Here is a 71,122-nt window from a genome sequence, read left to right on the forward strand (position 1 = left end):
TCCCTTAATTGTCAAAACAGCAGGAACCACCATCAGTCCCATTGCTCAGATGTACTAACAGAGGCTCTGGGGTAGGAGCAGCCAGCCTTGCAGGGAGACCGAGGCCAGCAGGAATTCCTTCTCAAGGTTGGAAAATCGCAACCTTGAATGCTTAAGGATATAATGAAACCAGGAGACTGGGTGGGTATTTTGGCGGGGGGAAAGGGGAGGAAGATAAATATTGGGGTTTGGGGGATCCTAGCAGGTGGCCCCCTTCCCAGTTTCAGAAGTGGAACCCCGTATCTGGAAAGTAAGCAGGTGTTTGCCTCACCCTCCTCCTCTTCCAAAGAAAGGGTGTTGCAATCAAAGCAGACAGAAGCCAGGTTTGTTCTATTGCTCCACGCCTCCCCCTGCTTGGGGCATGGGGGCATGACCAGGAAAATAGCATGGTTTACAGGAAATCAGAGTGAGGTCCCTGTTAACCCCTTCAAGGAAGCTTTGGAAAACAGCCCTCCAGGGGTCTGGATCCCCCATCAACACACCATCCCCCTCCTACACCTGGCTTCACATCCCCCCTTCCGCCAGATGCTCAACTTCAAATCAAATTAAAATGACACTGAGGCAAAAATACAAAGTTTTGCTAATATGCCCTCAAGGGGAGGCCGTGAGGAAATTGGCGATTTTGTGCAGGGCCGGCAAGTATGCAAATCAATATAATTATGGAGGGGAATTTAGCGATATCTAGCAAGATTACTGTTGCACGCAGGCTTTGATCCAGTACGATCTCTTCTCATTGCGGTAAGAACGCTTTGAAGTTGCTGCTGTTATAACCCTACTTTACAGGAGGAAACCGAGGCTCAGGTGGTTATCAGTAAGTTGCCCAAAGTTTACCACTTAATAATCGTGAGAGCTGGGAAATAATGCAAGCTCAAGATTACTCCCTGGAGGGAGCATGGTTTTGTAACAATGGGAAGTCTGTCTGTCCATCAGTCTGGTTACTTCCACACAATGTAATACTAGGCAGTTGCCTGTAAGAACAAGGAAGCTCTCTGAGCACTGATATTAAACAATCTCTAAGGTATATTGTTTATGAAAAAGCAAGGTGTAACCCAGGGAGACCAGCGGGAAAGAGTGTGTAGAGCTTGCTGATATTTGTTTTTAAAACGTGTGAACATTTGTAAACACATAAGATACCTCTGGAAAGAAACACAAGATTTGGTTACATGGTCATGTCTGAGACCCTGACGGCTAGCAATAGGAGCAGGAGGAAGGTTATTTTTAGATGCTGAACCATATGAGTATGCAAAAAGTTAAATACATTTTTTAATAATAATAATAATATCCTAAGAGGTTGCTGATGTAACACAAAAGCTAGCCATGGGACTTTCCTCAATTATGACTTTTATAAACCATCATAGCCACTCAGGCCTCTTTTTTTTCTTTTTTGGCCACACCTTGAGGCATGGGGGAATCTCAGTTCGCCGACCAGGGCTTGAACCCGTGACCCCTGCAGTGGAAGTTCAGGGTCTTATCCACTGGACCGCCAGAGAAGTCCCACTACTCAGGCTTCTTGATGAGAGGAGGTGAAGGGAGCTCCAGGCTCTCCTTGCCCTAGAAAACATTCTCACCTGGATGGTGAACTCCTACACATACTTCAAAGCCCAGCTGAAATGTCCCCTCCTCCAAGAAGCCTTCCCTGACCCCCCAAGAAGCTGAGTTCTTCTCTACTGGGGAAGGCACTCCATGGGGCTAGGAGCTTTGGTGCTGGACTCTGTCCCCCACCCCAGCATGGAAGATTCTAGAAGTGGGACTCCAGCTGCCAGCATAGAGATGGACTCACAGGGAGGGTTTGGTGAATAAATGCACAGCCAAAAGTGGACTGAGGATCAGGCCCACATATCTGGGGTGGGGGTGCCCCTCTGTCCTCAATTTTCCTCTACTACCAAGTGGGTGTGACAGGGAAAGATCCCTGTTCACCAGCTGGCCTTGACCCTGAGGGGCCCCAGGGCAGGAGGCTGTTGTGTTCCTGTTGCAGGAGGACATGCCCTCGGGTTACTTACCCCAAGCTCATGCCGCCCCACAGACTGAAAAACTTAGGAAACAGTATTGAGAAATCTGGGGCAGTACCAGGGAGGGGGGAGCCCATGGGGAGTGGAGGGCTGGGCTGAGGAGGGAGAAAGGCGGGAGCTAGATAAAAGGCAGCCTCCAGCAAGCTCTGCTCACTCCTCCCCCCCCTCTCCCTCCGTCTCTCTGTCCCTCCATCCCTTCACTGTCCTGGCACCATGCATTCCACCTCGGGTCCCAGTCTGCTGCTGCTGCTGGCCAGTCTCCCCCTGGCCCTGGGGGACCCCATGTGAGTAGTCACAGCCCGACACCGAACAAGGCTGCTTCTGAGATGGGAGTGGGCATTTGTGGGTACAGGTCCCTGCAGGTTTAGGGCGCATGCGCGGTGTTGGGTGTTTCTGTGGACGGGAAGTTTGGACTTCATAGGATCTGGGAGTTTGTAGTTTCAGGATTTAAGGGTTTAGAGATTTCTTATGGGTGTATGTGAATGAGGAGGTGGAGTTGGTTGTATTTATAGGTCTGGGGTGCTAGAGGTTTAGGGAGAAGTTTAGGGTGTTCCAGGGTTGAGTGTTTAGAGACTTGGGGTGTTTAAAGATTTAGGGGTTAGGGCTCCCAGAGTTGGTGGTTTGGATTTGGAGGTTCAGGAGTTGATGGGATTTGAAGCCCCTGAGCTGTCTGCCGGTCACCAGATTCCCTGTGGGACCAGGGGCTGGGGCAGAGCGCTGACCCGGATAGGGCTGGCATCTCGGGCTCCAGGCATGACAGCTCCATGGCCTGTGCTCCCCTCCGGCAGGTATTCCATGATCACCCCCAACATCCTGCGTCTGGAGAGCGAGGAGATGGTGGTGCTGGAGGCCCACGAAGGGCAAGGGAATATACCAGTCGCCGTCACCGTTCACGACTTCCCGGCCAAGAGACAAGTGCTGTCCAGCGAAAACACCGAGCTGAACAGTGCCAATGGCTACCTGGGCACCGTCACCATAAAGGTGGGCACGCACGGGAGCCCAGCCCCGCTGACACCCCACCCCCTCTTTGAGTGCTCCCCCTGCTGAGCCCCTCCTCCCTCTCTGAGCCCCACCCACTCTGAGCCCGGCCCCTTCTCTCTGAGTCTCCTCCCCATTCTGAACCCCTCCCCTCTCTGAATCTCCGCCCCTTTTGAGTCCCTCCCTTTGCTGAGCCCCTCCCGCTGCTTCTTCCATTGCTTTCTCTGAAGTGCCTCCACTTTTTTTTTTAACTTTTTGTTTTATATTGGAATATAGTTGATTAACAATGTTGTGATAATTTCAGGTGTACAGCAAAGTGATTCAGTGATACATATACATGTATATATTCTTTTTCAAATTCTTTTCCCATTTAGGTTGTTATATAATATTGATCAGGGTTCCCCGTGCTATACATAGCCCCCTTATCTCTCTCAACTCCACCCCCTTCCAAGCCGGACCATCTCTGAGCCCCTCCCCATTTCTGAGCCCATCCCCTCCAAGCCCCTCCCCCTCTAAGCCCTCTCTCCTTCAGAGCCCCTCCCCTCTCTGAGTCTCCTCCTCTTTCGGAGTCCCCTTCCCGTTCTGAGCTCTCCCTCCTCTGAGCCCCCTGTCTGATTCCCACTGCCCATCCTTCCCTCTGACTCCCACCCCCTCTCTTGCCCTTGCCTTCTCTCCAAGTACCGTTTTTTTCCCCAAACCTGGGCAAACAAGGGAGACCAGAAGTGATGGGCAGGCTCTGTTGTGAAGAGGGGTAGGTGTGGATCCAGCCAAAGGCAAGGGGCCCTAGAGCACACGCCTAATAATCCCCTGGTTCATGCCCAGATCCCGGCCAGCAAGGAGTTAAAATCAGACACGGGGCACAAATTCGTGACTGTCCAGGCGGAATTCGGGAACGTCCTGGTGGAGAAGGTGGTGCTGATCAGCCTTCAGAGCGGGTACCTCTTCATCCAGACGGACAAGACCATCTACACCCCAGGCTCCAAGGGTAAGGGTCTGGGGGTGGCTGGAGAGGGCCGGGGGCAGGGCTGGGGGGAGGGGCAGGGCCTCACCCAGCTCTCCCTTTCTCTCCCGCCTCGTCTCAGTCCTCTATCGGATCTTCACCGTTGACCACAAGCTGCTGCCCGTGGGCCAGACAGTTATCGTCAGCATTGAGGTACCAGCCAACCGGGGCCCCAGACCTACCCGGGGCAGAGACTCGGGGAGAGACAAAGAGATAGAGACAGAGAAAGAAGACACCGGCAAAGGCCCAGCAGCAGAGACCTAAAGGCAAAGAAATATGTAGAGGCACACAGATGGGGAGACGGGGCGGAGACCCAGGGAGACTACGTGGAGAGATGCTTGCGCCCGTGGATTCTGGGTCCCGATAAACCCCTGGTCACTGTTTGACTCTGGGCAGGTCACTTCACCTTTCCAAGTCTCCGTTTCCTCATCTGAAGATTGGGATAATGACCTGACAGACGCTAATTCTATGTAGTCTGTTCCGGCTAGTGCAGCCAGAGGACGCTTGTGAGCACCCCTCCCCTGCCCGCAGCGCTCCAGGGCTTCCACCTCCCTCAGGGTAAAAGCCCAAGTCCTCCCCGCTGCCCACTAGGCCCGGCCCTACCTACCCCGTCCCCTCCCTGCCCTCACCTCCTCCCTGTCTCCCCGTCTCTCACTCTGCTCCAGCCACACGGGCCTCCTCACTGTTCCTCCAACAACCCAGGCACAGTCTGCCCCAGGACCTTTGCACAGGCTATTCCCCCTATCCAAAAAACCCTCTTCCTCCAAATTTCCACACAGCTTGCTCCATCACCTCCTTCAAGTCTTTGCTCAAATATCACCAGTGTCCCAGTTCTACAGTGAGACCTCTCTGAGCGCCCCATAAAATTGCAACACCCCCTCTCTCCCCCGCCCCTCAACCCCCCCCCCCCCCACACACACACATGCACACACACACACTCCACTCTCATTTTCCCTTCCTCCACTCTTATTTTCCCTTCCGGGCCATCTCCCTTTAGCATCTTCTAAATTGGATTTATTCATTTGTTAATTGCACCTTCCCCCAACATCCATTGAACCTAAATTCCAAACGGAAAGGGATTATCTGTTGACACCACGCTTGGCAGGTAGCAGGGTAAATAAAAACTTACTGGAAGAAGGGAGAGAGGGAAGGAGAGGGCAGAAAGAAGCAGGGAGCGATGGGCAGGGAAAAACAAGTGTAGGAGGAAGGGAGAGAGAAGGAAGGGAAGGAGTGGAGCATGTGCCCTCACGGGATCTTGGTGAGTATGTACTGAGATCACACAAACCTAACAGGGACCAGGTTCTGAAGGCTGTGAGCTGGCTTTAGGGACTGTGGGATCTGCGGGGAGCAGAGAACACAGCACACACCTCCTCTCTGAAGGCACAGAGCTGCCCGGCTCCCATGAAATGTCACCTTGTGCCAACAGGAGCACGTTATCCACAATTACCACAATTTCCAAGAGAGGCCAGAACACCAGATTTCTATGTGATGTCTCCTGTTGTTGGCAACGAATAAAATCATATGTGTATTAGGTCAAGCCACGCGACATTGCTATGCTTTAGGTCAAAAAAGGAGAATGTGGGCAATTGTGTGTGATTTATACAAATCAAATGCTCAGTGCAGGGTCCTGCACCTACTAAAAGTAGGTGATAAATGCTAGTTTTTATTAGTCTTCAGAGAGACACTGATCACCACGAGCTCTTTCCTATATTAACATGTCCCAAACCAGTGACATAGGAGCTATAATTATCTCCATTTTCTAGATGTGCACACTGAGCGCAGAGAGGTTAGGTAACTTGCCCACGTCACACAGCTTGTAGGTGGCACAGTGGGGATTTGAACCCAGGCTGACTGGCTCAGATGCATGTTCTTAACCATTGCCCTTGTAGACATGACACAGAGTGTCCAGACACAGAGAGGGAGGGGAGAGCCAAAGGGCTAAGCCTGGTCTCTGAAGAGCCATTTCTCTCCCTGTCTCCCCACAGACCCCCGATGGCATTCCCATCAAGCGGGACTCCCTGTCTTCTCACAACCAGTTTGGCATCTTGGCCTTGTCTTGGAACATCCCAGAGCTGGTCAAGTATGTCAGGCCCTCCAGGAGGGGGTTCAGGGCTCCCCTACCCCAGGAGAGGGAGTGGGGGGCTGCTAGGTCTGGTCAGATCACTAGCCTGCTTTCGCCACAGCATGGGGCAGTGGAAGATCAAAGCCCACTACGAAGATTCTCCGCAGCAGGTCTTCTCTGCTGAGTTTGAGGTGAAGGAGTACGGTAAGAGGAGCAGGGAGCCCGGGAGCCGTGGGTGGGGCGTGGGGAAGGAGCGGGGAGCGCATAATTCTGGGCCCAATGCTCGCTCACTCCCCACCACGATCTGTTCCCCCAGTGCTGCCCAGTTTTGAGGTCCAAGTGGAGCCTGAAGAGAAATTCTACTACATCGATGACCCAGATGGCCTGAAGGTCAACATCATTGCCAGGTGAGGGACAGGGGAGGTGGCCAGGGGAGGGACCAGCTAGGGGGAGGGGTTCAGCCACAGCCAACCGAAGTTTGGAGGAAGACTCATCTTTTTAAGGAGGGGAGAATCTGAGACTCTCCCCGCCTCACAGGTTCTTGTATGGGGAGAATGTGGACGGGACAGCTTTCGTCATCTTTGGAGTCCAGGATGGTGACCGGAGGATTTCATTGGCCCACTCCCTCACCCGTGTTCCGGTACCTAACAGAAGCCCCCTCGAAGTCTCCTCCACTCTGAACACATCTCTCCTGTCCCCATCAACGCCCCTCCCTCACCCAAGCCCCCCTCCCCATCCCACCCCCGCCTCCGCTGAGCCTTCACCGTCTCCCCCAGATCACTGACGGTAACGGGGAGGCCAAACTGCAACGACGGGTCTTGCTGAACGGGGTACAGCCCTCCCAAGCCAATGCCCTAGTGGGCAAGTCCTTATATGTGTCCGTCACCGTCATCCTGCACTCAGGTGAGGCCAGGCTGAGGGCAGAGGCCCAGCACCACCGTACGGTCCAGCCTGAGACGGGAGGCCCAGAAGGAAGGCAGGGTCCAGTCTGACAGGGATGGCCCAGTCTGCAGCACAAGACCCAGTCTGAGAGGGGAGGCTCGGTCTGAGGGTGGATGTTCAGAATGAAGGTGGGATCCAGTTTATGGGGGAGATGCAGTCCGAGGAAAGAGGCCCAGTATGAAGGCAGAGTCCAATCTGAGGGGGGGGAGGCCTGGTCCTGAGGGGTGGCCCAGGAGCCCAGCCTCACGATTGGCCCCCCTCAGGCAGCGACATGGTGGAGGCAGAGCGTACCGGGATCCCCATCGTGACCTCCCCCTACCAGATCCACTTCACCAAGACCCCCAAGTTCTTCAAACCCGCCATGCCCTTCGACCTCATGGTGAGACCCAGGGCGGGGCTGCAAACCCCCTCCACTGCTCCTGAGCACGGCCATGCCTCTGGGTCTGCCTGAACCCCCTCCACCTGGCCTGCACCCACAGGTGTTCGTGACGAACCCCGACGGCTCCCCTGCCCGCCACATCCCCGTAGTGACCCAGGGCAGCAACGTGCAGTCCCTGACCCAGGAGGACGGTGTGGCCAAGCTAAGCATCAACACACTCAACAACCGGCAGCCCATGACCATCACCGTGAGTCCAGGCCAGCCTCGCGACCCCGCACCCGGAGACAGGGGGCTTGATTTTGTAGAGCAGGGTCCTGACATTTGCACAAAGGGATCCTGTCCTGGGCATACAGGGGAGGTCCTTTCATTTGCATAAAGGGATGTACCATCCACAGAGAGATGTTTTCATTTACATAGAAGAGCTCTTGTTTTTACTTTATTTTATTGAAGTATAGTTGATTTACAACGTTGTGTTAATTTCTGCTGTACAGCAAAGTGATTCCGTTATATATATATATATGACTGAATATATATATATGTATATACCTTCTTTTTTTCATATTCTTTCCCATTATGGTTTATCACAGGATATTGTATATAGTTCCCTGTGCTATACAGGACGACCTTGGTGTTTATCCATCCTATATATATATAGTAGTTTGCATGCATAGAAGGGTTCTCATCTGCACAGCAGGGTCCTACCTTCTGCCTAGACGTCTTATAAGGACCCTTGCAATGGCATTGGGCTCACCTGGATGATCCCATCTCCTCCCCATTTCCTCAAGATCCTTAACCTAATCTCATCTGCAAAATCTCTCTTGCCACCTAAAATACCATATTCCCTGGTCCCAGGGATATGGGTGTGGACACCTCTGGGGGGGCCAGCATGCATCCGTCTTTCCTTACCCAGGTACGCACACAGAAGGAGAATATCCCAGCGGCGCGACAGGCGAGCAGGACCATGCAGGCCCTACCCTACAACACCCAGGGCAACTCCAACAACTACCTACACCTCTCTGTGCCCCGAGTGGAGCTTAAGCCTGGGGAGACTCTCAATGTCAACTTCCACCTGCGCACGGACCCCAGCCACCAAGCCAAGATCCGCTACTACACTTACTTGGTCTGTGGCTTCCTAGAACCCCCAGCACCCCCGGGAGCCCTCCTCCGCCATCCCGGCTCCCCCCCCCACCCCCACCCCGCATCCTCCCTCTTACCTTTCCGATACTTATACCGACCTGTTCTCCCCAGGTCATGAACAAGGGGAAGCTGTTGAAGGTGGGGCGGCAGGTACGAGAGCCCGGCCAGGACCTGGTGGTGTTGCCCATGACCATCACAACGGACTTCATCCCTTCCTTCCGCCTGGTAGCCTATTACACGCTGATCAACAGCAACGGCCAGAGGGAGGTGGTGGCCGACTCCGTATGGGTGGATGTCAGGGACTCATGTGTGGGCACGGTAAGCTGTGTGGCATCTCTCTGTGCCCATCTGGGGACTCTCCACCTGGCTGTCACTTTCCCCATCTTGGGCCCTCTGGCTCTGTCTCTCTCCAACTCTTTTTTTAAATTTTTAAATTTATTTTATCTTATTATTTATTTATTTATTCTGGCCGCATTGGGGCTTCGTTGCTGCGCTCGGGCTTTTCTCTAGTTGTGGTGAGCGGGGGCTACTCTTCGTTGCGGTGTGCGGGCTTCTCATTGCTGTGACTTCTCTTGTTGCGGAGCACGGGCTCTAGGCGCGTGGGCTTCAGTAGTTGCGGCACATGGGCTCAGTAGTTGTGGCACACGGGCTTAGTTGCTCCGCGGCATGTGGGATCTTCCCGGACCAGGGCTCGAACCTGTGTCCCCTGCATTGGCAGGTGGATTCTTAACCACTGCGCCACCAGGGAAACCCTCTCTCCAACCTTCTGAATCTGTTCCTCTCCCCCATTTGCAGGGTTCCTGCCTCTCTCTTCTTCTTTTCTTCCCTTTCTGTTTCAGTCTCAGTATCTTTTTTTCTTCCAGTTTTATTGAGATGTCATTGACATACAGCACTAAGTTTAAGGTGTAGAACATAATGATTTGACTTACGTACATCATGAAATGATCACCACAATAAGTTGAGTGATCGTCCATCATCTCATAGAGGTACAGAATTAAAGAAATAGAAAAAATAATCTTTTCCCTCGTGGTGAAAACTCAGGGTTTCCTCTAATGACTTTCATATATAACGTACAGCAGCGTTAATTATATATATTTGCATCTTGTACATTACACCCCTGGTACTTATTCATCTTACAACTGGAAGTTTGTACCTTTTAACCACCTTCATTCAATTCCCCCTCCCCTTACCTCTGGTAACCACAAATCTGATCTCTTCTTCTGAGTCTGTTTGTTTGTCGTGAAGTATAATTGACCTACATCGCTATGTTAGTTCCTGGTATACAACATAGTGATTCGATATTTCTCTACGTTTCAAAGTGTTCACCACGATGAGTCTAGTGAGTGACCGTGTGTCACCATACAGAGATACTACGTGGTTATCGACTATATTCCCCACACTGTACATTTCATCCCCAAGACTCATTTATTTTGTAACTGGAAGCTTGTACTCAATATCTCTCTTGCTCCTGGTTCTCTCTCTTTTCTTGACTTTCTGCCTGATGCCGGTTCTGCCTGCCTCCCTTCCTCTCTCTCTCCTTTCAGTCCAGCCCAGGACCTCCTTTGTCTTTGGCTTCCAGAGACCAGGGCCTTGCAGGGCTGACTTCTCCCTCCCTCCCCTCCAAACCTCCCCCTACCCCACCCCGCCCCTGACCATAGCTGGTGGTGAAAAATGGCGGGAAGGAAGAGAGGCACCATCGGCCTGGGCAACAGATAACCCTGAAGATCGAGGCTGACCAGGGGTCCCGAGTGGGGCTGGTGGCCGTGGACAAGGGTGTGTTTGTGCTGAATAAGAAGAACAAATTGACCCAGAGTAAGGTATGCCCCCGCGTCACAGAGGTTGGTTTGGAGATGGCGTTGGGTTAAGGTGGGAATGGCGCTGGGGGGAACAAATGGGTTTGAGTGTGGGTTGAGTGTAGAGGTCTGAATGGACGCAGATACGGGGATGGGTTGAAGTCAAGTTGACGATGAGAATGTGGATGGACAAGGGTCCAAGCTGGGGATGGTCCCGGGGATGGACACAGCTCCAGGTCTAACTCCAGATGGTCCACCATGGCCGGCCAGCCTGGGGACCAGGATGAGGATGGATGAGGTAGGGTTGGATGGACGTGTTGGCCGGTCGGTGGAGGCACGGCTGACCCGATCTCGCCACACTCTCGGCCTCCACTCCCCCCTGCAGATCTGGGACATAGTGGAGAAGGCAGACATTGGCTGCACCCCAGGCAGTGGAAGTGACTATGCCGGCGTCTTCACGGATGCAGGGCTGGCCCTCAAGACCAGCAAAGGCCTACAGACCGCCCAGAGGGCAGGTGAGGATGCAGCCAGCAGCAGGGCTAGGGAGGGACAGGGCCTCCACCTCCCAGATACTGAGAACAGGTTAAGGGCAGCGCTCTGGGATGGGGGTGGGGGTATTGAAGTCCCGCCTCCACCACCATCTAGCAAATTACTTCTTTCGGAGCCTCAGTTTCTGCATCTGTCAAATGGGAGCAATAACACCCCGACCTCACGGGGGACTACTGTGGGGAGGAAACCAAGGACACACAGTAGGTGCCTAACCCATCTGATTCCTGGTCCACCCGCCTTTAGATCCTCAGTGCCCGAAACCAGCCGCCCGCCGACGCCGCTCGGTGCAGCTCATGGAAAAGAGGATGGATAAAGGTGGGAGCCCTCCTTCGGCGCTCGCCCACCGCTTCCCACCCGAGATCCAGCCCCTACGGGATCCCAGATGGAGAGGGAGGGGGAGGACCTGGCCGTGGGGAAGTTCTCCCTGGGGTCTGTCCTGAGGGCCTCCTGCTTCGAGGCCCGGGCTGAGGGCGCGCGGGGCGGGGGATCTGTGCTCCCACAGCGGGTCAGTACAACAAGGAGCTGCGCAAGTGCTGTGAGGACGGTATGCGGGACAACCTCATGAAGTTCCCGTGCCAGCGCCGGGCCCAGTTCATCCTGCAAGGCGACGCATGCGTGAAGGCCTTCCTGGACTGCTGCGAATACATCGCCCAGCTGCGGCTGCAGCACAGCCGCGACGGGACCCTGGAGCTGGCCAGGAGTGAGTCCGGCAGCAGGGAGGAGGCCCCTGTCCAAGGGAGGAGGAGGTGCCTGTCCAAGGGGGGAGGAGGTGCCTGTCCAAGGGAGGAGGTGCCTGTCCAAGGGGGGAGGAGGTGCCTGTCCAAGGGAGAAGGAGGTGCCTGTCCAAGGGGGGAGGAGGTGCCTGTCCAAGGGGGGAGGAGGTGCCTGTCCAAGGGGGGAGGAGGTGCCTGTCCAAGGGGGGAGGAGGTGCCTGTCCAAGGGGAGAGGAGGTGCCTGTCCAAGGGGGAAGGAGGTGCCTGTCCAAGGGGGAAGAGGTGCCTGTCCAAGGGGGGAGGAGGTGCCTGTCCAAGGGGGGAGGAGGTGCCTATCCAAGGGAGGAGGTGCCTGTCCAAGGGGGGAGGAGGTGCCTGTCCAAGGGGGAAGGAGGTGCCTGTCCAAGGGGGGAGGAGGTGCCTGTCCAAGGGGGGAGGAGGTGTCTGTCCAAGGGGGGAGGTGCCTTCCAAGGGGGGGAGGTGCCTATCCAAGGGAGGAGGTGCCTGTCCAAGGGGGGAGGTGCCTGTCCAAGGGAGGAGGAGGTGCCTGTCCAAGGGGGAAGGAGGTGCCTGTCCAAGGGGGGAGGAGGTGCCTGTCCAAGGGGGGAGGAGGTGCCTGTCCAAGGGGGAAGGAGGTGCCTGTCCAAGGGGGGAGGAGGTGCCTGTCCAAGGGGGGAGGAGGTGCCTGTCCAAGGGGGGAGGAGGTGCCTGTCCAAGGGGGGAAGAGGTGCCTGTCCAAGGGGGGAGGTGCTTGTCCGAGGAGAGAGGAGGCGCCTGTCTGAGGAGGAAAGAAGCCTTCAGATGAGGAGCTAGGTGATTCCGGTCTGAGGAAAGAAGGACCCAGTCCAGTGGGGGACTAGGTCCTTCTTCCCTTGCCTGGGAGGCTCATCCTGGCCCTGGCCCTGTCACTCTGAAGTTTGACCTTAGCAGTGCCCAGGACATCCATGGTCTGAGGGAACGTTCTAGATGATAGGGCTGGTCACACTAGTTGCCAATGGGAAGACTAAGATGGGTTCTAGCCTTGCCTTTACCAAAGAAAACTAATTAATGTTGCCTTCCAAAGAGAGGTGCCTAATTTATGCCTAATCAATGTTTATTCATTCATTCATTCAGTTCTGGATGTGCACACTTGAAACTTTATATCTCCGGCCACGTCAGTCTTAAGCAAAGCCAAGAGAAAATTCTCTTAGAAGCCCATTTCAAGCAAAACCAGAATGGTCTCCACCACAAAGTGGCATTTACAGAATTAACAAGAGTCCCCACTGCCATCGGCTGAGAGGCAGAGGACCCCGGTGTGAACTGATCCCTCCTTTTTTTAAACATCTTTTAGTATGTCTTAATTAAGAGAAGGACTTTTCTGCCAGGATGGGCTTTGTCAAAACTGAATGTTTGCAGGCACCTCTCAAAGGCAGCCATTGCCAAAGTGGTCAAATAGGTCTAAATTCCTTTATCTGGAAAACTAGCAACTCCTCCAACCCTCCCCCCCTCCAAAGACACAAAGATTCCCAACACACATGAACAAAGACTTCTACCTTCAGTCTCTTTGCAAATTGCAATAACTAGACATGGTGCTCTCTGCTCCAGTGACCCAAGACTTTTCTTTCGCAAAGAGGAAATTTGGACAAAACTTCTGATTTACTGGGGTGTAATTTACACATATGGGTGGTTTTTTTTTTTTTTTTTTTAATTTTATTTATTTATTTATTTATTTATTCGTTTATGGCTGTGTTGGGTCTTCGTTTCTGTGCGAGGGCTTTCTCTAGCTGTGGCAAGTGGGGGTCACTCTTCATCGCGGTGCGCGGGCCTCTCACCATTGCAGGCCCTCCTGTTGCTGAGCACAGGCTCCAGATGCGCAGGCTCAGTAGTTGTGGCTTATGGGCCCAGCCGCTCCGCGGCATGTGGGATCTTCCCAGACCAGGGCTCGAACCCGTGTCCCCTGCATTGGCAGGCAGACTCTCAACCACTGCGCCACCAGGGAAGCCCCATGGGTGGTTTTTTGTTTGTTTTTTCCCAGCATTGTGTCATTTCTTTAGCCAATTGGGATGAGACAGAGGGTTGGTTAAAAGTTAGTACCCCAAGGGCACTTCGATGGATTATTCCAGAGTATGGGTGGATTGGGGCATCTATGGAATTCCACGTACTTTGTCGTTAGGCAGACCCAGAGCCAAATTAAAATCTGTTCATCATTTTTTGAGGAAAGCCCAGCCAGGGTTGAACTCTATTCATTCCAGCCCAGCTTCGTGCTGACGGGGTCAAGCTGGCTTTTAAAGGCCACCATCTCTTCAGCAATCTCCATCAAGTCTGGGGAACCTCTCAACTCACCCTGTTGCTTTCAGGATGGACTTAACCATCAGACACAGCAGGCATGGTGCTTGAGGGCCATTGATGCTTTTAGAGGCTCATTCATGCAAATGTTTTCGTTCCCTTGAAAATCAAAGATGGGAAAAAAAAATCCATCCAGTTCAGTCTGGCTTATTTTCACCTTTCTACCAACAGAATTGTAAAATATGATATTTAATTTTTTTTATGGAGAAAGGAGCCCCCAGAGGCAAATGTGCCTAGGGTCCCCGGAAGTGATCACGTGACCCTGGGTGTGTCGCTGCTAGGAATCCCTCCAGGGTATTATAGAGATAAATATCTAAAAGGGGAAGGTGGGGAAAGTGGGTCTGTTTTAACTCCCACCACCACCCCCCCCCACCCCCGCAGGTGACCTGGATGATGAAATAATCCCGGAGGAGGACATCATTTCCCGAAGCCAGTTCCCAGAGAGCTGGCTGTGGACCATTGTTGAGGACCTTAAAGTCGCAGACAAAAATGGGTAAGGCTGGGATGTTCCCACTTCAGCCCACCCCCAGGCCAGCCCCGATCATCACCCCAGACTGGACATTGAGTTTGCATGCACCTCAATGCCCCCTCTTTTCTGGAATCATTGTGGAATCACACAACCTAGCCTAGAAGAGTTGGGGCTACCTACACGTGCCCACCCGCCAGCCCCCCTTCCAACCCTGTCCCTTGGGGCCCCTCCCTACCAGCTCTCCCCCTCCACCCTGCTAGGCATCTTCTAATGCCTCCCCTCCCCAATCCAGAATCTCCACGAAGCTCATGAACGTGTTTTTGAAAGACTCCATCACCACTTGGGAGATTCTGGCTGTGAGCTTGTCAGACAAGAAAGGTGAGAGAGGATGGTGGCCTGGTCCTCAGGAGGCCAGGACCCCAGAACCACCCGGGCATTTTCTCATTCAATCCTGACAGATCCTTTGTTTCCTGGTGGCTGGCACTTTCCCCTGGTTCCTGGAGAGGCATTAAGAGTGTAGAAAGTGAGTGACATTGTGCTTTTTGTAAATAGATTTTAGTTTTAGTGCAGTTTTAGTTCAGAGCAAAATTGAGAGGACGGTGCAGAGATTTCCCATATACCCCTTTCCCCACCACAGACACAGTCTCCCTCACCATCAACATCCCCCACCAGCATGGTGCATTTGTAACAATCGAAGGATGCATGGATACATCATGATCACTGCAAGTTCTTAGCTGAGGTCAGGGTTCACTCTTGGTGCTGTACGTTCTATGGGTTTGGACAAATGTATAATGACATGTATCCACCATCATAGTATCATACAGAATGATTTACAGCAACAAAAACTTTGCAGGGGTGATGTTGCCATGATATTGGGTAAAGCAATTAAGAAAAAATAAAAGAGGAAGCGGGATGAAATGAGTGATTGAAACATTGGTGGTTAGATTGTGAAACACGACAAAAGAAGGTGTATGTGTACCCCCCCGCCCTCCCTCCCCACCGCCACCAAGGGCTGGGTGTGAGACCCTGACACACCCTAGCCAAATATGGATGACGTATAGCAGGTCTGCGAATGGGGCAAGGAGAGTGAGGCACTGACTTTGAATGCAAAATTAAGTTGGTGCCAAAAATCTCAGTCATCAAGATAAATCATATTTTCATGCAATAGTGTTTTTGGGAAAAAATCAAAATGAATGCAAAAAAAACCATGTTGTACAAAATATCCAAATTTTAAATATAAACCAGCACCGTGCCGAGCCATAATGGAGTTTGAGGCAAAAGGAAAGATGTGCCCCATATGCATGTTTTATGTATATTTTAAAGGTTAATTTTTTTCCAGAGCATTAAAGTAGTTGAGAAACTATTGAAAACACTAAAACATTTGAAAAATAGGTGTATTAAAACTCACAACATCAAGTGTATTTTATTTATACCGAACTCAGAATTTAATATACTCTAGTATAAGTGTGTTTAGTTGTAATTTATCATAAATTATACTTTATTATCATTTTACTTTCCTGGCTTCAAGATTTTCAAAATCTGCTTCTTTGCCTATCTTGCTTCTAATGGAAGGAATTGCAATTTTCTGCTAACTTCTCTTGAACAAGTGATGATGGCAGATGAAACCATATACACAGAGCACATAGTTTTCCTTCTGCCTGAGACTCCAAACCCACTCAGCACAGTTCTAGTTTGGGGCCCCCATCCCTGTTTCAAATCAGAGCATCTTCGTATTCGCCTGTTGTACATTTCCATATATCGAGATTCTGTGTGAGGTTTCCTTTACCTAAAAAAAAAAGTTCCTGCAGCTTGAAAAAAAAAAAAAAGTTGAAAACCACGGTTAGATCCTTGCCCCTCAAAGCCTATTCCCTGGACCAGCTGCAAACTGGTAAAGTAGCTTTACCCAGGGAGTTTGTTAGACATTCAGAAGCTTAGTCACTCCTGACAGGCTCAGCCAGAATGTGCAGGGAGATTTGTATGGACATGAATGTTGGAAGAGTTCTTCCCTGCACCAGCATTTCTCAGTCTCATCCCTGATGTCATTTTGGGCTGGGTCATTCTTTGTGGCAGGGGACTGTCCTGTGCAATATAGGATGTTGGGTATCTTCATGGCTTCTACCTGCTAGATTCCAGTAGCAACCCATCTCCCTAGTTGTGACATCCAAAATGTCCCCAGATATTACCAAATGTCCCCGGGGGTGGGGTGGGGCAGAATCCCTGTGGTCTTTAGATCTTGCCTGTGATATCTTTTCAACATTATTAACTCTCTACATATTATCTCATTTAATGCTCACAACTACCCTATAAGGTTGGTACTATGATTCTCCTACAAATGAGGACACTGAAGCCAGGGAAAGCAGGTGACTTGCCCAGGATCACAAGTGAATGAAACTTTCAGGAATCCAAACTTCAGCATAAAGACTGTAGCATCATAACCAATAGAACTTGAAATTTTTAGACTTGTGAGCTATTAGGAATTAAAGAGTCAGTAAGGTTAAAAGCAGGGAGCTTCCCAAGCCCAAGTGCCTGTGTCCAAATCCCAGGTCCTCCTCTGGGCAGCTGTGTGGCCTTAGTCAAGTTACCCAGCCTCTCTGTGCTCATCCATAAAATGGGCACAATAGAAATAGTACCTACTCAAAGTGTTGGGATTTTATAATAGTGATAATAGTACCTGGCATATTGTAAATGTTCAATGAGTGTGAGCTATTATTTTTATTATTGGAGTCGAACATACTTTAGGGATCAAAGGGTAAATGCCTTTCGGAGATGCATAGACGCTTCCTTAAATGACACAAAGCAGGCATCAGAAGTCATTTCTTTCTTTCTTTTTCTTTTTAATTGAAGTATAGTTGATTTACAGTGTTGTGTTAGTTTCTGGCGTAGTCATTTCTTTTTTAAAATATTTATTTATTTATTTACTTTTTGGCTGTGTGGGGTCTTAGTTGCAGCGCGGGCTCTTCGTTGTGGCGTGAGGGCTTCTTTCTAGTTGTGGCGTACTGGCTCCAGAGCGCATGGGCTCTCCAGTTGTGGCTTGCATGCTCAGTAGTTGCGGCTCACGGGCTTAGTTGCCCCGTGGCACGTGGGATCTTAGTTCCCAGACCAGGGATTGAACTCACATCCCTTGCATTGGAAGGCGGATTCTTAACCACTGGCCCACCAGCGAAGTCCCTCATTTCTTTCTTTTTTTTTTTTTTTTTTTTAATTTTTATTTATTTATTATTTTTGGCTGTGTTGGGTCCCCGTTTCGTGCGAGGGCTCTCTCTAGTTGCGGCAAGCGGGGGCCACTCCTCATCGCGGCGCGGGGGCCGCTCTTCATCGAGGTGCGCGGGCCTTTCACCATCGCGACTCCCCCCCCCCCGCGTTGCGGGGCACAGGCTCCAGACGCGCAGGCTCAGCAGCCGTGGCTCACGGGCCCAGCCGCTCCGCGGCATGTGGGATCCTCCCAGACCAGGGCTCGAACCCGTGTCCCCTGCATTAGCAGGCAGACTCCCAACCACTGCGCCACCAGGGAAGCCCCCCCCCTCATTTCTTTTTAACTAAGAGATTTTTTTTAAATGTATTAGGTTTTCAGAAACAATTGAGCAAAAAGTATAGAGAGGTGCCATGTACCCCTCTCTCCCCCAGATTCCCCTATTGTTAACATCCTGCATTAGTGTGGTACGTTTGTTATAATGGATGGGCCAATACTGATACATTATTATGAACTGAAGTCCATAGTTGGCATTAGGATTCACTCTTGGTGTTGTACATTCTATGGGTTTGGATAAATACATCATGACTTGTAGCCACTGTCACAGTATCACGCAGAATAATTGTTTCACTGCCTTGAAGTGACAGGAATTGTGTATCAGAAGTCATTCCTTTTTTGGTTCCCTTTCCATTCTTCCTTCCATCTCATTCAAGGAGAAAAGCTAAGTCTAGTGCAAGGATGTCTTCACCTTGTCTCTAATTCTTGTTTAACTCCTTTTTTTAAACAAAGAGAGAGTGGTCTAGCTTTCTGCGGGCAACACAAGCTAACCAGTATTTCACAAAATCATTTTGTTTTCCTTGAGGTAACATCCTGTTTATAGCACAAGAACCTGGGTTCTCATGCACCGTAGTAAATTAAATTTGAGTTTAAAAATGTAAATAGTAGGTAAGAAATGGTAAATTAAACCAGTGACTATAGCAGACCCCCCGAGGGTGATGAGTAAATGACTGTAGATTGGGAAATAAGGATTTTGTTCAAGCCTCTGATTATTATTTTTTCTGCCATTGAAGAATACGAAAAATTATCAGATCTTCTTATTTTTTCTTTTTTGGCGGTGCTACGTGGCTTGTGGAATCTTAGTTCCCCAAGCAGGGATTGAACCCTGGTCCAATCAGGGATTGGCCCTCAGCAGTGAGAGCAGGGAGTCCTAACCACTGGACCGTCAGGGAATTCCTTCCAATCTTAATAGATTTCTTGGTGTAACATTATTATTAATGTGATAATGTTTTCACAAATTTCACTTGCATCGACACTTTGCTTACATTTCATCTGGTAACTGCTGTATCACAAGTAACCACTGTTTTTAAGCATCGTTTTGCTCGATGTTGTTAACAAAATTCAACTTGAGTAAATTTGAAGATGTAATTGGGTTTGTTAAACAATTCATGAGCTGGGCAGCATCTTTTCTGGCAAGCAGAGAAGATACTCAGAGGAGTTGTACAAAATGAAAGGTTTTTATAGAATGAAGGGTAGGGCAAACAAGTCATCAGCAAGAGAAAAATTTCCTCATTGGAGGAAAGTAATAGTTCAGGTAAGACAGCTTCTCATTGGCTGAGCTGCAGTGTTTTCATTGTCTGGGCTTGTTGCTGGGCAGGAAGAAAATCTTCCTTCCTCCTGCTGTAGTAAGTTAATTGCACTTTCTGTTTGGGAGTGCAAACATCTCTTCCAGTTAGGGTCTGTAATTGAAGCTTCTTCCTATTGGGATCTGTTGACATCTTCCTGTTTGGGATAACATCTTCCTGTTTGGGATAACTGAAGTGGGTGGTAGGACATCAGAGCTCCTTCTACAGGCCTTCCCTTCTCCAATTTTAGTTGAGGTGTCCTTTTATTGATTTTTACAATGTAGATCAGCGCTGTCCATTAGAAATATAATGCAAGCTGTGTATGTCATTTAAAATTTTCTGGTAGCCCCACAAAAAGGAGTAGACTAAATCAGTTTTAATAATACATTTTATTTAATCCAAATATATCCAAAATATTATTATTTCAACATTTTGTAAAAATTTGCAAAACCACTACCACACTAATCATGTTACAATAGCAAATCTATTAATGTTTAAGAATAATCTATTAATATCTCAAAATTTTTAATCATGTATTTTATTTTTGTTTGTACTAAGCCTTTGAAATCTGCCATGTATTTTATACTGACAGTGCATTAAATTAGCATGCTAGCTTTTCATTGAAAATACTCTGATCTGTATTCTGGGATCCATAAAATTTACAGCTGAAAAGGTAGATTGGCCCATCCAAGTTGTTCTAAACATACTTAAACTAAAAACTTTAAAAGTTTTCCAATCACTGAATCAAGCATCGTTTTTAAAATTGAGATATAATTCACATAACATGAAAGTCACCGTTTGAAAGTGAACAGTTCAGTGGTTTTTATTACATTCACAATGAGCATTGGTTTTTAAGTTTAAATCTAAGTTAATTAAAAGGAAATAAAAGTAGGAATCCAGTTCTCACTCGAGCTAGCCGCATTTCAAGTGCCCAGTGACCACTTGGGGCTACCATTTTGGAGATCGTACATATAGACCCTTCATTTGTGCTTGCCTTCTTCCCTCCTACACAACTATCTATGAGTAAAATTACAAAGAAAATGGGAACCATTAAATCATGGCAACTCCCAGCCACCACCACCATCTGTAAGTTATCACCATTAATGATGGTTCGTCTGTGGGCTTCTGCAAAGACAGGCTGACCTTGGGACAGCTCCAGTGGTCAGAGGTAAGCACTGAGACATTGGTAGGGGCAAGAACTTGGACCTGAACTTGGATCCAGTCCACCTTGCCCACCCCCCCGCCCCACCCCTGACACTTCGTGTTCTGTTTCCACCCGGGCAGGGATCTGTGTGGCTGACCCCTATGAGGTCACGGTGATGCAGGATTTCTTCATTGACCTGCGTCTACCCTACTCTGTTGTGCGCAATGAGCAGGTGGAGATCCGAGCTGTCCTCTACAACTACCGGGAGGCGGAAGAGCTCAAGGTGGGCCCCTGGTGCAATGAAAGCATGATGGGGGCTTGGAGAAGAGGGTCTGTGGCACATTCCCCTGACTTGATACTCTCTCTCCCCGGCAGGTGAGGGTGGAATTGCTCTACAATCCAGCCTTCTGTAGCCTGGCAACTGCCAAGAAGCGCCACCAGCAGACTCTAATCATCCCACCCAAGTCCTCGGTGCCTGTGCCTTATGTCATTGTGCCCCTGAAGGTCGGCCTCCATGAGGTGGAGGTCAAGGCTGCTGTCTACAACCGCTTCATCAGTGATGGTGTCAAGAAGACCCTGAAGGTCGTGGTGAGTCCTTGGGTTACCTGCTGCCCCTTGTCCCTCAGGAACGGCTCCTGTTCTCCCTGTGCTGTCAACCCAGGTTAGAGACCCAGGCCAACCTTAGGAAATTCAGGAGTCCTGGAGGTTTGGAGGCAGGGCCGGGATTAGGGTGAGGCAAGTGAGGTATTCTCCTTGGGCACACAATTTTAGGGGGCACCCGAAAGCTCAAACAAAGATCAATAATATTTTTTTCATTAAAATATATTTTAATATCAAATATAACATTTTGTAACACATTTCAGCATAGGAGTTTTCTTTTGACTTTAATAATCTTGATGGGAATTCCCTGGCAGTCCAGTGATTGGGACTCGGCGCTTTCACTGCTGGGGCCCCGGGTTTGATCCCTGGTTAGGGAACTAAGATCTCATAAGCCGCAGGGTGCAGCCAAATAAATAAATAAATAAAATAAAAAGGTTTATCTGTAGACACATGACAGCTCACATTGGGCCTTTGATTCTAATTAAGATAGCCCCTATTTTAATTGAGCACTTATGTGTCAGGCACTGTGTTAGTACTTATGTACATTCTTTCATTTATTTTTTCTTTTTCTCTTTTCTTTATTATTTATTCTTATTTATTTATTTAAAATTTTTGTTTTACTTTTATATTATTTGTTTTATTTTTAGATTTTTATTTTTATTTTATTTAGCCCATTGAGAGGCATTTGGGTTAAAAACAGACTCTGGAGCCAGACTACCAGGTTCAAGCCCAAATTCTGTTCTACTCGCTGTGTGACCTTGGGCAAGTTACTTCACCTGTCTGTACCCCAGTTCCCCCATCTTTAAAATGGCACTGATAATAGCAGTACCCACTCCAGTGGGTTGTTGTGAAGATTACATGAATTAACCCCAGGAAAGCAATCTTCTAGGCACATAGGAAGATTTCTAAAGGTCTTGTTATTTCTTCATTAATTTATAATTTTATTATTAATTTGCACAACAGTGGGTATGAGGTAGATGTTTATATTACCTCCTTATAAGGAAGGAAGCTGAGGCACAGACAGATTAAGTAACTGACTTCCAGTCACACAGCTAAGGTCAGGTGGAGGCCATCATGCCTTGTGCTATAGTAATCCCAAGAACAGTGCCCTGCTGACTGTCTGTCCGTCTGCCCTTTTATTCACACGACTCCCCCTACCCCCAACACTGTCCAGCCAGAAGGAATGAGAGTCAACAAAACTGTGGCCGTTCGCACACTGGATCCAGAACATCTGGGCCAAAGTGAGTCAGCGAGGCAGAGGGGGTGAGGCCTGGGTGGTGATGCAGGGTGGGGTGGGAGGGGGCTGGTGCCATCGGTGTCTCCCATTCACCCGGCAGAGGGAGTGCAGCGAGAGGAAATCAAAGCTGCCAATCTCAGTGACCAAGTCCCAGACACGGAGTCAGAGACCAAGATCCTCCTGCAAGGTGAGATGCCCTTGGCCCCAATCCCAGGGGACCCAGTATGGTGTTGCGGGGCCATGACTCCTGAGAAGGGAGCCCAGTTCCATCTAATCCCAGGAGTATTTAACCACTGTGTCTCCCACCTCCTCTTCAGCTAGAACCCCTCCTTAATCTGCTTTATAGAAGGCTCCAGGCAGTACTTAGTTCAGCAAATAGCTTTTGCTGATAAAGAGCGGTATAGTTCAAGAGCAGAAATTCTGGATTTAATTGCCTCGGATGGAGAACTGGGGCGAGAAGGGAGAAGACGGAGCTGGAAAGGCACCTTGCAACTTGAGAGCTGTAAGGTTTCGGGAGGAGACCCTTGGTTTCCTCATCTGTGATAGGGGCGGAATAATAGTATTGATATCTAAGGGTTGTTGGGAGGATTAAATGAGATACTGTATGGTATTAGAACAGAGCCTAGCAAATAGCATTAAGCATGATAAAAGTATTCATGGTGGTTGTTCCTGGAATTATTTTACCACTGGTGTAACCAGAGGACCCAGGGACCGGAGTTGCCCTGTGAAGCGGAAGCCCACTCCCACCGCCCACAAATGCAGAGCCCCCTCTAGCCACTCCGCCGTGCATCATTTCCATCACTCACATGCTCCCAGCTGTGTCCCTGACCCCTTGGGCCCTGGCTGGTCAGAGCCTGGAAACGCTGGGGGCAGCCCCAGACTTGAGTGCCATCCTCACGCCCGGCTGCAGGGACCCCAGTGGCCCAGATGACAGAGGACGCCATCAACGGGGAGCGACTGAAGCACCTCATCCAAACCCCCTCGGGCTGCGGAGAGCAGAACATGATCAGCATGACGCCCACGGTCATCGCGGTGCACTACCTAGACAACACCGAGCAGTGGGAGAAGTTCGGCCTGGAGAAGCGGCAGGAGGCCTTGGAGCTCATCAAGGAGGGTGTGCGCCCCAACCGCCCCTCGGAGCCGCCTCCACCCCTGAGACTCCACCTCTCTGAGACCCGCTCCTGTGAAAGCCCTCCACCCCTGGACCCTGCCCCTCTGAGCCCCTTCCACTCCTGAGACCCCGCCCACCTCGAGGCCCCGCCCCTCCACTCCTGAGGCCCCGCCCATTCGAGGCCCCGCCCCTCCTCTGAGCCCACCCCCTCACCCCTCTCTGAGCCCCTCTCTGAGCTCCCTCCCCCGCTGAGGACCCCTTGCCCCTGAGAACCCATTTTGAGAACCCTCCTCTCTCTGAATCCCCTCTCCTCCGAGAACTCCTTCCCCTTCTTCTCTCTGGTCCTCCCACCTTCTCTGAGTCCCTCTCTGCTTTAAGCTCCCCTCCCTCCCATACACCCGTCCCCTGCCCAGAGCCCCCACCTTTCCTCTCTGGACCCCTGTCCCGCCCCTCACAGAATCTTTATCCTCTTTCTAAGCCCCTCCCCTTCCTGGCCTACCCACCCCAGCCGCCCCCTCCACTCAGCCTCTGGTGACACTTCTCTCTTCCCTGCAGGGTACACCAAGCAGCTGGCCTACAGACAACCCAACTCGGCTTTCGCCGCCTTCCTGAAACGGCCACCCAGCACCTGGTGAGTCTCCACGATCAGCTTGCCCATCCTCAGCCTTGCACCTCCCTGAGCAGGGCCTGGATCCTGGCCTGGGGTGGTCTAGGCGGGTCGCCACCCAGAATCAAGGTACCAGCCCGCTGTGTAACCTGCATGCAACGCTGGGTCCTGAGCTTTGGGAAGGGAACCTGGGCCAACCAGGCTAGGCCCTGCCTCTCTCTGCTCATTGGTTGGCTGGGATGCCAGTCTACGGATCCCAGAGACAATTGGCTCATGCTCTATACCCACCCACCAGGCTGACAGCCTTCGTGGTCAAGGTCTTTGCACTGGCCTCCAACCTCATCGCCATCGACTCCCAGGTCCTCTGTGGGGCCGTCAAATGGCTGATCCTAGAGAAGCAGAAGCCTGATGGAGTCTTCCAGGAGGATGGGCCCGTGATACACCAAGAAATGATTGTAAGAGGCAGAGATTCGGGGCAGGCTGGGGGGAGAGGGGCACCTGAGCATCCCAGGACAGACTGGAGGAAGATCCCGCCATCCACCCACTGCCCAATTCACTGTGTGTGGGAACAGGGAAATGAGGGAACTGAAAGTGTCATTCCTCCCTTGCAAAAACCAGAGACCTGCAGGATCTGGTGCAAAATGAAATTCCCCTGGCTCCCCATTGCTCTTAAACACAGAACTCAGAGCTGTGGCCCTAAAAGTGTGGTCCCCAGGCCAGCAGCGTCCCCACTACCTGCAAACTTGTTAGAAATGCAAAATGTCAGAAATTCTCAGGCTGCACTCCAGATGCACTGAATCAGAAACTTTAGGGGCGACGCCTAGGAATCTGAGTTTTAACACCCTCCCCCCACCACCCCCACCAGGTGTGCTTAAGTTGGAGAATTGATGCCTTAGCCTGACCTTTCAGGCTTCCAGCCTCATAGCCTTACCTCCTTCTTTCCACACTCCGTCTGTACTGCCGGGAGCCTTGCTCTATACAGACACAGGGCCTTTGCACATGCTGTTCCTGCTGCCTGGCATGCTAACCCCTGCCCTCTTTGAGACTTTACTCTTACTCACTGTTCAGATTGTGGTTCCAGCTACCATTGCTCAGGGACACTTATCCATGACTGAGTCACCCTCCCACTATCCATTCTCAATGCCACATCCACTTCTCCCGTGCAGCACTCATCAGTTTGTAATTATATATTTGTTGATGAGCTGGTTGGTTCCTATCTGTCTCCCCTACCAGATGGGGAGTTCCATGAGGGCTGGGGCCGGAGTCTGGTTTTCATCCAACATCTCGACCACAGCATCAGCGACATTTGCAGAATGAATAAATGAATGAATGAATACCAAAGAGCTTGACCCTCCTGGGGAGGAACCTGGGAAGAGACCCAGCCCTGCCTTGACCGGCTGATCCTACGGGGGTGGGGGTTGGTTGGCGTGTGGGAACACACTGGTGACCCTATCCTTGTTTCCTGCTTCTCCTCTAGGGTGGCTTCAAGAATCCCGAGGAGAAAGACGTGTCCCTCACGGCGTTTGTTCTCATCGCGCTGCAGGAGGCTGAAGACATTTGCGACGCACAGGTCAACGTAAGTGTCCCCCGCTCTCTCCCTTCTTCCTCTCCCCCACCCAGGACACATCCACCTGGGAAGGTGAGGTGTTGCTTTCCAGCCATTTCCAGTCCTCCCAGTGCGGTAACAACCCCCACAGCGGCCATAAGAGTATCTAACTAAGATAAATCATCTAAGAGTGTGACAAGTTTAAGTCCTGTAATCCTTGTAACAGCCCAAGAGGTAGGCTACTCTTATTATCCCCAGTTTACAGAAGAGAAAACTGAGGCACAGAGAAATCAAAGATCGGGTCCTTTCTGCCTGCTTTACCATTGTCAGAGAGTTGTAGCCAATTTCAACAAAAGCCCCTTCAGCTTGCTTTCCACAACACTCCTACATCTGTATCCTTGCTGCTTCCCTAAAGAAAACTCAGGACACAGAGCTAAAAGGGGAGTGGGGGCGGAATCCTCAAGATTATTACCTTAGTCTGAGGGATCTTTCAGGAGATTTTTAAAGGGGTCCATGACCCCAAAAGGAAAAGCATTAAAAATGTTGGCTCATTGCTATCCCCTTTTCCTCTAGTTTTGGTTCTGAAGCAGAGAAGCTTAGAAAGACAGGCTCCTGAGAATCTGTAATCACTCCATCTGCTTTGCCCTGGGGTTTTGAGAGTGGGTTGTTTGACTTTTAGTTACCCTAGTGGGGAACCTCAGGATCTCCCTTTCAGCCAGCTGCTTCTCCCTCCTCAGAACCCCAGAAAAGAGGTGGAGGGGAGGGGGCTGTTACCTTTTATGCCCAAGAGGGACCCAGGCCTTCCTGGTTCCAACCTTGAAGATTTGAGAGAAATTATAGCAGAAAAGAGCACTAGAACTGTGGGGTCAGACAAAACTGACCTTAAATCCTGATTCTCAGGCACTTCCCCTTGCTGGGCCTCAGTGTGTGCATCTGTAAGATGGGTATAATAATCTTTGTGGGTTTTTTTAGGACTCTCTGAGTTGTCCTAGATGTCACACATGTGTCCTAGTTATCATACGTGTGACCTAGATTGTACAAAAATAGATGGGAAATTTATTTTAGGGATCTAAGAATTTATCGAATTCAAAGATGAAAGTAGGGACTTCCTTGGTAGTCCAGTGGTTAAGGTCCGATCCCTGGTTGGGGAACTAAGATCCCACATGCCTGTGCAGCCAAAAAAAAAGAAAAATGAAAATAGCCTCAGGGACTCTGCCAGGATGCTTTGTTCTTCACGTTCTCACATGTCTTTCATTCCCTTCTTGCCCAATAATTCAACTTTTCCCTGCCATCCAGCCTGCCTGGCAGAACATGGCTGTCTTCCTTGGGGAAATAGTCAGACCAAGGCTACAGCTCAGGTTCCCAGTGAAGGATTCTGATTGGCTCAGCTTGGGTCAGGGATTCACCCCTGGACCAATCAGGTGAGGCCAGGAAGTAGGTCTTAGTGGGCAAATATGGCTGCTTCCACTGTGGCCACATGAATGAAAGGGAGGAGGTATTCTTAACAACAATCAAGGACAGATGTAGGAGGGATAGCTGGGCAGGCAAAAGGATTGTTTCTTCTACAACACAGCATGAAGTATGGCATAGGCTATGGAACCAGACTGCTGGCATTTAAATCAACAGGGTGCTGCCCAGCTTGTGGAAGCCAGTTGTTAAATTTCCAGGACTTTGCAAGCTGGTTGTTGAACACAATCATTGTTAAAAATTAAATTGTATAAACTTACAGTTAAACTGCAAACATTAAACACTAAAAACACAGGTAATAAACACTTAAAATGTATCACTTCCTAAATATTTTGCTACCTTTTATCATTATCCTCTTGAGGTTATTTATGTCTATTGTATCTGTATGGTGGAAATATTATATGATGTTGTGTTACTGCCCATCTCTTTCCAAATCTACATTCACTGATGCCACATTGCTAGGTTGAAATCAGCCATGGTAGTATTGACACCATGGAAATCAGCAAACACTTCAAATCATGTCTTCCCCCGATCCCCATCTTTCTGAGTCACAGTATTTTTATCTGCGCAGTAGGATAATGATGAAAATAGTACCTGTCTCATAGGATTTTGTGAGATTAAATGAGCGGATGTATGACTGGGACGTAGTAAAGGCTAGCTGTGATGATTATAATGATTGGATAAGAGGTGTTCCCTTGGTGTGCTGAATCTGCCTCATACTAGCTCACGAGTGCCTTCTGGGGGCATCTCTTCCCCACTCCATGTTCAGGGACATCACATTAGTAGCTTGAAATTGACCATTGTGGAAGTTTTTACACCACAGTAATTGGCAGTCTATAAACTAGCAACCCCTCCACCCCCCCACCCCCCCACCCCCAATCCCGTGCCTCCACTGGAGAGCTGGTTGTTAAACATTTACTAGCACACCACGGGGTATATAGACTCCCCCGCCCCCCACCCCAGCACAGAGTAGGTACTCAGCAACAAAGCAGCTCACAATGGGAAACCCTCAAAAATAGACAGATCCAAGACAGATAGGTCCCAAGGACAGAAACCACCTGGTGCCCAGGAAGTGATGCTTATGTGATCCTTACCAGTTCTCTGTGGCAGCAACGCCCACCTGACCAGAGTACGCAATCCTCTTTCTCGTAGAGCCTGGGACGCAGCATCAGTAAGGCAGGAGACTTCCTTGAAGACCACTACCTAGAGTTGCGAAGACCATATACTGTGGCCATTGCTGGCTACGCCCTGGCTCTGTTGGGCAAGCTGGAGAATGACCTCCTCAACAAATTTCTGAGCACAGCCACAGGTGAGGGGCAGCCTGGAGGGGTAAAGAGGGATGCATGGCTGGGGTTTGAGGGTGGCCTCTCAAGCTGGGATGCATGGCTCTAAGCTGCACTGGGATGGATGACTCTATGGTGTGAAAATTTCTCAATGTAAGCCACACAAGAAGGTTCCTTGCACAATTCATTCAACAATGTTGAATGTTGTGTGTTGAGCACTTGCTATGACACAGCAGTGAGGTGTCATTAAGAACACGGGCTCTGACATCAGACAGATCTAAATTGAAATCCCACCCTGCCACTTTCTCACTGTCTGACCTTGTACAAGTTGCTTAACCTCTCTGGACCTTAGTTTCCTCATCTTAAAATGATACCTATGTCATAGGGTGGTTGTAAAGATTAAATGAATAATGCAAGTAGAAAAGGGTCTAGCATATGGTAAGAGCTCTATCACTGATAACATCGTTGCCTTTAATATTGTTAATAATATTATCATTATCTCAAGGGTAGTTAGGATTCGATAAGATAATGCCATAGGGAATTCAGCACAGTGATGACACTGTCTCAAGTTTGCACTCACTGATAATAACGTATCTCAAGTAACATAGTGTAACATATACTAAAGTGGCTTAACACAACAAAAGTTTGTTGTTGGTGAACAGCTCTCCTCCATACAGTGATGCAGGGATCCAGGCCTCTATCTTTTCCAGGCTCTGCCACTCTGGGGCCTCAGAACACATCCCATCCAAGCTGAAGGGGAAGTAGGAAGACTGTGCAAGGGAGGTGGACCAGACATGGAAGGGGCCCCATCATTGCCGTGCACATTCCATTGGCCAGAGCTCAGTCATGTGGCCATACCTACCTGCAAAGGCATCTGGGAGATGTAGTCCAACTGTGTACCCAGGAAGAGGAGGGTATGGTTCTTAGTGACAGTCTCTGCCATTGTTAATTTCTTAGGCACTTGGGACACCACAGTGAACACAGCACAGCCCCTGCCATTACGGCCTCGCACTCCAATTGAAGAAAGAAATGAGTTAATAGATTACTGTAGAGCGTCATAGTGCTGGGACAGGAGAAGCACAGGATGCTTTGAGAGACAGGAGGAAGAAGAGCCTCACCCAGTCTTGGGGTGCCATTGAAGCTGAATTGTACAGGGTGGGTAGGAATTAACCAGGAGTAGATAGAGAAAAGGTGCTCCAAGTCCAGGGAACACAATACGGAAAGGCTCAGAGGTAAGAATGAGCATGGCAAGTTTAGGGAATCTCCTGCAGTGGGGCTGCAGTTCAGAATTCAGATGGAGAAGTGAAGGTTAATGAGGGAAGAGGATGAGGCAGGAGCCAGCAGACTGAAGACCTTGAATGTGGGCCAGGACACCTGAACACCAAGAGGTCTAGTATGAGTCTTTTTTCTGAACTTTCTCTGAGCTATTTACAGGCTGGACAGAGCAGTGAGCATTGGGGGGTGGGGGTTCTCCCTGCAGAAAGGAACCGCTGGGAGGAGCGTGGCCAGAAGCTCTACAATGTGGAAGCCACATCCTACGCCCTCTTGGCTCTGCTGGTGCTCAAAGACTTTGACACTGTGCCTCCTGTTGTGCGCTGGCTCAATGAGCAGAGATACTACGGAGGTGGTTACGGCTCCACGCAGGCAAGTAGCCTCACACCCCCAGGCACCTGCATCCCAACCTCCTATGGCCTCCCATTAGCTTTCTGCAGAGGACACCGAGACCAAGAGAGGCAGTGCTTCTGTCCCATGAGCCAGGATGATTGGGATGAAGTTGAGAAATGTTTCTTTTTTTTTAATTGAAAACCCATCTATGGATTCTAGATTACATTCTGGATGCCCCAAGCTGTGTTCTGAGCCTCCTTTTCCATCCTGGTGTCTAGATCATGTTCTCAGGGCCCAGGTTCAGGTGTGAGCCTCTCTCTCCCCCAGTGGGTTCTACACCATGTTCCCAATTCCACCAGGTTCCCATCTTATCCTGTCTCACTGGTGGGTTCTAGATCATGTTTGTTTCACCAGGCCCCCAATGTTACCCTGTCTCACTGGTGGGTTCTAGACCAGGTTCTTAATGATTCTAGGCCATTATCCAAGGCTTTCTCTCCCGCTGGTGGGCTCTAGGCCATGTTCTCAGTTCCATCAAGCTCTCAGTGTTACCACGTCTTACTTTGAGTTTTAGACCAGGTTCTCAGTTATTCTAGTCCCTAATGGGTTCTAGACCATGGGTTCAGTAACCTCAAACTCCAGCAACCTCAGATTCCAGTTTAACCCTTTTTCTTTCTGATGGGCTCTCAATCACATTCTCAGTGTCAATTTTGGGTTCTAGATCAGATGCTTAGTGTTCCCAGATTCCAATTTTATTCTTTTTTTCATGAGTGGGTTCTAGACACATTCTCAGCACCTCTAAACTCTTGTCTTAGACTCTCTCCTCTGGATGGGTCTAGACCACCTTCTCAGTGTGGCTAGACTTTCAGTCTTATGTCTATACTTTCTGGTGGATTCTAGACATGTTCCCAGTGTCTCCAAGTTCTGGTCTGAACCTCTCTCACTCAGAGAGTTCTAGGACATGTCCTTGGTATCCAGCAACCCCCAGTCGTATTCTCACCCTCTCTGGTGGGTTCTAGGTCACAGCCTCAGTGCCCCAAGTCTGACCTGAGTCTCTTCATCCTTCAGTGGATTTCTCAGTCGCCCAGATTCACCCTCTTTCTCTGTCATGGGCAACAGGCCACTTTCATGGTGTTCCAAGCCTTGGCCCAGTACCAGAAAGATGTCCCTGATCACAAGGAGCTGAACCTGGATGTGTCCATCCAACTACCCAGCCGCAACTCTCTGATCAGGCATCGTATCGTCTGGGAATCTGCTAGCCTCCTGCGCTCAGAAGAGGTATAGCCACCCGGCCAAACCCTCCTCGCTTTCATCCTCCATGCCAGTCAGAGTTTGCCAGGAGGCAGGAGGGAGGGCAGATGACCAACACAGCCAGGGGAAGGCTTGGTTCCCAATGCTCTCTCTTCTCTCTCCCCACTCCCCACAGACCAAGGAAAATGAGGATTTCACATTAACAGCTCAAGGGAAAGGACAGGGCACCTTGTCGGTAAGGAACAGGAACCCACACCTTCTTGGCCCACCACTTTCTCTAGGCTCCTCTGCCCCGGAGGCACCCTCTCCTTCCCAAGTCAAGTGGGCTGACACCTTGTCTCCCCTCCCATCTCGCCAGGTGGTGACCGTGTACCACGCCAAACTCAAAGGCAAAGTCACCTGCAAAAAGTTTGACCTCCGGGTTTCCATACGTCCAGCCCCCGAACCAGGTAAAAGGAGTACAGACCCTATCTGTCACCCTTCCACCACCCCCATTCTAATGTCTCCCTCCCTCTTGGATCAGAACCCAGGAAACCCCCTCCCCCATCCTTCTGTCTTCTGTGTTTCTAGTCAAGAAGCCTCAGGACGCCAAAGGCTCCATGATCCTTGACATCTGTACGAGGTAAGAGATGGGTCACTGGGGTTCATCTTGGCCATCCCTCTGTCTCTAGCAAGACTTCTTACAAATAATAACTGTGATGCTTAATGCTTTCTGAGAGTGTATTGTGCATCTAGTCCTGTGCTAAATACCCACAAGGAGACAGCAAGCAGTCTTCACTTTGCATGACAGTGCGAGACTAGCAATGACAATGTAAGCTGAGTCTGTACAAAGTCATCTTAATCAGCCATGAAATTACAATTGTTCCATGACCTTTATTTTATTTTTTTTTAAACTTCTTTATTGGAGTATAATTGCTTTACAGTGGTGTGTTAGTTTCTGCTTTATAACAAAGTGAATCAGTTATACATATACATATGTCCCCATATCTCTTCCCTCTTACGTCTCCCTCCCTCCCACCCTCCCTATCCCACCCCTCTAGGTGGTCACAAAGTACCGAGCTGATCTCCCTGTGCTATGCGGCTGCTTCCCACTAGCTATCTATTTTATATTTGGTAGCGTATATGTCTATGCCACTTTGTCCCAGCTTACCCTTCCCCCTCCCTGTATCCTCAAGTCCATTCTCTAGTAGGTCTGTGTCTTTATTCCCGTCTTGCCCCTAGGTTCTTCATGACTTTTTTTTTTTTTTTTTTTAGGTTCCATATATATGTGTTAGCATACGGTATTTGTTTTTCTCTTTCTGACTTACTTCACTCTGTATGACAGACTCTAGGTCCATCCACCTCACTACAAATAACTCAATTTCATTTCTTTTTATGGCTGAGTAATATTCCATTATATATATGTGCCACATCTTCTTTATCCATTCATCTGTTGATGGACACTTAGGTTGCTTCCGTGTCCTGGCTATTGTAAATAGAGCTGCAATGAACATTGTGGTACATGACTCTTTTTGAATTATGGTGTTCCATGACCTTTAAAAATTTTAGTCACAACATCAAAAACTCTCACACTCCCCGTTTTAAAGGTCTGGAGAAACGAAAGTATAGTAAGATGAGTATTTGTTGAGTACACTGTAATTTAAAACATTAGAACACTGAGACAACAATTGGTTGGGTTTCTTTCTCCCCCCTTTGTAAAACACTTATCCAAAGCACTGTGGTTGGGACAGTGTCTCCTCTTTTCTCTTTGTATAACTTATGAGATAAAGCAAGCATCTTTTCGTGCCATAGTGAATTGTCACGTTCCCTTCTAAGTTTGGGTCAACTTCCAACATTTCATTCTTGGAGCTTTCAATGTCATCAGATATCCAAGAGACCCTTTAATGTGACGGTTTTTGCTGGTGTCCCTTCCTCTGGGACATCCACATCCTTTTTGTCACAACCACTTTCCTCATTTATGTTGATCAGTTTGCCTCACTAAGTTCCCCTGGCCACACAGCTGGTCTTGCAAATGGCAGCGGGGTCAACCTCCCCATGGTCTGCTATTTTTTCTCTAACTCCATTTATGTTCTACTCAAATTTTACTTCCAGTGTTATCACTCTTCATTTCATGGCTGTGCTTCCATCTTTGTTGGCCAATTCCCTCTTTCAGTGATCCATTTTTGTAAAATGTCACACAGGTTTTTTCCACTGTGAGAGAAAGGAGTAACACGACTCACACCTTGCTGTCTGTGTGTGAACTGAATAACGGATGCTCAGTGATCCAACAGACTCTGAAAGAAGGGATGTGATTGGTCATTGGTTGTGAGGTGCATCTGTTATTTATGAAGTGATTGGTGGAGTGAAGAGCTAGCAACAAGATTTGTACTTTATGCCATTACTCACGATTAATATACCGTGGTACTGAGATCTGAACCATGGTGCTGAGGGACTGGTGCCATTGAACTAGACCATGGTAACGGAATCATGCAAAGTGAGACATGCCCATATTCTTATATCTTCATTCTCTAGAACTAAGGCAGGGAGAGGTTAAGTAACTCATCAAATGTTACAAAGAGCTGGGATTTAAACCCAGGCAGTTGGGCTCCAGAACCTGAGCAATTAATCACCTTGATCATTATGCTACATTTCCTGTATTCCCCTTGGGGGAATGTTTCCTAAAATCGAACCTCACTCTATGCTGCTATGTGGGAACTAGAGGCCTCAGTCCCTGATATGACCCCCTTGTTCAAGCAGTGACCCCACCTTAGGGCCCAAGCCCTCTCCCCCTGCCCCATCCAGGTACCTGGGAGACCAGGATGTCACTATGTCAATCCTGGATATATCCATGATGACTGGCTTCTCTCCTGATATTGATGACCTCAAACTGGTATGAAGGTCTTGGGCTCGGGGGCTGGGATCCATGGGAAGGAGCCCAGGGTCTGGAAGAAGCTGGAGGGAGGGAAGGGGATGCAGGAGGGATTTTCACAAGCCCCACCCTTCCCCAGCTGAGCACTGGTGTCGACAGATACATCTCTAAGTATGAGCTGAACAAAGACTCCACAAAGAATACCCTCATCATCTACCTGGACAAGGTAAGGCTTCCATTGGGATCTTGACCCCTACCTGGCTGGCCTCTCCTTCTCCATTGGCCTTGTCTCCAGGTCAGGCCAGCCCCAGCCTAGGGGAGACAGGGTCTGGGCTGCTGGTGTGGGAGGAAAGGGCATGTAAAAAAGGTCAGCCCACCTTCTAGAAGCATCTCACCTTTTTTTTTTTTTTTAATTTATTTATCTTATTTATTTTTGACTGCATTGGGTCTTCATTGCTGCACGCGGGCTTTCTCTCATTGCGGTGAGCAGGGGCTACTCTTCGTTGTGGTGCGCAGGCTTCTCGTGGCGGTGGCTTCTCTCGTTGCGGAGCACGGGCTCTAGGCGCACGGGCTTCAGTAGTTGTGGTGCACGGGCTCAGTAGTTGTGGCTCGTGGGCTCTAGAGCACAGGCTCAGTAGTTGTGGCACACAGGCTTAGTTGCTCGGCGGCATGTGAGATCTTCCCAGACCAGGGATCAAACCCGTGTCCTCTGCATTGGCAGGCGGATTCTTAACCACTGCGCCACCAGGGAAGTCTGGATCTCACCTTCTGACCACTCATGTTCCAACCTCATTTTTCACTTGCTCCCTCCAGCCTCTTCTCATCAGAGTCTTAAACAACCATTGAAAAAAACCACCTTGGTTAAAAAAAAAAAGTGCTCAGTGGAGAAAAAGGACTTCCCTTGCTCCCAACCCCCTAGCATTTCTCTCTTCTCTTATTTTCTCTCCATCTAGCCTTCTCTTGCTGTCTTTATCTTGAACATGATTCCTTCTCTTTCCTGCTTATTTCTTCCCCTTCTCCTATCCTCATATCTTTCCTGCTAACTCCCTGTACCCTCACCCCACATTAGTCAGCATAAGCAACACTAGCTACTATAATAAAACCCCTAAGAATATGGGGGTCTCAACACAAGAGACTTGTGTGTCTCACTCGTGTAAAGTCCAGCTGGTATGGGAGGTAAGGAAGGGGACTTCTACTCCATGTGGTCACTCAGGGATCCACGTACCTTCCATCTCGTGGTTCTGTAATCCCTAGGATTTTGGACTCCTCTGCTGGATCCATCCTTTCTAGAAGAAAACGGGGTTGTGCATGAGATGGGTTTTTTAATGGGTTTTGTTTTGTTTGTTTGTATTTTAATTTTTGTACCTTAAAATTTTTATATAATTTCAACCTTACAGACAAATTTCAGAGCACGATAGAGAAGTTCCATATAACCTTTACCCAAATTCACTAATTGTTAGCATTTTCCTCCAAATATACATGATGGCCTATGTATATGTACATATATATGTATATGTTTCCTTCCTTCTTCCCTTTCTTTTTTCTTTCTTCCTTTCTCTTTATTTTTTGCAGCTTTATTGAGATTTAACTGACATGTAACATTGTGTAGGTTTAAGATGTACAGTGTACTGATTTGATATGTGTATATATTGGGAAATAATTACCAAAATAAGGTTAGTTACATTCATGCCCTCACAGAGTTATAAAGTGTGTGTGTGTGTATGTGTGTGTGTGCTAAGAACTTTTAAGATCTAATCTTTTAGCAACTTTCAAATGTCTATTGCAGTCTTGTTAACCATGGAATGTTTTTAAGGATATAGATAGCAATCGTTGGCCAGAACTCAATCACATGGCCGCATGGAACTGAAAACATGCCGAGAAGTGTAATCTAGCCGTGAGCCGTGGAGAAAAAAAAATGGATTTGATGAACTGCTCATTAATCTTTTGGCAAAGATTCCTGCTCCCCCCCATCTATCCCCACCCATATCCCTCCTTGATCCCTCAGTTTCTCCACCACTGCTCCAACCCCCAGACCCCATGCTGGGCTTCCTCCCATGTCACCCCCTTGACCAACCTCCTCCTTCTTTCCAGGTCTCACACACCCTGGAGGACTGTCTAGCCTTCAAAGTTCACCAGTACTTTAATGTGGGGCTTATACAGCCTGGGGCAGTCAAGGTGTACTCTTATTACAACCTGGGTGAGCAGCTGTCCTAGGGCCTGGGGTCCCAGGGATCTGGGAGTTAGGAGTCTAGGGGTCCCAGGAATCCAGGAGTTAGGAGTCTGGGGGTCCCAGGGATCTAGGAGTGAGGAGTCTGGGGGTTCCGGGAATCCAGGAGTTAGGAGCCTGGTGGTCCTGGGGATATGGGAGTTAGGGGTCTGAGGGCCCCAGGGTTGGGGACCTGGCCTCAGCAGGTCTGATGGACTGAAGTTGGGAAACTGAGCCCCCGCCAGGTGTGGTCTCTGGGGTGGAGGCCCTAGCCCTCCGCATCTCCTCTGCCCACAGATGAAGCTTGCACCCGGTTCTACCACCCGGAGAAGGAGGACGGGATGCTGGACAAACTCTGCCACAAAGATACATGCCGCTGTGCTGAGGGTGGGTGCGCAGGCGCCAGGAGGGGTGGCCACGCCCACTGGACCCCTGATTCCACGGGGTGGGGGCGGTGACTCAGGAGGGCTGGGCGTACCCGTGGGTGGTAGGCCCTGAACGAGAAGCGGGACTTAGACCGTGTCCCCCGCCCACGCACCCACCCACCCCACAGAGAACTGCTTCATGCACACGGAGGAGGAGGTCACCCTGGAGGACCGGCTGGACAGGGCCTGCGAGCCAGGCGTGGACTATGGTGAGTCTGGCGGGGCGGGGCGGGGCGGGGGGGGGGGGGGAACGGGGTGGGGCGGCGCGCGCATGCGTGGTTGTGTGTGAGCGGAGGCGTGCCGGCGTGTGTGGTCATGGCTACGTGCGGCTGTGGTTGTGTGTGTGATGTGTTGTGAGGGGCTCTGATTGCACGGGGAACCGTGGTCATGAGTGGGATGGTACGTGGGCGTGTGTGGGAGGGGTGGTTGTGAGTGATGTGGGTGTGTGCACGGCTGTGGGGAGCCGCAGTTGTCTGAGACGGTGCTTGTGGGTCCCAGTGGATAGGAGCAGCTGTCGTTGTGCCTGTGACTGTCGTTGTGGACGGCTGTGATTGTGTGCATGGCTGTGAGTGTGGCTGGCTGTGTTACTGCGGTGGGGGGCGGGCAGGGCGCTTGAGCCTGCCTGGCTGTGGTCCTGCCCGTATCGGCTTGGGAGGAGCCGGGTGATGGCGCCCCACAGACAACCCTGCCCAGGACCCACGCTGCCTTCTTTCCCCCGCCCACAGTGTACAAGATCAAACTTCTCAAGAAGGAGCTGTCGGATGACTTTGACGATTACATCATGGTCATCGAGCAGATCATCAAATCAGGTCAGCCCTGTGTCTGCTGTCTTTCTGCCTCCCCCTCCCCCGTGTGCGCCCCTCCCCCCAGCTCAGCTTCCCTCTCCCTCCCCTTCAGGCTCCGATGAGGTGCAAGTTCAACAGGAGCGTAGGTTCATCAGCCACATCAAGTGCAGAGAAGCCCTCAAACTGAAGGAGGGGGCCCGCTACCTCGTGTGGGGCATCTCCTCGGACCTGTGGGGAGAGAAACCCAAGTGAGTGCCCGCCCCGCGCCTGCGCGTGGCCACCTCCTCCCGCCCTTCCCCTCCCCCTCCCCCTCCCCCTCCTGACCTGTCTCTCTTCCCCCAGCATCAGCTACATCATCGGGAAGGACACCTGGGTGGAGCTGTGGCCTGATGCGGATGAATGCCAAGACGAGGAGAACCAGAAACACTGCCAGGACCTGGCCAACTTCACCGAAAACATGGTTGTCTTTGGCTGCCCCAACTAATCCCGCTCCCGTTGTCCAGCCAATAAAGGTCCGGTTCTATTTCACAAGTCTCCCAAAGTCTGGAGCTCTTTGAGAGGGGGAGAGAGGCAGCTGTGATCCCCCGCTGCCTCACCTGCAGCTCAGCTCCATCCTACAGGAACTTCCTGTAGTTCACCTGCAAGTTCGCAGGCTTCCTCACCTACAGCGCGTGCGCCTGCCTCGCCTGCACCTAGCCGGAAGTGCACCTGCATCTCCCCCTGAATCTCAGCTGCACCTCAGCTCCATCCGTACCTGAATTTTCATTTGCATCCTCACCAGCAGCTCGCTGCCCCTTCACCTGAGTTCTCACCACCTTCCTTACCTGCCTCTTTATTGCATCCTCACCTGAACTCTTACCAGGATCTCATCTGGATCTTTACCTGCACACTCAACCTGCACACTCGCCTGTATTTTCTGCATCTTCACCTGCTTCCCCCACCTACATCTTTATCTGTAAACTTACCTGTATCTTTACAAACATTCTTACCTATACTCTCACCTGTCTTTCCACTTGCATCCTCACCTGTGTTTTCTCTGCATCTTCATGAGGGTGAGGACCTGCATCTTTACCTACATTCTTCTCTGGATCTCTTCGTGTGTTCTTACCAGCGTCCTCATCTACATCCTCACCTGCGTATTTACCTGCCTTCTCACTTGCACCTTCCCCTGCGTCTTCACCTATGTCTTCACCAGCATCAGAACTCTCCAGTCCTCCTCTGCCTTCTCACCTTCATGCTCACCTGCATCCTTACCTGCCATCCTCACCCGTTCTCATCTTCATCCCATTTGCTCTCATCCGCAGCTCACTTTGACTCCATTTCCCATCTCACGCATCCCATTTGCATCCTCTAGACTCACCTCACCCTCCAGGTCACCACTTTGTAGATGGGCCTGAACAGATTGGTAGGATTGTGTGAGGCGGCTGGGCCGGGAGGGGGCGGTAAAGGTCAGGCAGGATGATGTTTCCAGCTGGAGCCCTGAGGGACCAAGCCAGAGATGTGACTCGTATCTCAGCGGTTGAAGAAGGAGTGCAGGGGCTGTTGTGGTCACAGCCTCACCAGAAACACATGGTGGGGAGCAGCCACAGTTGAGTGAGGCCACTGGCTGCCAAGGGGCCCCAAGTGCCTCTTCTAACTCCACCTGTGGTCCCTTGAGGACCATTGAGGGTGGAATCCAGGCTCCGACTCTGGGTAAGGTCATCACAGGAAAACCCCCCTGAACCTGGAAGTCACGCCTGCATAGCCCCCTTCCCCTAAGACCCTGGGTCCTGGAAACCCCACCTCCCAACTTCAGGAATGTTGGGGAAATTGACTCACAGCCTACCCCCACTCCCTCCAGCCTCCAGTTGCCGGACACCCCCGTCAAGGGAAGACACAGATCCTCATTACTCACTAGGTGTCACAGCTGACATCTGCCAGGCCCCCCTGCCCTCCTTTATGCGCAATTTTTCGTTTTTCTTGCTCTGTTTCTTTAATGTGTGGGATGCTTTTGTTTTGTTTTTTACTTTTTTTTTAGCATCTACGTTTCTAGGCTGTGAACAGCACAGACAGGACCTTACATTCTAAAGATAGCATGGAGTTGATTTCAGACAGTGAGGGTATCCAAAAAGGAAAGGAGATCAGGGTGACCTGGGAAGCCTGCCTGCAACGGGGCCAACCAGCGAAGTCATTTAGATTGAAGGATGGTTCAGTTTATGTGTCAGTTTTGTTAGGCTATGGTGACCAGTTGTTTGGTCAAATACCAGGCTAAATGTTTCTCAGAAGGTTTTTTTTTTTTGAAATTTTTTTACTTTTTATTGAAAACTGCACTGAACACTAAATGTCCACCTTTACAATAAACAAATACAGTAACGGTAACACACTAAAACAAAACATACTTCTGATAGCCATTATTTTTCTGTTTGGGACAGTTTTGAAGGTTCTTTGGTCACAAAACAGGAATGTCAGGACTTCCCTGGTGGTGCGGTGGTTAAGAATCCACCTGCCAAAGCAGGGGACACGGGTTCGAGCCCCAGTCCAGGAAGATCCCACATGCCGCGGAGCAAGTAAGCCCATGCGCCACAACTACTGAGACTGCGCTCTCGAGCCCGCAAGCCACAACTACTAAGCCCGCGAGCCACAACTACTGAGCCTGCGTTTCACAACTACTGAAACCCACGTGCCTAGAGCCCGTGCTCTGCAACAAAAGAAGCCACCGCAATGAGAAGCCCGCGCACTGCAACAGAGTAGACCCCGCTCACCGCAACTTAGAGAAAGCCCACGCGCAGCAACGAAGACCCAGTGCAGCCAAAAATAAATAAATAAATTTATTTCTTAAAAAAACTTGAAAAAAATAAAAAAACAGTAATGTCCCTATCCAAAGGCTCAAAATAGGCCATCTTTTAACCAAAAAGGTGGTGATTCACAAAAGGCTATGAATACAACATGTAACCAGTTGATATAAATCTAATAGGATTTGTTAAAATCAGTCACATCTAATAACACACCTGAAGTATTCTTATATAAAATATCTCATGAAGAAAAGAAGACTTTATCAATGTCTAAAAAAGTGCGTTTGTTCATAGACAATCTGACAAGTTACCATAAATTGTTTCCTGAGACATAAGATAACGCAACATTATTCTTCTTGAACACTTTCAGTTCAAGACTTTCCACTCAGTAAAATAGCTGAGGATATGAAACTGAGAAAATACATTTGAGTACAAACAGCTTGTGAAACTTAATACTTTTTTTTTTTTTTGGCATCATCAGAAGGTATTACTGAACTCACAACCAATTTGCCCGCTCTGTATGCAGCTCAGATGGGTGAGGCTTCTCTGTACAGAAGCCTGTACTGTCTTCGAGCCTATGCTCGTGGTTGTCTAACACAAACAGTTTTCTCCCCGTTTTGTAGTAATTTAACCTTCCTATTAGCAAAAAAGGTAGCCAGCCCCCGTGGACTGAAGGAGCTAGAGTCAGAATGGTGATTTCCTCTTACTATTTTTTATTTTGATGTTTGGAACTCTTTTTTGTTGCTGGGTTTTGGTTTTTGGTTTTGGTTTTATTTTTAAACTTTTTTTTTTTTTTTGGCTACGTTGGGTCTTTGTTGCAGAGCATAGACTTTCTCTAGTTGCCGCGAGAGGGGGCTACTCTTTGTTGCGGTGCGTGGGCTGCTCAATGCGGCGGCTTTTCTTTGTTGAGGAGCACAGGCTCTAGGCGAAGGGACCTCAGTAGTTTTGGCGCACGGGCTTAGTTGCTCCGCGGCATGTGGGATCTTCCCGGGGGCGGGGGGTGGGGGGGAACAGGGGAACCCAAGTGCCCTGCATTGGCAGCAAGATTCTTAACCACTGAGCCACCAGGGAAGCCCAGTTTTTGGTTTCTTAATATTTTTTTAGTTTTGTGTTTGTTTGCTTGTCTGTTTTTAATTGAAGTATAGTTGATTTACAATGTTAAGATATTTGGGACTCTTGATGCAACATTCTAGAGCAAGGGGTCCAGGACCTGCTTTGCCCAAGGGACGGATAAAGGAAAAAGATCTATTTGTTCTTTTTTTTTTTTTTTTAAAGAAATTGGCAATGTAATTTTTTCAAGTATTTCTTTCTTTATTTGGCTGTGCCGGGTCTTAGTTTCGGCATGTGGGATCTAGTTCCCTGACCAGGGATCGGACCTGGGCCCCCTGCATTGGGAGTGCGGAATCTTAACCACTGGACCGCCAGGGAAGTCCCAAGATCTATTTACTCTTTGTGATTGGATGCACAGATGAAAAACTTAACACACAATAACAGAAGTTGGTCCTTACTAAATCACGTCCAGTCTTTTTCCGTGCTTCTGTAAGCAGATGACATCTTCTTCAGTTTGCCCCTGTCGCTAGCTCTTTTGTGGTTTTAACACTGCACCGTCCATGATGCAAATGTCCAGAATCAGTTAAAAAGACTGTCAAATTCCTTTTCTCTTAGTTCATCTATTTTTCACCGTCTCTTGGTGCCAGGTGTATCCAAATGATTACCTTTCCTCACTCTCTGCTATTGCTTGTTGGGGTGTTCTGGTTTGTCCCCATGTTTTTGTGGGCTGGTTGGGAGAGGGAGCTTGGGAAGGGTGTGCCACCGAGGGGAGGTTGTGGGTCACCAGGATGACCCGGGGGATGATCCCTTCCATGGCTGCAGGAAGTCCTCCCGGAGCCATGCCCATGATGCCTGCTGGGCATCTGTAGGTGGCACCGCTGAACTCTGGATGAATTGCTCGCTGATCTATTCTGGACCAGGGTGCTGTTGTGACCAAGAATTCCTTGTTCACACAGTTTCTTAAGCTCTCTGGCATGCCACATATGATTGCCTGGCTGGTCTCTGCTCACTATACCAGGCCGTGTGAGGTGTACAAATGAGATGTGGTGCATCTTTCAAGGGACCCTGAGCAAAGCTGAAAGGCTCCGATTGGTGCACCTGGAGGGCCGCCCCTCGTATCCTGCCTTCCTTGAGGGCTTAGGCTAAGACTTTCTCATCCAGCAGTCCCCTGCAGGTGGCATTCACTGGGAATGCCCCTTGTCTCATCTGCTTTATAGTAAAATCAGTGATGAGGTGGTGGTTATATCCGTTGAGACTACAGTGCAAGGAGACGCAGTCTCTCTGATACAGCAAGTCCTGTAGGGTGTAGATCCTCTGCACACCCAGGGACGGCTCGATCCCATCCTGCAAGTAGGGGTCATAAACTACGATGCTGAATCCAAACCATCTGCCCCGTGCGACAGAAGCGCACGAGGCCCAGCATCTCCCCACGGATGCAGGCTGCCCCTGAGGCAACCTCCCGGATCAGCTCGACGCTCTGTACCCACGGGCTTTCCGCAGTGCCTGGAACAGCCATGGGTTCCCCCGGGACAGATTGAGGATGTGGCAGATGGTGGAGTCGTCTGTCTCTTCCACTGCCGCCATGGGATGTTAGCACAAGGCGATCCCGAGCTCGCCCGCAGCCTTGCCGTCCACGTGGTCGAAGCCGCTGCCTATCCGCACCATCACCCTCGGGGCCTTGAACTTCTCCAGGTCCTCCCCGGTGAGGGCGATGGTGTGGTACATCGTGGCACAGACAGCCTCCTTTAAAACCTTCTCGTGGATCTCCTGAGTAGACTGTGTGTCACAGAAGGCCACGGTGGCCAGGTCCTTCAGGGTGGGCATCTCCACCCTGCAGTCTCGGCCATGGAGCAGAGCCACGGGGGGGTGGGAGGTTGCAAGGGGCCCATTCATGATCTAGGGGAGGATACCTTCACAGATTCTGTCCAATCGCTGTCGCTTGACTTGGTGCTTATCCACAAGGGCCGTTCTTTTTTTTTGGTCGCGGGGCGCGCGCCATTCCGGATCTTAGTTCCCGACCAGGGAGCGAACCTGTGCCCCCTGCAGTGGAAGTGTGGAGTCCTAACCACTGGACCGTACAAGGGCCGTTATTTATCGAACTTTGCACCTCTCTCATTCAAAAGCCCAAGTGGTCCTCTAAGAACTTCGGGACCCTCTCAGGAGTCCGTGGGCATTATGCCACTAAGCACCCAATATGAATTTGTCCACAAACTCTATAGTTCACATCATGGGCTGTCCGTCTTGTCTTTTTTTTTTTTTTTAATTAATTAATTTTATTTACTTATTTTTGGCTGTGTTGGGTCTTCGTTACTTCGCGCAGGCTTTCTCTAGTTGCAGCGAGCGGGGGCTACTCTTCGTTGTGGTGCGCGGGCTTCTCATTGCGGTGGCTTCTCTTGTTGTGGAGCACCGGCTCTAGGCACGCAGGCTCAGTAGTTGTGGCGCGCGGGCTCAATAGTTGTGGTGCACGGGCTTAGTTGCTCTGTGACATGTGGGATCTTCCCAGACCAGGGCTCAAATCCGTGTCCCCTGCATTGGCAGGCGGATTCTTAACCACTGCGCCACCAGGGAAGCCCCCGTCCTTTTAAGAGATTCCAACTTCATTGATTTAAAAGCATTTCAGGTGATGAAACCCAAAGCAGGAAGATTCTGCTTCTCCTGGAGTTTCTTCTCAGGGGGCAGGAGACGCCAGCTTTCCTTATTTATGGGCAGGAGGGGCTCTGGGGTGGACAGGACTTCCAGGAGCTAACTCTCCCCTGTAGGTATTTTTAAAGATGTGATTCACACCTATGGCCAGTTGACTTTAAAAGCAGATTACCCATGAGACTTCCCAGGGAGTCCAGCAGTGGAGACCCTGCACTTCCACTGCAGGGGCATGGGTTCGATGCCTGGCTGGGGAACTAAGATCCCACATACAGTGCGGTGTGGCCAAATAAATTAATTAATTAAATTAACAAAGCAGATTACCCTTGATAATGTGGGTGGGCCTCTTCCAATCAGTTGAAGGGCTGAGGAGAAAAAGTGGGTTTCCTGAGGAGGAAAGAATTCCGGCTGGCAGTGTGCAGATTCTGCCTGAGATTCTTGCCTTCAGACTCAAGACCACAACATCAACTCTTAACTGAATCTCCAGTCTGCTGGCTTGTCCTGCAGATTTCGGATTTACCAAGCTACAAAATCACATGAACCAATTCCTTACAATCAATCAATCAATCTCTCTCTTGATTGAGAGATAGATGATAGATATTAGATATAGAGATACATTATTGGTTCTATTTATCTGACTAACCCTGCCTAATATGGGTGGTCAGGGAAGGCTTCTGTGAGGAGGGGGTTCTTTTTTTTTTTTTTTTTTAAAGATGATGTTGGAACAACGCATTTATTTTATTTTATTTTATTTATTTATTTACTTATTTATGGCTGTGTTGGGTCTTCGTTTCTGTGCGAGGGCTTTCTCCAGTTGCGGCGAGCGGGGGCCACTCTTCATTGTGGTGCGCGGGCCTCTCACTGTCGCGGCCTCTCTCGTTGCGGAGCACAGGCTCCAGACGCGCAGGCTCAGTAGTTGTGGCTCACGGGCCTAGTTGCTCCGCGGCATGTGGGATCCTCCCAGACCAGGGCTCGAACCCGTGTCCCCTGCATTGGCAGGCAGGTTCTCAACCACTGCGCCACCAGGGAAGCCCCCAAGGAGGGGGTTCTTGAGTCAGGACATAGATGACAAGGAGGAGCCAGTCATGGGGGATCTGGAAAAGACTGTTCCATGCAGAGGGAACAGCAAGTGCAAAAGGCCCCAGATGCCCGGGTGCAAGGGCTTCAAGATAATGAAGACCACTCAGTGTCTATTCTCTTTTTTAAAATTATTTTATTGAAGTATAGTTGGCTTACAATTTTTCTTTTGCCCCACCACTTGGCTTGCAGAATCTTAGTTCCCTGACCAGGAATTGAACCCGTGCCCTCGGCAGTGAAAGCGCAGAGTCCTAACCGCTGGGCTGCCAGGGAATTCCTCTTAATGTCTATTCTTACCTCAGGGAACAGCCCTTCTTCTATAAAAGGCCGTATAGTAAATATTTTAGCCTTTCAGGACTGAGAGATAAAATCGAGGATATTATAAAGGTACTTATAAAATGAGAGGAAGCTTCCAGCCTGCCATATGCCCCGTTTGCTTGGGATGGGCCACCCAGGGTGGAGGACGTGATCTGTGCTCTGCTACTGGAAACATTCTCTGGATGAAGAATGATGGGCCCAAGGCTTGGAGATCCAGGTGGGTAGAGAGGGTGTGGGATGACCGCTGAGGCCAGTTTCTCTCTGCTCCAGTGACAACCAGATCCCAGCCAGCCTCTCTCTCCCAAATCCCAGCTGTCTCATCTGGATCAGCTGGCCAGAGTTGAGACAACATGCTGAGTCACCAACCCCCAGAATGAGATTCATCCACTCAACACCCAGCGGTTGATGACAGAGGACATGCCAACATGTAGGTGGCAGCCAGTGTGACCAGCTACAAAGTGTGGACAGGGGTGAGCCTTGGCTGCTGGCCCAGGAGGCCGGCACTGAAAAGCAAAAGGGGGAAGAGGGGCCAGAGGAGGATGCCGCATCTGGGACCCTACCGCTCACTAAAGTGTCAGCCCCCAAGAGCAGCTCCTGTAGCTGTACAGAAACATGAGCCTGGCCTGATTCAGCCCATGAGCCATAATTTGCTAACCCCCATAAGCTCAATGGAAGCTCATTGGAAGATTTTAAACATGGAAGAGGTGAGACCTGACTTATGTGTTTAAAAGCTGATGCCAGCAGTTCCAATCCTAGGTATACACCCAAAAGAATAGAGAGCTGGAACCCAGACCAATACATGCACACACATGCTTGTAGCAGCACTTTTCAAAATAACCAAAAGGTGGAAATAACTTAAATGTCCATTAACGGGGGAATGGATAAGCAAAGTGTGGTTCATCATACACTGGAATATTACTCAGCCTTAAAAAGGAGTGAAGCGCTGACACTCGCTACAATGTGGATGAACCTTGAAAACATTATCTTCAGTGAAAGAAGCCAGACACAAAAGACCACGTAGTGTATATTTCCATTTTTTTGAAATGTCCAACACAGCTAAATCCATAGAGCAGGAAAGCAGACTAGTGGTTGCCAGGGTCTATGGGTGGGAGAGTTGAGGAGTGACTGCTTAATGGTTATAAGGTTTACTTTTGAAATGCTTTGGAAGTAGGTAGTGTTGCACAACATTGTAAATGTACTAAATGACACTGAGTTGCTCGCTTTAAAATGGTTTGTTTTACGTGGTGTGAATTTACCTCAAATAAATAAATAAATAAATAAGCGAGGCCACACCAGCTCCAGGGTAGAGAATGAATTATAAGGTGGCAAGAGGTAAAGTACTACATCCATTTGGGAAGCTACTGCAAGAGTCCAAGCAAGAAATGATGCCAGCAGTTCCAATCCTAGGTATACACCCAAAAGAATTGAGTGTGTTAGTCCATCTGGGCTGCTATAACAAGATACCCTAGACTGAGTGGCTTAAACAACAGATATTTATTTCTCACGGTTCTAGAGGATGGAAGTCTGAGATCAGCGTGCCTAAGTGGTTGAGTTCCAGTGAGAACCCTCCTCCTGGCCCTCTTCCTGGCCTCCTTCTCTCTGTATCTTCACATGGCAGAGAGGGAAAGAGAGCATATATCTTATATCTCATCTTATAAGGACACTAATCCCATTCAGGAGGGCTCCACCCTCATGCCCTAGCACCTCCCAAAGGCTCTGTATCTTCACATGGCAGAGAGGGAAAGAGAGCATATATCTTATATCTCATCTTATAAGGACACTAATCCCATTCAGGAAGGCTCCACCCTCATGCCCTAGCACCTCCCAAAGGCTCCACCACCAAATACCATCACATTGGGGGTTAGGGTATGGACATCAATTTGGAGGGCACATAAACATCCCGTTCATAGCACTTAGGGTGGTAGCAGTGGAAATGGAAACAGGTGGCCGCATTTGAGATCTGGTTTAGAGGTTGAATCAACAGGGCCTGCTGAGGGTAGGATGTCGTGACAGGACGGAAGGAGGGGTCCAGGACGACTCCCAGGCCTTGAGTTTAGTTAGTTGAGTAGACAGTGGTTCTACCCTCTGACTGTGAATTTCAATTAAAACTTGCATGCATGCACACATGTGTGCATGCAGACATGTAGGCACCCTCAAGCACGCAGCTGCACCTGCACATACACGCATGCACACGCATGCATGCATGCATACACAGCACACACATGCATACACACAGACACGCATGCACACACTCACACACACGCATATACACACCCACACACGTGCACACACACAAACCACTTGTATTTTCCACTGCTCTTATCACCATCTCGAACACTAAATAGTATTTTCTTATTGGGCTTTCTTATTAGTTTTTCTCAGCCTGCTAGAATAGGAGCTCCATAAGACCAAGGACTTTTGTCTCTCTTGTTCATGGCTGTGCCCCCAAACCTAGAACAGTGCCTGGCACACAGGAGGTGCTCAGTAAGTATTTGGCAACCATGTGAATGACACGGCCAGAAGGGAAAACTGGGGCCTTCCCTCTCCCATCCCCACCTGAGTCACATCTTCAGATGCTTCTGGAAAGTGTGAGAGACTCTGAGTGAGAGTGAGATGGGGCCGGGCCAGGGGTGGGGGGACAGGAAGAAGAGGAGGATATGGGGGGAAGGGGGAGGGGCCGAGCCCCGGCTCTAAACGCAGCCCTGGGACCCACGGGCGCCTGTCGGCAGCGTGAAAAGCCCAGGAGTGTTGGGCAATCGTGGTTTCCTCCCAGCCCGCAGGACCCAGCCGTGCCAGCCCAGCCCCGGGCGTCTTGGGGCCTCGTCCGCTCAGGCATGGAGGAGACCGTGGTGAGGCCCTCGGTGTTCGTGGTGGACGGACAGACGGACATCCCTTTCACGAGGCTGGGGCGCAGCCGCAGGAGACAGCCGTGCAGTGCTGCCCGGCTGGGCCTGGGCCTCCTGCTGCTGCTGTTGGCGACCGGAGTGGCTGTCCAGGGCTGGTTCCTGCTGCAGCTGCACTGGCGCCTGGAGGTGATGGCCGCCCCCCTGCAGGTAAGTGGTGCTGGGGTGGGGTTGGGGGGGCTCGAAGCCAGTGTCACTGAGCATCTGTGTGTGTGTGTATGTGCAGAATGGAGGACAGACTAAGAGCAGCCCAAGGCAAGTTAATTCACCTCTCGGAACCTCAGTTTCCTCATCTGTAAAATGGGCGTGATAATAAGCATCTTCCTAGGGAATAAAATATGATATTGTGTGTGTGGTGCCCAGCTGGCCCACAGCAAGCATTCAACCAATGGGAACTGACATTTTTTTTAAATTGAGATATAATTGACATAGAACATTGTGTAAGTTTAAGTGTACAACATATTAATTTGTTACATAAATATTGCAATAGGGTTGCCATTGTAGCGTTAGCTAATGCCTCTCTGGTATCACATAATTATCATTTCTTCTAGTGGTGGGAACTAACAAAATCTAAGCCTTTAGGAAGTTTAACGTTTATAACACAGTTGTGTTGTCTGTAACCCCTGGAACCGACATTCTGACATGGCTAGTTATTATTATTTTTAAAAATATTTATCTGACTCTTCCATTTAGCCACTTTTATTTTTATTTTTAATTTTTTGGCCGTGCCGTGTGGCATGCGGGATCTTAGTTCCAAGACCAGGGATCGAACCCGCACACCCTGCATTGGAAGCGCAGAGCCTTAACCACTGGACCGCCAGGGAAGTCCCTGACATGGCTAGCTATCCTCAGCCATAACCTGATCACCATTTTTGGGACTGTCACTAATCCACTTTGTCCGAGTCTGTGAGAATCTCTCTCTGCGTCCATTTCCCATTGGCCTTGGATGTCTCCGTCGGTCTGTCTGCCACACCTTTGGGTCTGTGTGTCCCAAGCCACGCCCATGTGGTCTCAGCCTTTTTGTGTTTCCAGGTCCTTTCTCCTCATGGCTGGACCTGTGCTGCTGTCCTGCACCCATGTACCCACACGGCCATGTACTCACCTGTCTACAGCCCATGTGTTGACGTCATGTGTCTGTTTCTGCGTCTCCGTGTGCGCAGACCCACGTGGCTCCATAAACCACGCAATCCACGTACCTGCATCCACGTGTGCCTTGTCAGTGTGTCACACAAGTGTCCAGGTCTGTGCCCATGTGTCCATATCCACGTGTTAGCATTTATGTCCAAGTGTCCAGCCATCCAGGTGGCCATGTGTCTTCGACAGCACTCATTTAATAAACCCTTATATAGTACCTGCTCTCTACCAGGCACTGTAATATGCTTTTCACGTGAGAATTCGCTGAATCCGAAGCAGGCACTTTTCATGTGCCCATTTACAGAGGGGAAAACTGAGAAACTGGATGGTTAAGAGCCTGCTGGGCGGCGGGGTGTGACGTGGGGTGTGCACGTGGCCTTGGACATGTCTGAGGGTGATGTCTGTGCCCGTGGTCTGCATGTGTCTCTCAGCCACGAGTCTGAGTGACGCCAGGGCGTGGGCCCCACAGATCCTCACCATGGGCTGCTCTGCACTTTTAGGACAGAGGTGCAGGACCCCGGGATCTCCTGGTGCAAGGTGAGTCAGGGTCCTGGTCCCAGGGGAGGGGATGGAATGGTTCCCACGCTGCCCTCACCCCTTCAGCCCATTGCCCAATGTGATTTGCACAACTGGCCTAAGCCCCACAGACGCCCGTCCCCCAAGCCGGAGAAGCAGAAGTTTGGGTCATTCCGGAAAGGGTGGGGTTGACACCAGGAGGTGGGCTGGATGACTGCTCTGGAGGCTGGCCCTTACCCCTCTGACTTCTGACCCTCTCTCCCCAGATCGGAGGCCCCAGCAGGCCAACCCGGCAGCACACCTCACAGGTGAGGGGGCCCCCAAGTCCTGGCAGGGGGTAGGGGTTCAGCGTGTCCTGGGGAGACCAGACAGACACCCGAACATGGCAGCGCACTCCTTCACTCATTAATTATTCACAGAGTTGCCCAGAGCACAGGCACTGCCTAGGTCTGTGAATTTCTAATTTTATTTATTGAATAAACCCTTGTAATCTGTGGCACGCATCGTGACGTTCTTTCCACCTATTAATTCATTAAATCCTTAGCCGGTACTATTCAGAGCTCCATTTTACAGAGAGGGAGACTGAAGCACTCAGAGGTTATAAGCCTGCTGGGCCAGGATGTGTTCTGCCACTTACAACTTTTGACGGTTTGGGCAAATCAATTGCTCTGTGCCTCAGTTTCCCCACCTGCAAGAAGGGGATGAAACGAGTTAAGATGTATGATAAGTACGTTATTTTGCCACCTCCTGGGCCTCCGTTTCCCCACCTGTAAAGTGAGGATAAAGTGAGTTCATATATCTAAAGCTCTGGAACAGCCTAGCACAGAGGGGGTGGTGCTCAGAGAGGGGTGGCGACTGGCCTGGGGTCACACAGCAAGCGTGGGACCTATGCCTACCAACTCCCCCTCTGTCTCCCTCTGCAGGGGCCAACTCCAGCCTGACAGGCAGTGGGGGCCCGCTGCTGTGGGAGACGAAACTGGGCCTCGCCTTCTTGAGGGGCCTCACCTACCGGGACGGTGCCCTGGTCATCGCCCAGGCCGGCTACTATTACATCTACTCCAAGGTGCAGCTGGGCGGTTTGGGCTGCCCCCAGGGGCTGACCGGCGGCCTGCCCATCACCCACGGCCTCTACAAGCGCACGGCCCGCTACCCCGAGGAGCTGGAGCTGCTGGTCAGCCGGCGGTCACCCTGCGGGCGAGCAAGCAGCCCCCAGGTCTGGTGGGACAGCAGTTTCCTGGGCGGAGTGGTCCACCTGGACGCCGGGGAGGAGGTGGTGGTGCGCGTGCCTGATGAGAGCCTGGTCCGAGTCCGCGACGGTACGCGGTCCTACTTCGGGACGTTCATGGTGTGAAGAAAGGAGCCAGGGTAGATGGAACGGAGTCCGACAGACAGAGACCTCAGAGGGTGCCTCGGGAGACAGGAAAACCAACAAGCAGAGATTTTGGAGTGTGCCCGGGAGAACCCCAAACTCAACAGGTGGAGAGCTAAGTGGGGACCACCGGGACCAAGAACCCAGTTATTCCACAAGGTGAAAGACCCAGCAGGCACCTCTGAAGAACCAAAGGAGACTGCAGACCCTGCCATGGACAACTCTGAAGACACAGACCTGGAGACTTGGGGGTCTGTTAGCCCCCAAGCAGGGGTAAAGCTGATCTGCCTGATATTCAGGAAAAAGGGGTGAGGGGTGGGTATTTATACTTTTGATTCAGAACTAAGTGGGACTTGGGGGTCCAGGGAGTTGGCTGAGAACAGGAAACGTCTTATCACCCTCTCCACTCTCACAAGTGTGGGCGGAGTGGGGGGGGGCAGATTTATCACCAGGACTCACCCACCAGTAGAGAGCCCAGCCCGGCCCCGCCCATGGTCATAGTCACCTACCCAAGTCCCACCTACGGGCTTGTGGCCACACCACAGCCTGGCCATGAAGTTACACTCAGAGATGCAGGCATAGGCATGTGATGGTAGATGTTTGACAGCCAGGTTTTCTGGGAGGGGAGAGGTTTTGTAGTGTGTGTCGATTTCCATGGTGTAGATATTCCCACTGTGGCTGGTCTCTGTCTCCCATATATATCATCAGCCAGTTGGCTGTATCCCAGCAATGCTAAGAGCTCATGTTCCATCAGGACAGCAAAACTGTTTCAGCACCCAAGCCAGAGCCTGGCACAGAGGCACTTGGAAAATGTTTGCAGAAAGAAACACAAAGGAAGAGAGAGTGAGAGAAGGAAGGGATGGAGGGAGGGAGGAAGAGAGGTAGGGAGGGAGGGAGGGAGGGAGGAAGGAAGGAAGGAAGGAAGGAAGGAAGGAAGGAAGGAAGGAAGGAAAGAAAGAAAGAAAGAAAGAAAGAAAGAAAGAAAGAAAGAAAGAAAGAAAGAAAGAAAGAAAGAAAGAAAGAAAGAAAGAGAGAGAAAGGAAGGAAGAAAGAAAGGAAGGAAAGAAGGAAGAAAGAAAGAAAGAAAAAAGGAAAGAAAGAAAGAAAGGGAGAAAAGAAAGAAGCTACCATCACAGCTACAGCATCACAGAGAATCACAGCCCCACAAGTTCAGTCACTCCTTCACAACCACAGACACATACACACAAAGCATCAGATTCTCATACAACCTCACACAAGTCATAGCATCGCAAGCCCTCAATCACAAACACTGCATTACAACCACATAGGACACAGTCACACACAAGTCATCATCAGAGCCTCAGTCACCCACACAGGCCGTACAGTCACACCACGTGTGACACACAGGATACAACGCTTCTCCCATCAGACTTCCACGTGCTGTCTCACAGTCACACCCATCACACACACAGCATCACAATGGCAAACACACAAATACACACACAGCCTCAAGTTCCTCCTAGCCAAGACATACACATCCTGAGGTGAGGACCAGACTTAGTCTGTAGCCCTGGTCCCCTTGACCACCGGTCTTGGAAATAAATGGTGAACTTTGCACCTGGATCTGTCTAGTTCTTAGGGGAAGGATGGCTCATGAAGGCACAGGGATAGATGGAATGACCCACAAAGGTCACTTTTACAGCTGAGAAATATGAACCCAGCTGGCTCAACTCCATGCAGGAAGCTTAGCAGGGAAACCAGAGACCTGATGCCCAGGTCTGCCTTAGCCTCAAATCCACAATTCCTGAGAAAGTAGAGGCTACACACTTCCAAGTACCCTTACTGCAGACATCCAGCACAGATTGGCAGTCTCCCCAGCCAGTCGGAAGCTTGGAGTAACTGGAGGCATGAAAGAGTGTGGGGTGGTGCAGATAGTGATATGCATACAAATCAAATGGTTTATGCAAATGAGCATGGACCCAGGAAGTAAGACTTCCCTGGATCCTAGGATGAAGACTCAGACCCCAGAGGTGAATGAATCATTCTTGTTATTGGTGACATTGTTGTTGACATTGTTGCCTGGTACAGGGGTGAAGGGGGCTTTGTGATCAGATGGTCCTGGGTTCCAAGTCTACCTACCACTTCCTGGCAGTGTGACCTGGAGCAAATCCCATCACTTCTCAGTACCTCTTAGGTAACAAGAGTCCTTACCCCCTAGGTTTATTGTAAAGATTAAATCTGATGAGAAAAAAGCCATTTGGTATGGTGCCTGGTACACAGTAAGAGATCCATAAGTGTGTGAGTGCCGTAAGTGATTTACAAATATTAAGGAGAGCATTTGTCAGGCACGTCCCCTACGCCAGGCATCTCGTGCAAGTCACACCTTTATCTCGATCCCTGGGCAGGAGCTATCATTGCCCCCATGTTCCGGATGTAGAGACTGAGGCAGGGATGCGTCCCCCACTCTGCCTGCGCCAAAGGCACACAGCTTCGTGTCTCTCTGCCTGTGTTGGGCTGGTGGGAGATGAGACAGCCCCAGATGCCCAGACCCCACCCATGCTGGAGTTTCCTTTACTCTCATCATGGTCTTTCTGTTTCTGTGGCTTTAATGAGGAGACCAAGGTGTGGGGAACTTATCAAAGCCACCAGCAGCCACCAGCGTCTGCCTGGGGATGGAGCCTCTAAGTTTAGCCTCCGAAGATCATTCCTGGGAGGGGCCTTGATTTCAGATAAAGTGCAGGAGCAGGAAGGCCCTAGCCCAAGCCAGTGACCTACTTTACAACTTCTTAGAAGTCTATCTACTTGATTTCCGCTTTCACCTCTGGTGTCTTTTCAGATTTCACCCTCCCGCCCCACCAACTCTCTCAAGACCCAAAGTCTGCTATCCTCAGCCTCCTCCCCAGCCCAGGGGCAGGAAACTCTCCTGCTTCTGTCCATCTCTTGCCAGGATCCAGAGGTAATAGAAGGCAAAATAATGGCGATTAAATTGTTTCTTAATTTCCTATGATGACACGATGCCCTTCCCTGCTACATATCACTGCATACAAACACTGAGATACATCATCTCAGAGAAACAGAATGGGTCTTACACCAGAGCCAGACCACCTGGGTTTAAATCTCTGCTCTGCCATTTCCCAGCTGGGTGATCTCGGGATCCATCCTTGGCCTCTTTAGTCCTTAGTAGGTATTTTTTTGTGACCATCGTTGTGATCACGTGCACATTTAAATTTCGGGTTCTTTTCAGTTATTACATAAGGTGACCTTACATCCATAGACCACGTCTAGTCACTTGAGTGTGTTTTTCAAATGGGCATTCATAGCCAATGTTTAAACACTACAAAACTTTACACGTGGACAAATCCAGATTTCATGGCAAGTCGGAGGTTACGACAACTCAGGCTGGGTAGCAATTGTCCCCTTTGGACGGGGCATGAGCTCACCAGCTCACAACAGTCTCCACCCCTCCCTGTGGTTTCCCACTTGAAGGCTGAATGTCAGTTGCCTTTCTTCATCATGTTTGCATGATTGTTTTTCTTAAAATAATAATGATCTTTAATTATAGGTCATACTTCTAATGTACCCACTGCACTGTGTTAGGTGCATTAACTCACAGTAACTCATTGAATTCTCTATGGTGGGGGGGGTGGGTACTGTTATAATACCCATTTTATGGATGGGGAAATCTAAGCACAGAGAAGTTAAGTCATTTCTCCATCAAAGGTGGGAAAATATATGACAGCCTAGATGACCACGAGTTTCAAGAAAAATGAGAGTTCTTAGTTGTATTAGTTTCCTATTGCTGCTTAATACAATACTAATTTGTTATCTTACAGTTCTGGAAGTCAGAAGTCAGAAATAAGTCTTATGGGGCTCAAATCAAGGTATCAGAGGGCCGCATTCCTTCTGGAGGAAAGATTTGTCCCCCAAGCCCTTTTCTCAGGCTCTGCCTCTGTGGGAGCCCAAACTAAGACATGTGTGTAGCAAACATGAATCTCAGCTCACAAGGAGTGAAAAGTAATTCAACTTCCTTTTATTCGTAACGCACCTTAATTTATGCAAAGATCCTTTTGCACTGGCATGCCGAGACCTTGATATTAGTCAGTTGGGAACCATACCTCCCCACACGCTCCTGTTCCAAGACTGTCAAAATTCCAGGGAGCTGGGGCTTCCCTGGTGGCGCGGTGGTTGAGGGTCTGCCTGCCAATGCAGGGGACGCGGGTTCCAGCCCTGGCCTGGGAGGATCCCACATGCCGCGGAGTAACAGGGCCCGTGAGCCACAACTACTGAGCCTGCGCGTCTGGAGCCTGTGCTCCGCAACGGGAGAGGCCGCGACAATGAGAGGCCCGCGCACCGCGATGAAGAGTGGCCCCCGCTCGCCGCAACTGGAGAAAGCCCTTGCACAGAAACGAAGACCCAACACAGCCAAAAATAAAAAAATAAATAAATAAATTTATAAAAAAAAAAAAAAATTCCAGGGAGTTTAGGAAATGCCAAGGCATTAAGGATGAGGGAGGGATCGGTCTAATTCTCTAGCTACACATGCACACTGGTGCCCCGTCTCCTTCGGATCCACCTACCCTCTATTTTTCTCCTTGTGACCTATCAAAAGCGGTACCTTCTCTGCTACTCCTGAACCTTGTTCGTGAAGCTGATTTTTAAGCCAGGTTTGGGTACAGGAAACTCTTTGAGGCTCTCTGTGGCTTCAGCTGCCCAGAGACACCATTGAGTCATTTCCTTTTTGGGGACCTGCAGCCTCTCTGCAACGGGGAGCAGGACTCAGCCTCTTCTAGTTTTCAGTCCCCCTAGAACTTCTCTGGGGGAACTTTCCATGTTTCCAAGGTTGTTTTTTTCCAAAAAGCAGAGCACAGGAACTTCCTGCCCTGTCATGGCTGTTGAACTGTGTCTTGCCCAGAATTCATATGTTGAAGCTCTAACACCCAATCTCAGAAGGTGACTATATTTGGAGATAGCACCTTAAGAGAAAAAATTAAGGTGATTCAAGTGGGCCCTAATCCAGTATGACTGGCGTCCTTATAAGAAGAGATTAGGACACAGATGCACACAGAGGGAAGACCATGTGAGGACACAGGGAGAAGGTGGCCATCTATACAAACCAAGGAGAGAGGCTTCCGAAGGAACCAACCCTGCAACCCTTTGATCTTGGATTTCCAGCCTCCAGAATTGTGAGAAAACAAATTTCTGTTGTTTAAGTCACTCAGTCTGTGGTCCTTTGTTATGGCAGCTCCAGTGAACTAATATATCTCCCTAACCACCCTCCTGCCCCACCCCACTACCTAGGCATAGTTAAGATATGCCAAGTGCTTAATTGAGCAGTTCCTGGCACATACTAGGTGCTCAGTAAACATTGGCCATCGTTGTTGATATTATTATTATTTATTTCTCCCATCCCTTTCCCCATCTGGGCAGAAGTTGGCTTTGCATGTTCATTTCTTCACAAAAGAGATGGTGGAAAGCAGGAATAACCTATGAATCTCCACCTGGCATTGATCTCCAAAAGCATAAAGTAATGGAGAGGTTTAGGGTTTGGCCAGAATTGGGGGGGATACGTAGGGATAATTCTGAAGAGCCACCCTGGCTTCAGAGCTCCCCGTGAGACCCACTGAAGCCCCTGCTGTCAGAGCCCAGCTCTTCCCTCTGCCGGGTCCTGCTGCCCTCACACCCTCACACGCACTGAACCTGACAGCATTTTGCAATTAACCTCCACCATGCAAATCTCCCTTGCAGAGCCTGTTTCGCAGAAACCCAATCTTTTGAGAGCGGCCTCAGCTGACACAGACAGACCCTGCTCCTACTACAAACTCATAGACATGCTGAATAAAGTATAATAAAATATTACAACATATAGATGAACTTGAAGAAAGAAACATTCCTAGATGCTTTTGGAAGAGAGAAATTAAAGCCAGAGTGACAATGGGGCGGGGGGAGAGGCTGTTGGTCAATGGATCAGGGTGGGGGTGGGGATTGGTCCCAAAAGTAGACTCTAGGGGACAAAGAAATGGGGATGTGGTAACCCTTAGGGTCAGCGCTGTGGCTCAGATCTGTAGGACGCCAAGGAAAGGGAACTGGGGCCCCTGCCCAGAACCTGAAGCTTGGAAAAGTAGTCCATTCTGATTAAGGGGATCTAGAAAAAGTCTACCTATTATGGGCAGGGAGAAAAGTCACCCACAAAGGATGGAGACCTCAGACCTGCTTCACATGTGAGTGCATTTGGGGTCTCTACAGAAAGTGCAGGAACCAGAAGGCAAGCTCCTTGCGGTCAGGGAATGTGTCTTGTTTTTTCCGTCTCATAACCAGAACACAATAGGTTCTCAAATGATCATGGTTGGATAAACTGACTGTGACTTACCTTGACCGACAGAATGTTACGGAAATGACATTCCAGGAATTCTAGAATCTAGTCCTCAGGAAGCCAAGTAGCTTCCAACGTTTGTCTTCTCGGAGCCCCGAGTGGCCATGTGGAGAAGTACAGCTGTCCGCTGAGAGAGGATGGGTGGACGGAGAGCCCTGGAGGATGAAATGATGTGAGAGGCAATCCGTATAGTTCCACCAGCCCCAGATAAGCTGCCCCAATCCGTAGAGCTGAAACTAACCATCCCCACCAAGCCCTGCCGGTCCAACTCACAGAATTATGAGCGAATTAAACACTTGTTGTTTTACACCACTAAGTTTGGGGTGACTTGTTATGCATCAGTAGGTAACTAATAGACTGCGCAAGCCCTTTTCTATAACCATACAGATAGATAGGCAGGCAGACAGACAGGGAGACAAATAGATGGATAAATAGATGGGTGTTTCGATGGGTGGATAGATGGGTAGGTGGGTGGGTGGATAGATAAGTAAGGGGATGGATGAATGAATGGGTAAATGAGTGAAAGTATGGGTGGGTGGGTGGATGGATGAATGGATGAATGGGCAGATATGTGGATGGTTGAGTGGTTGGATGGATGGATGGATGGGTGGATGGATGGGTGGATAGATGTGTGGATGGGCGGTGGATAGATGGGTGGGTGGATTGGATGGATGGACGGATGGATGTACAAACAAAGAATGAATAAATGGATGTTGAATGAATGTATACGCACATATATTCTAAATCAAACTCTAACCTTAGTAACGGCCTATTTTGGCAAAAAATAAACACTAATTCATATCATGTAGGCATCCATTGTAGGATGTACCCCAATCTTAGAGTAAAATCTGTGTAACTAAGAGGCAAAAACAAAAACAAAAAAACAGGGCTAATACATACACCAGATTTATATCTAGCTTAGAGGAAGCAATAGGTTGTCACGGGCACATCATCCTGATGGCAAGAAAGTCCTCTGAGAGCATCTTTTATGTCCCAAGAGGAAGCCAGGCAGATGATAAACTCTATTCCATTGGCCGATGTGTCTGTACCAAGACTAGTACCAATACTGTACCAACACTGCTTTCACTAATATGATGAATACAATAAGTCCTGCTATCTGGGAGGACAAAGCCCTTCTTATTCTACATCTTCAGGATTATCTTGGTTATGTATGGTCCTTTACTCTGTCAAGTTCCATGAAAAACCCAGTTGAGATTTTTATTGGAACTGCATTGAATCTGTAGATCAAACTGGAGAGTACAGATATCTTTATAACACTGAATCATCCAGTCAATGAACACGGTATAACTCTCCTTTTATTTAGGTCTTCTTTAATGTTTCTGAATAATGATTCATAATATTCTCCATAAATATTTTGTACCATTTTTAGATTTATTTCTAGGTGCTTTACATTTTTTGGTGCTATAATAAATGTCATCTCTTTTTTAAATGATATTTTCTAACATCTGTTGCCGGTATATACAATGTAATAGATGTTTGCAGTCATCACATTAACACTGGAAAAAAAGTCCCTAAAATGGACATCCTTGTCTTGATTCTGATGTTTAAGTGAATGCTTTTAATGGTTTATCCTTAATGATGAATCTGCTGTAGGGTTTTTTAGGTGGCCTTTATCAGATTAAGCAAGGTCCCCTTCTATTCCTAGTTTGCTAAGAGATTTTTTTTCTTTTTAACCCCCCACCCGACCACCCCCTGAGATTTTTAAAATCATGAATAGATGCTGAATTTTATTAAATGTTTTCTCTGCCTCTCTTAAAGTATCACATGATTTTTCCCCTTTAGACTGACAATGTGGTGAATTATGTTCATCAGTGTTCTAACATTAATCCAAACTTTTATTCCTGGAATAAATCCAATTTGGTCATGATATATTTTTAATACATTACTGGAGTCAATTGACTGATATTTTACAGAGGATTTTGCATCTGTGTTTAGAAGGGAGATAGTCTGTGGTTTTTCTGACTCATATTATCCTTGTCAGGGTTTGGTATTAAGGCAATGCTGGCCTCATAAGAGAAACTGTGTGTGTGTGTGTCTGTATTCTGAACTAGTTTGTATGCTGTTAGCATTATTAGCTACACAGATATTTAGTCGAACTCTCTTGTAAAAACATCTGCATCTGGTGCCTTATTTGTGGGGAAGGTTTGTGTGTGAGTGTGTGTATGGGAAGGTTTTAAAGTTATTATTCAATTTCTTTAATGAGTTTTAAATTCTTTAGACTTTGTGTTTTTTCTTGATTCCGGGTTCTTTAAGTTATATTTTTCTAGAAATGTGGATATTTTATCTACATTTTCCCAATCATGGGTGAATAGGTGCCATGTCGGTGAATAAAATCATTCTCCATGTCTTTTTAATGCTTCTTCAACCTCTGCAGCCTCTGTAATTATGTCCCCTTTCTTATCAATAATACTTTTTTTTTAATATTATGTTTTTTACGTTCCCCAACTTTTCAAACAATTTATTTATTTATTTGTTTGTTTGTTTTGGCTGTGCCGGCTGTTAGTTGCAGCACGCAGGATTTTTAATTGAGGCATGCGGACATCTTAGTTGCAGCATGCATGCGGGATCTAGTTCCCCAACCGGGTATCGAACCCTGGCCCCCTGCACTGGGAGCACGGAGTCTTACCCCCCGGACCACCAGGGAAATCCCGATAATATTTCTAATTTTCACTTTTTCTTTGTTTTTCCTTGATCAATGTCACCAGAAGTTTATCATTTTTCTTCTTTTCAAAAAAACTAAATCTTGGCCTTTTTAATTTTTTGAGGAATCACCACACTGTTTTTCTATTGTGGCTGCACCATTTTACATTCCAACCAGCTCCCCAAATATATGTTGTGTATTTTTCGGGAGCTCTGTTCATGTTTCATACATGTGGCCACGAGATCAAGGTTGTTCGTGTATTGTTCAAATCTATATCCTTACTTTTTAAAAATTGAAGTACAGTTTATTTACAATGTTTCAGGTGTACAGCAGTGATTCAGTTATATATATATATATATATATATATATATATATATATATATATATATATATATATATATATATTCTTTTTCAGATTCTTTTCCATTATAAGTTATTGCAAGATATTGAATATAGTTTCCTGTGCTATACAGTAGGTCCTTTTTGTTTATCTATTATATATATAGTAGTGTGTATCTGTTAATCCCAAACTCCTAATTTATCCCTCCCTCCCCTTTCCCCTTTGGTAACTATGTTTTCTATGTCTGTGAGTCTATTTCTGTTCTGTAAATAAGTTTATTTGTATCACTTTTTTAGATTCCACATATAAGTGATATTTGTTTTTGTCTGACTTTTCACTTAGTATGATAATCTCTAGGTCCATCCAGGTTACTGCAAATGGGATAATTTCATTCTTTTTTATGGCTGAGTAACTTTCCATTGTGTATATGTACCACATCTTCTTTATCCATTCCTCTGTTGATGGACATTTAGGTTGCCTCCATGTCTTGGCTATTGTAAATAGTGCTGCAATGAACATTGGGGTGCATGTGTCTTTTCGAATTACTTTTCGCCTTTTCTGGTATATCCTTACTTTTTGTCTGCTTGAGCTATGGATTGCTAAGAGAGATGCTTTAAAAATCTCCCACTTTAGTGGTGTAGTTACCTAATGTAATGTAATTTAGATCCTTCCCCCACCCCCATTTCAGGTCTTCAAATTCTGCAGAGCATTTTTACATCAATAGCACATCTCAATTTGTATCATCCACATGTTTGAGTGATTCTGTCGGTCCTTGCTTTATTTATTGTGAGACTATGTTATTAAGCACATACACATTTAGAATTGTTATATTTTCATGACAGAGAGCTAGTTATATCTAGTAAGGCTTCCTACATTAAAGTCTATGCTGTCCAATAATAACAGGGTTAAATCAACTTTCTTTCTGGCTGTTTACATCCTTTAACTGGCAACTTGTTATACCTTTTAAGTTTAAATGCAAACCACATGTTACTGGATTTTAATTTTTATTATCCAGTCCGACGATATTTGTCTTTTAATTCGAGTATTGTTCTGATGCTGTCCAATAGCAATGTAATGTGAGCCATCTCTGTAATTTAAATTTTTCTAGCAGCCACAATCAAAAGGTGAACAAAATGGTGAAATTCACTTTAATAATATGTTTTATTTTAACAACATAACCAAAATGTTATTGCCTCAAAAAGGAATCAATATGAAGTTAGTAATATTTTACCTTTTTTTAATTCCAGGTCTCCAAATTCTGGGGTACATTTCACACTAACAGCACACCTCAATTCAGACCATCCACATTTCAAATGCTCAGTTGTGATATATGGCTTGTGGCCACTGCATGGACTAGTGCTGACTTAGACCATCTGCATTAATTGCAATTACTAATGTGTCTGGATTTATTACGTGCTTTCAGATGGTCCCTCCACTTCTATAGTTCTTTTCTCTCCTTCCTTGCCTTGTTTGGGATTTTTCTCATTCCAATTTTTTCTTACACTCAGTTCAGAAATTACACATCCTATTCCTATTTTGGACACTTCCTTAGACGTTTTATTTTTTTTTAATTTTTTATTTTCAATTAATTTTTTATTGGAGTACAGTTGATTTACGATGTTGTGTTAGCTTCTGCAGACACTTTAATTTATAAACGTAATCTATCAAAATCTAGCGTTATTCAGTCTTTTTCATCTCCAAAAGCCTCTGAGATGGTCTGCCTGTATCCACTTTCACCCCCTACAGGCCATTCTCCACACAGCGGTTAAAGTGAGATTTTTGGTAAACTTTTTTTTTTTATGTGTAAAATGTGCAAAATCAGGCATCATCTCACATAAAGACATCTGTTTGACCAAAAACATTTTAGGGTAAAAAAATCTTTTTATACTATTTAAAAAATGAAAATTACTAATCAAAAGGAACAAAAGCCAACTCAAGTACCACAGAGAAGCAAAGAGTAACCAAGGATTGTAAATTCACTTCTTTAAAAAGTTGTTTAAACTTTTTAATAAGTTCTTAAAAATTTGAACAAATGTCCATCAACAGAAGAATGGATAAAGAAGATGTGGTACATATACAATGGAATATCACTCAGCCATTAAAAAGAATGAAATAATGCCAGCTGCAGCAACATGGATGGACCTAGAGATTGTCATACTGAGTGAAGTAAGTCAGACAGAGAAAGACAAATATCATATGATACCGCTTATATGCAGAATCTAAAAAAAACGTGATACAAATGAATTTATTTACAAAACAGAAACAGACTCACAGACTTAGAGAACGAACTCATGGTTACAGGGTGGGGACGGCAGGGTTGGGGGGGAGGGATAGTCAGGGAGTTTGGGATTGACATGTACACGCTGCTATATTTAAAATGGATAACCAACAAGGACCTACTGTATAGCACAGGGAACTCTGCTCAATAGTCTGTAACAACCTAATTTGGAAAAGAATTTGAAAAAGAATAGATGCACGTATATGTATAACTGAATCACATTGCTGTACACCTGAAACTAACACATTGTTAATCAACTATATTCCAACATAAGATAAAAGGTTTTAAAAAACATAAACAACTTACGTTTACTTTTTAATTGAGATATGATTGACATACAAAAAAGCTGTACATATTTAATGTATATATCTCTATGAGTTTGAAGATAAACACCTTAAAACCATCACCATCAACAATGCTATAAACTTAAACATCACCTCTAAAAGCTTCTTTTCTATTTTTTTGTGATAAGAACACTTAACATAAGATCTGCCCACTTCAAAATTTTTGAAACGTACAATACAGTATTTTTAACTATATGCATTATGCTGTATAGTAGATCTTAGGACTTATTCATCTTCCATAACTGAAACTCTGTACCTGTTAAACAGTAACTCCCCATTCCCCCTCCTCGAGCCCCTGGCACCCACCATTCTATATCCTTTCTCTATAAGTTTGACTGCAAGTCCCTCATGTGAGTGGAATCATACAGTATCCTTTTCTGTCTGGCTTATTTCAAGTAGCATGAGGACATCCAAGTTCATCCATGTTGTAGCAAATGGCAGAATTTCCTTCTTTCTTAAGGCTGAAAAATATTCTATTGTATGTATATGTCATATTTCCTTTGTCCATTTATTCATTGGTGATCACTTAGGTTGTTTCCATACCTTTGCTATTGTAAATAACACTTCAATGGACATAAAAGTGCAGGTATCTCTTTGAGATCCTGACTCCAGCTATTTTGAGTTTATATCCAGAAGTAGGATTGCTAGATGGTAAGGTAGTTCTGTTTGAGGAGCTTCCATACTGTTTGCCATAGGGGCTGCACCATTCTGTATTCCCACCAACACACACAGACACACACAGACACACACACACACACACACACACCCTACTAAGATATTGATTGGGATTGCACTGAATCTATCGATCAATAGATGTTGATGTAGAATTAATGTTTTCACAATATTGTCTTCCAATCTATGACCACAGTATATTCCTTTGCCCCGCGGCCACTTTCCCGCCAACGTTGATGGACGGTGAGGCCCTGTCCGCGGCCACCAATCAGGGGCAAGCTGGTGGAGCTGGCAGATGGTTGGCTTCGGGAGGTGGGGCCGCCGGACAAAGAGGAGAATCCCCCAGGAGTGCGCATGCGTATGTCAAGTAAATAAACGACCCCAAGCTAGGAATGAATGGATGAATTAAAAGAGAAAAAAATAAATGAAAGAGGGAGGTAAAGAACTCCCTGTTTCCACGCACCTCAAATTCTGGTATGCAGGCAAACAAACTGGAGAATGTTAAGTGTTAATCTTTACGTCGCTTTACCTAGTATGGTTCTCTGAAGCTAGTAAATACTAGCTAATACTGAAATGAATAGTAGCAATGCTGAGCCCATGTTTATTGGGAGTGATCAAGAATTGAGACGAGAGATAAGGTTGGAAAGAAGGACAGGGGCAGCCAGTAAAATGGCCCTTTCTTTTATTACAATTTTTATTTATTATACTTTAATAACATTATAAAATAATGTAAAACTTAATAAGATATATTACTATATTTTTCACAAAAGAAATGTAGGTTCATTGTAGAAAATTTAGAAAAGGAAATCTAGAATAAGAAAAAAATGGTAAAAATCACTCAGAGATATCTATCCACTGTTACCGTTTGGGTGTATTAGCATCCAATATGTTTTAAAATATATACAGGTGTATATATATATATTTTATACACAAATGTAATTTTGTATATTGCTTTCACTTAATAATAATATACATCTTTCCATATTGACAAAAAAAGGGGGAAGTGACAGGGATGTATAGGAGCGAAGTGTTTGTATACTATTGAAAATATGTTAGTATTATTAAAACTAAGCTGTTATAAGGTTGCTAAGGGGTTGGGTTGTAATCTCCAAGACCACCACTAAGAGAATAATTTTTGAAGAGAAATGAAAGAGGGCAACCAAAATGGTACACTACCAAAAGTCCATTAAATACCTAAAAAAGGCAGTAATGGAAGAAATGAGGAACAAAACATATACAGAAGACAAATAGCCAAACTGCAGAAGGAAATCCTTCCATATCAATACAGTAAGTCCTTTACATAAGAACCTTCAAGTTGTGAAATTTCAAAGATGTGAATGTGCGTTCCCTCAACGTCAGTCATGAGTGAAACTTCAGCTTGCCCTCCGTCTCCTATTGCTGACGATTCTTCAACTGTACCATCTCCCACCTCCTGTCCTTCCTCCAGCCAGTAACTCTTCTTCCCTGTTCACCTGATGGCAGTCCCTGTATGCCAGCTATTGTACTACTGTGCTACTCTACCTTTCAAGGTACTGTACTGTAAGATTAAAAACGTTTTCCTTATTTTTTGGGTTTGTTTGTTATGTATTATTTGTGTAAAAAGTATTATAAACCTATTACAGTACAGTACTATATAGCCGATTTTGTTAGTTGGGTACCTAGACTAACTTTGTTGGACTTATGAACAAATTGGACTTACGAACAGGCTCTCAGAACTCATTCAAATGTAGGGGACTTACTGTAATTGCTTTAGAAGTAAATGGATTAAACTTTCTGAAAAGGCAGAGGTTGGGATATTGGATACAAAAAACAAGGTTCATCTGTCCACAGAAGACTCACTTTAGCTACAAAGACACACAGAGGTTGAAAGTAAAAGGATGGAAAAAGATATTTCGTCTAAATAGTACCAAAGGAGAGCTAGGAGGCTATATTATTGTCAGACAAAAAAGACTTTAAATTTTAAAAAATTACAAGGCACAAAGAAGGATATTATATATTGGTAAAGTATCAATGCAGCAAGAAGATATAACAATTATAAACATATACACACCTAACAAAGGAGCTCCAAAATATATGCAGCAAAAATGGAATTGAAGAAAGAATAAACAGTTCTACAATAATATTTGGAGATTTTTAACACACCACTTTCAGTAATACAACAACCAGATAGAAGATCAATGAGAAAGTAGAAGACTTGAACAACAATATAAACTAATTAGACCTAACACATATACAGAACACTCCACCTATCACCAGCAGAATACACATTCTTCTCAAGTACACATGAAACATTATCCAGGATTCACCATATGTTAAGATAGAAACAAATCTTAATTATTTTTTTTTAAGTTTTATGCAATTTTAAAAGGTTAATTCCCATTTACAGTTAATACAAAATATTGGCTATATTCCCATGTTGTACAATACATCTTTAAGCCTATCTTACACGCAATAGTTTGTACCTACCACTCCCCCACACCTATATTGCCCCTCCCCCCCCACTGGTAAACACTAGTTTTTCTCTGTATCTGTGATCCTGCTTCTTTCTTGTTATATTCACTAGTTTGTTGTATTTTCAAGATTCCACATATAAGTGATGTCATACAGTATTTGTCTTTCTCTGTCTGACTTATTTCATTTAGCTTAATAAATGTCAAAAGATTGAAATTATAGAGTATTTTTTTCAATCACAATGGAATGAAACTAGAAATCAGTAAGAGAAGAAAAATTGGAAATCTCACAAATATGTAGAAATTAAGCAACAAAATCTTAAACAACAAATGGGTCAAAGAAGAAATAGGGAAGTTAGAAAATTACTCGAAATAATGAAAATGAAAACACAGCATACCAAAACTTATAGGATGCAGCAAAAGAAGTCCCAAGAGGGAAATTTATAGCTTTATATGCATCCATTAAAAAAAAATCTCAAATCAATAACCTAAGTGCACACCTAAAGGAACTAGAAAAAGAACAGCAAATTAAAACCAGAGCTATCAGAAGAAAGGAAATAATAAAGGTTAGAGTAAAGATAAATAAACTAGAGAATAGAAAAATAACAGAGAAAATTAATAAAACCAAAAGTGATTATTTTAAAATATCAGCAAAATTGACATTTAGCTAGATTCAGTGATAAAAGTGAGGGGAGAGGTGGGGTGGGGGGACTCAAATTACCAAAATCAGAAATGATTTGGGGACATTACTATTGATTTTACAAAAATAAAAAGGATTATAAGAGAATACTATGAATAGTTCTATGCCCTCAAATTTGATAGCCTAGATGAAATGCACAGATGCTCAGAAATACATAATCTACCAAAATTGACTCAAGGTGAAATAGAAAATCTGAATAAACCTATAAGTAGTAAGGAGATCTGACCACTAATCAAAAACCTCCCAACAAAGAAAAGCCTAGGACTGGATGGCTTCAATGGTGAATTCTACCATTTTTTTTCAGATAGCCCTAAATTTTTTGTTTTTGTTTTTGTTTTAATTTTTATTGGAGTATAGTTGCTTTACAATGTTATATTAGTTTCTGCTGTACAGTAAAGTGAACCAGCTGTAAGTATACATATATCCCCTCTTTTTTGGATTTCCATCCCATTTAGGTCACCACAGAGCACTGAGTAGAGTTCCCTGGGCTATACAGTAGGTTCTCATTAGTTATCTATTTTATACATAGTAGTGTATATACGTCAGTCCCAATCTCCCAATTAATCCCATCCTGCCTTCCCCCCCCCCCACCCACCCCGGTATCCATACATCCGTTCTCTATCTACCAAACATTTAATGAAGAATTAACACCAATCTCTCCCAAACTCTTCCACCAAAAAAAAAAAAAAAAAAAAAAAAATTGAGGAGGGAACACTTTCTAACTCATTCTGAGGACAGCATCACTTTGCTATCAAAAACAGACAATGGCATCACCAGAAAAGAAAACTACAGACCAATATCTATTATGGAATATAGATGCAAAAATCAGTCATAAAATACTAACAAACCATATAAGATACCAGCAGCATATTAAAAGGATTATACACCACGACCAAGAGGGATTTCCAGGATGGAAGAATGGTTCAACATATAAAAATCAATCAGTGCAATATACCACATTTTTAAAATGAAGGGAAAAGACACATTATCATCCCAATTGATGCAGAAAAAGCTTTTGACAAAATCCAACACCCTTTCATGACAAAAACACTCAATAAACAAAGAATACAAGAGAACTTCCTTAACATGACAAAGGCCATATATGAAAAACTCACAGCTAATATCATACTTAATGATGAATGACTGAAGGCTTTTCCTGTAAGATTAGGAATAAGACAAGGATGCCTACTTTTGCCAATTCTATTCAACATAGTACTGGAAGTTCTAGCCAGAGCAATTAGGCAAGAAAATGATATAAAAGCCATCCAAATTGAAAAAGAAGTAAAATTATCTCCATTTACAGGGGACATGATTTTATGTTTAGAAAAACCTTTAAAGTCCACCAAAAAATGTTAGAGCTAATAAATGAATTCAGTAAAGTTGCAGGATACAAGATCAATGTGTAAAACTTAGTTGTATTTCTATATATTAGCAATGTACAATCCAAAAAGGAAATTTAAAAATCAATTCCACTTACAATCGTATCAAAAAGAATAAAATATTTAGGAATAAATCTAACCAAGGGGAAGAAAATTAATGTTAACAGGAAAAATCCTGTAAGGAAAGTCTAGATACTATTTCCAACAAGGTAAAAATTTTAAAAGGAATTATCTCAAATGAATAAAGAAATCTTTAGATGGTTATTTAAAATGGGATAAATAAAATGGACATTTATGTGATTAAAACACAAGGCTTTTATATTACTACACTACCTTAGGTTAAATGGGCCAAAAGGGACCCCTACTGGTCCCCAGCATTAAAAGCCAAACAAGTCTGTTCCATTTACCCCAGTTTTAAAAAATATATCTAAGGAGCTAGAAAAAAATTTACTCTGAGATACCTGACCAGCAATTATTTGGAGCAAGAGTTAGGCCAAAGGGTCTGAGTTCCTTGGCTCAATGCCCCTCTGGGGATCCCAGAGTCTTTTATATAAAAATAGATAAATGTGAGGCAGGAGATAGATGGGCCCCAGGCTGAAAACTTTCTCCCCCATGGACAGATACTCCAAAATAGCAGGAGAGAGGAGGCTGAGCCCTGCCCAGATAAGAGATAAAAGACCACATATCTCATTCTTAAAGCCAAGGAGACCTCCCCAACTACACATGCACAGAAAGGCTCCTTGAAGGTCAAAAAGGGAGGGGGGGCCACCCCATAGTAGGTGATGTCAACCTACCCATAGGCCTCTTCGGTAGAATCCATCTTGGCTAAGAGATGTGCACACACACATGGGAGGACCCTGAGATAAACCAAATTCGGACTCAGAACCAGGCAAAGCAAGAGGATTGGCCAAAGGAAATCTGGAAGAAATGCCTCATGTAAGTGATTCAAACTACCACGAGGGCTCAGCTCTCTCTCTGAGCCCACCTGTGTGTCTATCCACATGTACTCTTTTCTTCCCAATAAGCACTTTACTTGCTTCACTACTTTCCATCTCTATGTGGAAATTCATTCCTACACAGCTGATGGGCCAGGGCCTTGTCGCCGGCCACCGGTCCCTGGTGGGCTAGTGGCTAGGATTCAGCGCTCTCACTACCATGGCCTGACTTCAGCCTCGGGCAGGGAACTGAAATCCTGCTTCAAGCTGCTGCAGGCCGAGGCCACCTGAGACCAAATGCACAGGGAGTAAAAAGAGGAAAGAAAAACTTCTAAAACTCCTCCTGTAAGATCAAAGCTTGATTGGATCCTAATGAAAACTAAAGTTAAAGGGTATAAAAGTTGACAGAATTGAGATGAAAGTGTATAAAATTGGTATATTTAAATGGGATTTATATAAGATGGTTACATCTCTTTTGTTTAATTATATTGTGGGGTAGGCATGTTTCACTGGGGAATGCTTCCCCTGCATGACACATAAATCTGTGCCTCAGGAAATATTAATTGAACATACTAAAGAAAACCAATAGGGTTACCTGAGCCATACAAATAAATAAAAACTGGAAACTAGCATTCAAGAGCTAATAAAAATAAAAATAGTCGCTTTGCTCTGGGTTTAACTTGTAAACTCAGAATGAAGATCTTTGCTAATGCCTTATACAAGCTTTTGAAGTCATGATAAATTAAACTCTAAAGTTCTAGAACATAGAACTCATAAATTTCAGTTTAGTTAGAGATCTTCTCACTGATACATAGTTGGACAAATCAATCTTTTAGTATCCTTCAGGTGACAGCTGTGTTCTTTGGGGAACTAAAGGCAACTGTCTTTCTCTTGCAAATCTCTACAAACCAGAAATGTAAATATAGGCCACAAGGACCTGGGACTGAACCTAATTAGCTAAATCAGGCAAGACCTGAAACCAAGAAAAAAAAAAGAGAGACAAAGTGACAGTTTTAAAATTCCAACCGCTGGGAATGCTCCTTCTGCAAAACTTTACAAATAGTAAAGCTTTAGTCATCTGAGCAAACAACTTTAATGTATTCTAACTGCTTTTGTAAACTAGTAAGTTCATGTTGTAATACCTGATTCATAACTAAGTTTTTTTAAGTGAAGCCATGAGATCTCTAGTTTTGCCCATTTATATTATATGTCTGTCTACGCATCATACATATGAGATATCTCTGCCTCTGGAAAGTATTATCAAAGTTAAATTTATCAAGAGGTCTATTTAATTTAAAAGTAACCACTTACGAATTAAATATAAAAGAAAACAGCCAAAATGACTTTCAGGTTCACATGAACTGGGAAATATTCAATATTTAGTTGATACCTGGTATTAAAGTTTGTTGATCTAATTAATATGGACACGTGTTTAGAGTCATCAACACTAAGTCTAATACTGTATTATACCTAGGTTTAATAGAAGTCAAATAAGACCTTATAATATCTGTTACAAGGAAAATAACTTGATATGATGAGACTTTAAATGTAAGTGAGATAAGAGCTTTCGGGTAAACTCTTTAAAAATAACTATATTTTAGAAATGTCTACTTAAAATGATCTTTCCAGATATTTGGTAACTTAAAGTTCTAGAGTTGTGCTAATTAAAGTGATGGAAGTTTATTAAATAGATGATTTCAAAAAAAAGATACTGAGACATCAATTACTAAATAGAGAAACTAAAGGCATTTAGGACCATTAATGAAAATCTTTGGTGCCACACTGAGATGTTCTCTGTAAGAAAACAAATGTTTTTAGAAATTATCACTGATATTTATGTTCATCAATTTACAGAATGCTAATGTAAAAGACAGTTCATAATTGCTTACTTCTTAGTTTTCACTAGAAATTAAGGTTTTTAAGAGTTGAGAATT

General features: G+C 47.0%; 2 protein-coding genes and 1 pseudogene across 2 annotated transcripts; 2 read left to right on the forward strand and 1 right to left on the reverse strand.

Annotated features, from left to right (window-relative positions):
• The first annotated feature begins 2,212 nt into the window (after nt 1-2,212).
• On the forward strand, nt 2,213-37,850 carry C3 (complement C3). Its single transcript, XM_068537136.1, has 41 exons — nt 2,213-2,332; nt 2,837-3,029; nt 3,849-4,011; nt 4,109-4,179; nt 6,012-6,106; nt 6,210-6,292; nt 6,405-6,495; nt 6,626-6,728; nt 6,865-6,991; nt 7,294-7,409; nt 7,510-7,656; nt 8,320-8,529; nt 8,658-8,864; nt 10,205-10,363; nt 10,725-10,854; nt 11,132-11,203; nt 11,391-11,588; nt 14,308-14,419; nt 14,688-14,773; nt 20,492-20,634; nt 20,727-20,939; nt 22,126-22,192; nt 22,289-22,375; nt 23,099-23,302; nt 23,855-23,930; nt 24,202-24,361; nt 25,384-25,482; nt 28,072-28,228; nt 29,683-29,846; nt 30,924-31,082; nt 31,231-31,290; nt 31,414-31,504; nt 31,626-31,677; nt 33,837-33,924; nt 34,043-34,129; nt 35,995-36,100; nt 36,407-36,496; nt 36,663-36,743; nt 37,260-37,343; nt 37,432-37,567; nt 37,662-37,850. The coding sequence occupies exons 1-41, from the start codon at nt 2,262-2,264 to the stop codon at nt 37,801-37,803; spliced, it is 4,980 nt and encodes a 1,659-aa protein (XP_068393237.1). The 5' UTR covers nt 2,213-2,261; the 3' UTR covers nt 37,804-37,850.
• A 3,971-nt stretch (nt 37,851-41,821) lies between these two features.
• On the reverse strand, nt 41,822-44,014 carry LOC137759074 (C-terminal-binding protein 2 pseudogene; annotated as a pseudogene).
• Nucleotides 44,015-48,009: 3,995 nt separating this feature from the next.
• Nucleotides 48,010-51,079, forward strand: TNFSF14 (TNF superfamily member 14). Its single transcript, XM_068534995.1, has 4 exons — nt 48,010-48,228; nt 49,713-49,749; nt 49,995-50,036; nt 50,652-51,079. The coding sequence occupies exons 1-4, from the start codon at nt 48,010-48,012 to the stop codon at nt 51,077-51,079; spliced, it is 726 nt and encodes a 241-aa protein (XP_068391096.1).
• The last annotated feature ends 20,043 nt before the right edge of the window (nt 51,080-71,122 follow it).

This window comes from Eschrichtius robustus, chromosome 2, assembly GCF_028021215.1.
Source record: "Eschrichtius robustus isolate mEscRob2 chromosome 2, mEscRob2.pri, whole genome shotgun sequence".
Taxonomy (NCBI): Eukaryota; Metazoa; Chordata; class Mammalia; order Artiodactyla; family Eschrichtiidae; genus Eschrichtius; species Eschrichtius robustus.

Bases quoted from the DNA above. Each gene is read 5' to 3' on its own strand.
- C3 (XM_068537136.1), top strand. From the start codon at position 2,262: ATGCATTCCACCTCGGGTCCCAGTCTGCTGCTGCTGCTGGCCAGTCTC. The intron at 6,293-6,404 runs GTAAGAGGAGCA...CTGTTCCCCCAG, and splicing joins GTTTGAGGTGAAGGAGTACG to TGCTGCCCAGTTTTGAGGTC. The intron at 34,130-35,994 runs GTAAGGCTTCCA...CCTTCTTTCCAG, and splicing joins TCATCATCTACCTGGACAAG to GTCTCACACACCCTGGAGGA.
- TNFSF14 (XM_068534995.1), top strand. From the start codon at position 48,010: ATGGAGGAGACCGTGGTGAGGCCCTCGGTGTTCGTGGTGGACGGACAG. The intron at 48,229-49,712 runs GTAAGTGGTGCT...CTGCACTTTTAG, and splicing joins TGATGGCCGCCCCCCTGCAG to GACAGAGGTGCAGGACCCCG. The intron at 49,750-49,994 runs GTGAGTCAGGGT...CTCTCTCCCCAG, and splicing joins CCGGGATCTCCTGGTGCAAG to ATCGGAGGCCCCAGCAGGCC.